General features: G+C 37.3%; 2 protein-coding genes and 1 long non-coding RNA gene across 3 annotated transcripts; all 3 read right to left on the bottom strand.

Moving 5' to 3' along the window:
• Positions 1-37,410: 37,410 nt before the first annotated feature.
• Positions 37,411-37,923, bottom strand: LOC139745522 (peptidyl-prolyl cis-trans isomerase B-like). The gene has a single exon (XM_071655912.1). The coding sequence runs from the start codon at positions 37,921-37,923 to the stop codon at positions 37,411-37,413; it is 513 nt and encodes a 170-aa protein (XP_071512013.1).
• A 2,756-nt stretch (positions 37,924-40,679) lies between these two features.
• LOC139745521 (peptidyl-prolyl cis-trans isomerase B-like) lies at positions 40,680-41,192 on the bottom strand. The gene has a single exon (XM_071655911.1). The coding sequence runs from the start codon at positions 41,190-41,192 to the stop codon at positions 40,680-40,682; it is 513 nt and encodes a 170-aa protein (XP_071512012.1).
• A 13,105-nt stretch (positions 41,193-54,297) lies between these two features.
• Positions 54,298-59,456, bottom strand: LOC139745537 (uncharacterized). The gene is made up of 3 exons (XR_011711898.1): positions 59,347-59,456; positions 55,352-55,511; positions 54,298-54,831 (listed from the first exon to the last, which is right to left on the bottom strand). It is a non-coding gene; the product is annotated as an uncharacterized lncRNA (long non-coding RNA).
• Positions 59,457-72,089: the final 12,633 nt, after the last annotated feature.

The raw sequence follows: 72,089 nt of genomic DNA, 5'->3' as shown, positions 1-72,089 counted from the left end.
CCAGGATTGCCTGTAAGGAAGCATACAACAACTACCTTACTGACATTGTAAGTCCAGAATCCAAAAGTAATCCAAAGCAATTCTGGAGCTTCATCAATAGCAAACGTTGCGAACGTACTGGGGTAGCTCCTTTAAAATCTCCTGAAGGGATAACATACACAGATGGACATACCAAAGCTGAGATCCTGAATGACCAGTTCATTTCAATGTTCAATAAGAATGAAAACCTACACAACATCAAGGACAAAGGCATCAGCCCTCATACTGCCATGGAAAATATCACTATCTCAGCAGCTGGTGTCCTTAAGCTCCTCTCTGGTCTACAGACTCACAAAGCCACAGGACCAGATGGACTACCAGCTAGACTGCTGAAAGAGCTTGCTTTGGAGCTGACTCCCATCTTCACAATCTTCTTCCAAGCATCACTGAACCAAGGTGAAATCCCAGAGGACTGGAGGAAAGCAAATGTAGCTCCTGTCTTTAAAAAAGGAGAAAGGAACAAGGCTGAGAACTATCGGCCGATCTCTCTGACCTCCATCTCATGCAAAGTGTTGGAACACATTGTCAGCAGTAGCATAATGAATCACCTTGAAGAGAAAAACATCTTATCAAACGCACAACATGGCTTCCGAAAAAAAACGCTCCTGTGAGTCACAACTCATCTTGGCTATTCAAGATCTTGCTAAAGGGATTGATGACAAACAGCAACATGATGTATTACTGCTGGATTTCTCCAAGGCGTTTGATGTGGTCCCACACTCAAGACTTCTGTACAAACTGCACTTCTATGGCATTCAGGATAAAACCCATGACTGGATCTCTGCCTTCCTCCGCAATCGCACCCAACAAGTCACCCTGGAAGGAGTTTCATCAACCACAGGCCATGTAACTTCAGGCGTTCCACAAGGTAGTGTCCTTGGTCCCTTGCTATTTCTTCTATATGTCAATGACCTACCAGAATGCATATCTCCAGATACCACTGTACGCTTATTTGCAGATGACTGCATGTTGTACCGTAACATCAAGTCTGAGGCAGACACAGTCAAGTTACAACAGGATCTTGACTCATTACAGCAATGGGAGGAAGACTGGCTCATGCAATTCAACCCCAAGAAATGCCAAACTCTTCATGTAACCAAAAAGAGACGTCCGATAATCAAGTCCTATAACATCCATGGTCAGATCCTCGATCAAGCTGATACTGCAAAGTATCTTGGTGTCCATCTCACTCATAACTTGAACTGGAACCATCACATCAATGTCATAACAAAGAAAGCAAACTCAACCAGCGCCTTCTTACAACGCAATATCAGGTCATGTCCAAGAAACACAAAGGAGTTGTGCTACAAAGCACTGGTACGCCCCATAATGGAATATGCATGCACCGTTTGGGACCCGTTCACTCAAGACAATATACACAAGCTCGAGATGGTGCAACGTCGCTATGCTCGCTTCATCTGCAATGACTACAGACGAACAAGCAGTGTTGCAGCCATGCTCCACCAGTTACATTGGCCTACACTTCAAGAGCGCAGGGCTCAATTCAAGGTAGTAATGCTGTACCGCATCAAGTACTCACTCATTGACATACCCCCAGATATCATACACCCTTCTTCATCAACTTCACTCCGCGGACACTCTCACAAGCTCTTTATTCCATATGCACGAACTGTTAGCTACCAAAGGACATTCTTCCCAGACACAACCAGACTATGGAATGCTCTGCCCCAGGATACCTTCAACTGCACCACTTTAGCTCAGTTTAAGCAAGTGGTGCAGGATATTCAACTCCGCTAGAAGGGAATGGGATGTTTTTAGCTGCACTCTAGAAAATGTAGTCATTTTAACCTGCACTGTACATAAACACCTCCACACCATGCCTGCCAACAGTACGACAATACACCAAAGGTGGACTGTACTGAACAGGAAGAAGAAGAAGAAGAATCCAGAGTCATGCCGTTCCCGACCTTGAACGAGTCCCGACTGCTCATCATCCGAAGATGCTTCAGATTCGCTAAGATGCAGGTGAAAACTACCGCTGTCGCTGGAAGTGTTGCTATCATGATGATATGTTGAACTACAGAGGAGAAGAATCTTTTTCGGGTATTTATTGAGCTTTAATACTTCTAAATAGAGGTTGTGAACTAATCTGCATGTTGCTGGAAATGCACCACGGAGCTGACCAATCACGCAGTGTTTCAGCCTCCGTTGCTATCACAACAAAGGTTTGTTTTGAGAAAGACAATGAGCAATGATCGATTCACGGTGCCCATCGCGGAAGTGTCCATCTTCTCCGGACATAACAATGGGATCGGAGATCTCACTATGGACGGGTCGGGGTGTTTGAAATCTATTGTACCTGTACCACCTATTTTGTATAATTATGCTGAATTCTATAGGCGTTTGGTTGGAATTACATTCTATACCCCATGGCGCTCTTCCCGTGGCCTTTTGGTGGGTTTGGCTGCGGCCTTTTCAGTCATAATCTCGCAGCCCTTTTGATCATTTTGCAGCAGCCCTTTCCACTCTTGGATCGAGCTTTCCCAATCGTTTGGCTCTAGCCTTCTCGATCACTATCTATTGGCTGCAGTCTCTGACTGCCCAAACTTCATACAGGACTTCAATGAAGACAGCTGCTACTATTCTTTCTTCCTGGATTTAAAGAAAACACTGATTGAAATCATTTCCACGACATTACACCTGTCGTTTGCAAACTTGGGAGTTTATCACATCGAAGCATGACGGGGAATAAAAAAGTTAGACTGTGGGAAAGATTTCGAGAGATACTAATTATAAAAAGTCATAGAGCGATCATGGAGGAGAAAATATAATCATGGAATCTTAGATCATACAAAACTATACACAGGGCTACAATATGCATACCTAATGAGAGACAAACCGCAAGTAAATACTTTTTTTTTTTCAACGATGTTTATTCTGTTCCATTCAAAGTAATAGAAAAAAAATAACAATTTTCATTTGCTACAATTGAAATGACGAAAATATACATTTGTGATCATAATAGCAAATTTCCTATTGCTGTACATAATGACATAACAAAAATTACATTTTCATGAACAATTATCAATTTACATACAGTCACTTCCCCTATGCTCTCAAAAAAATTGCTTAAATTTAACAGTGATAATTCAATTCTTCTAGCATTAATCTTAATAATCATCCAAATGAATTATGCAGCAAAATTATACAGTAATAAATAATGGAACCATATTATTTATCAACCAATACCCGCCCACCTACTAACTCATATCCCTTACTGAGTCCCTATGACCACCCCCACCAGTTCCCTCCCTTCCTGTTTCCTCCCCCACCCCTATCTGTACACATGCAACACACAAACACACACAAACACACCCATACACACACACATACACATGCACCTAATTTGGTTAACTGCTCTTGCCTACACATCACAATATAGTAAATATAGTTATATAATCAGCCCGCCAACAGGCTGACAGGAACGCACACACACACACACACACACACACACACACACACACATGGTACATATATATATATATATATATATATATATATATATATATTTAACAAAAACAGCTTGATCTCATTGAGATTGCAGTATGCATATCAATATCAATACATATGGACGTTCAACTTTACTTTTTAATAGTATAAATGACAAACAAGTCAGCTCTTACACAAACAAACACACACAAACACACACACGCAACATATCCACAGACCTGTCCCTCAAGAAGAAAGATGTTTTGGAAAGTTTGTATTCTATTCCCATCATTCTTTCCGCGACCATTTTGGTGTATGTGTTCTTCACATGCAATGCATGCGTGTTTGTTCTGTGTGTTTTTTGTTTTGTTTTGTTTTGTTTTTTACATTTTAATACATCAGCGACGTAATATTTTCCGGCCTTTCGCAGGCCTGTGATTATCAAATATACCTGCAACGAATTTGATCTTCGGGACTATCTAGAGTTTATACCTGTCATTCGTCATTCCGAGGAGAAGAAACTTTTTTCGGGTATTTATTGAGCTTACTTCTATAATAAATAGAGGTTGTGAACTAACATGCATGTTGCTGGAAATGCACCACGGAGCTGACCAATCACACAGTTTCAGCCTCCGTTGCTATCACAACAAAGGTTTGTTTTGGGAAAGACAATGGGTGATGATCGATTCACGGTGCCCATCGCGGAAGTGTCCATCTTCTCCTGACATAACAATGGGATCGGAGATCTCATTATGGACAGGTCGGGGTGTCTGAAATCCTCTATTCCCTGTACCACCAACTTTGTATATGCCGAATTCTATAAGCGTTTGGTTGGCATTACATTCTATTCCCCTTGGCGCTCTTCCCGCGGCCCTTTGGTGGGTTTGGCTGCGGCCTTTTCAGTCATAATCTCGCAGCCCTTTTGATCAATTTGCAGCAGCCCTTTCCACTCTTGGATCGAGCTTTCCCAATCGTTTGGCGGCAGACTTCTCTATCACTATCTTTTGGCTGTAGTCTCTGACTGCCCAAAATAATGTTCATATAGGACTTCGATGAAAACAGCTCCTAATATATTCTTTCTTCCTAGATAAACGTCTGAATGACTAACTAACTAAATGAATATATTAATGAATAATTTAATAAATAAATAGATAAATGAATGTATAAATGAATAAATATATAAGTACATTGAATAAGTGAACGAATAAATAAAGAGATTAATAAATTATTTAATACTTGACATGTCCAATTGAACAGTCTTTAATAGTCACACAATATACATCAGTTCGCTAGCTGACCGAAAGAGTCGGATTCAAATTTTAGGAGATACCATGCATGCAGCAGCAGCAAAAACAAACAAACAAACAAACAAAACAATATATGTATATATATATATATATATATATATATATATATATATATATACATATATATATACTATATACCGGTAGTATAACCTGGTTTCCATGTGTAAATGCTTACAAGGTGAAATTAGTGCCTTCATCCATCACGTACGTCCCATGCATGTATGTTGTTGTTGTTGTTCATTTTCTACACCAGTAGTATATCTTTATACTTTTGTAATGATTTCGTACATAATTTTACACAAAGTACAGCCGCTTTGCCATATAACAGTAAAAGAGCGATAAAAAGAAAACGACAGGTAACCGCCGTCTATGGTGTGTATCAATACATGCCGTGTTGGCCCGTGTTGATATTCAAGGTCGAATGATAGTTCGACAGCTGGTATGGACTTGAAATTGCTTTTTGACATTGGGTGTTTTAAAACGCGTAGGATTGACTTTGGTGTTGTTCAAAGGAAATACTGATTGAAATAATTTCAGCGTCATGATACTGTAGCTTGGAGTCTTGAGAATTATTGATGTAGAAGCATGACGGTGGGAAAAAATACGATGTGGATCAAGACGACATTTACTTCACTATTCATAGTCTACATAGATTCACTGCAAGGCTGCAGGAGAAGAGGAGAGATTTCTGTTTTTGGAATGACTCACCCCAATAATGTAAGAGAAAATGAGAGAAAAAGGCACACACACACAAAACACACACACAAAAAAAACTTCCAACTCCATAGATCAAGATGATGGGGAAGAATGTACAAACCTGTATATAACACAACACAGTGGCGTATCTAGGGGTGGGGGGGGGGGGCAAGGGGGGCACGTGCCCCGGGCGCCACTCCCCGGGGCGCCAAAAACGAAAAAAGGAAAAAAAAAAAAGAAGAAAGAAGAAGAAGAAGAAGACGAAGAAGAAGAAGAAGAAGAAGAAGAAGAAGAAGAAGAAGAAGAAGAAAACTTCGCCCCGCATGGGGGGGGGGGGGGAGGGATGACAATGTTTATTGTGTTTACACAAGAATTCCATGTTTTGTAAGCTGAAATACAAAAATTTTCGGCTCTCTCGCTGCGCTCGCTCGCCAAAATTTATATGAAAAAAAGAAGATCAGAGCAAAACGTGATGATGACACGGACAAAATGACAATGTCTATTGTTTTCACGCATGTCTGTTTATATTTAGCAGGTAAAATGTTAAAGTAATGGTACAGTATTGGTGGAGGTGAGAATTGGGCTTTTAACTTTTTGTGAGATACCAAGAAAACACTTATGAAATAGTACAGAGCGTACCATTTTAAGAGGAATTCAAAGTATATTTGATGAAAATCGGGTTTGGCATGACTGAAACATCCAAAAACAAAGAAAAACAAAGTGATCGTAAAAAAGTGTGGGTCCCACACTATCACTCTGTTTTGGGTAGGCCTATCTCAATTTTCATCAAACTTTGAATTCCTCATAGAATTACATACTCTTTCATATTTCGTAAGAGGTTTCTCATTATCTCATCAAAAAATGTTAGAAACCTGAAATTAGGTCTCAACCAAAACTATACGATCCCTTTAAACGGAGCAGCAACTGCAATTTCTTTCGTTCTGAAGCGGGGGGGGGGGGGGGGGGGGGGCACCAAAAAAAAACCAAATCAAACAAGATCAGAACAAAACGTAATGATGACGTGGAAATATATACAAATTTCGGCTCACTCGCTCGTTCTAATTTAGAGTATTTTTTGAAGTCCCCAGTTTGTTGATATAAATCGTTATCTATAAGGCCGTCACTATATCTTGATTTGAAGAAATGACAAGAATTTCATGTTTTGTAAGGGGAAATACAAAGTTTTTCGGCTCTCTGGCTGCGCTCGCTCGCCAAAATTTATCAAAAAAAAGTTAAGAACAAAACGTGATGATGACGCGGAAATATACAAATTTCGGCTCACTCGCGCGTACTAATTTAGAGTATTTTTTAAGGCCTCAGTTTGTTGGTATAAACCATTATCTTCTGTATAAGGCCAGCACTACTCATATCTTGACTAGAGTTGTAAGATTGAATAATCAAAAAATGACAAGAATTGCATATTTTGTAGGCTGAAATTCAAAAATTTTCGGCTCGCTCGCTGCGCTCGCTCGCCAAAATTTATGTAAAAGAAAAAGAAGATAAGAACAAAACGTGATGATGACGCAGACAAAATGACAATGTCTATTGTGTTCACACATTTCATTTTATATTTAGCAAAATGTTACAGAGCAGCGGCTGCAATTTCTTTCGTTCTGAAGCGATCGCCGAATGGATCAAAAGAGGACGCCAACGGTTTCGAACGTACGGGGGGGGGGGGTAAAAAAAAACCCAAATCAAACAAGATAAGAACAAAACGTAATGATGACGCAGAAATATACAAATTTCGGCTCACTTGCTCGTACTAATTAAGAGTATTTTTTCAAGTCCTCAGTTTGTTGGTATAAATCGTTATTTATAAGGCCGTCACTATATCTTGATTAGAATTGTAAGAGTTAATAACCAAAAAATGACAAGAATTCCATATTTTGTAAGTTGAAATACACAAATTTTCGGCTCGCTCGCTGCGCTCGCTCGCCAAAATTTATCAATTTTTTTTAAATTTAAATCACCCAAAAATACTTCTTTTAAATGCTTGAAAAAGCATATCATGTGGACCTTTTTTCAAAGACCATACCGGGATGGGGTTGGAGTTGAACACTTTTTCAGAAATTAAGGGCCCAATTGTCGCGCTTGCCCCGGGCGCCGTTTTCCCTAGATACGCCACTGACTGTCAGTAACTAAAAGTCACGAAAATGTTGGATAGAATGCGTATGTTTTGTGTATATTTTGCTTTTATAAAGTTGTTGAGTTTCCCGGTTGTCAGAGTGGACTGAAGTCGTAGAATAAGTGGACACCATGAGATTAAACAGGTTTTCTGTTCCGAGGTGTTATTCATATTCTAACGGAGAGGGCGCTATATTGCTAAAACGAAACGTACGCACTCTGACGCCCAGATTTTGTGAATGGTCGGCTCCTTGAAAAAAGCGCCGCACGGGCCAAATGCTAAAAGCGCCGCGCAGCGGGCTTTTGAATGGGAGGATTCAAAAGAACGCGGCGAAACAATAGAAGACCGCTGAGCGGGAGCGCCGCTGTTTTCCTGGAGCTTGTAATCTGCCAAGATTATTAGATTGAGAGTATGAAGAATAATCAAAATGACAATGTCAAGAGATTTAAACACAGGATAGATAGTAGGATAATGACATAAAACATCGCTGCTACCGTTGACCTTTTTTTTTTTGCACACTTTCTGCCTTATCAATAAATCAATATGAACAGAGTTTTTTACAAACACATTATCATCCTGCTATAAAGATCTAAATTGCAGAGACTTCCCTTTCTTCTCAAATGCGAATTCACAGAAATCAGCCTTATCAACCCAGTATGAACAAGGAAAAGTAGAAATTACGCGGTGCCTAATATATGTCCCCGCCGGAAGTAGCATTTTGTAACAAAATGTAGAATACAGGTCAAAAATCAATGTCAAAGGTCAAAGAAGTCAAAGGTCAAAATTTTGTGTAGAAGTTTTGAAGCCCTCACCTAGTGCCATCACATAAAGCAAACGGAATCGAAATCGGGTTAGAAATTGCGAAGGAGTAGCATTTTGTAGCAAAATGTAGAATACAGGTGAAAAATCAAGGTCAAAGGTCAAAGAAGTCAAAGGTCAAAATTCTGTGAAGAAGTTTTGAAGCCCTCACCTAGTGCCATCACATAAAGCAAACAGAATCGAAATCGGGTTAGAAATGGCGAAGGAGTAGCATTTTGTAGCAAAATGTATAATATAGGTCAAAGGTCAAGGTCAAAGGTCACAACTGAAATTCTGTGTAGAAGTTTCAAAGCTCCCATGTAGCGCTCTCATATAAAGCAAACAGAATCAAAATCGGCTCATAAATGACAGAGAAGTAGCAAATTGAATATTTTGATCACACACGGACGCACACACGGACACACGGACGGACACACGGACACACACACGTACGGAGCCCGTTTCATAGTCCCCTGCTCGAACTCGTTCGGCGGGAACAATAATTCTATAGGCATGGTAGAAAATCGGCCGGTGCGACTTTTCTTAAGGGATGCTCTATGAGGTCAAAATATTTGAAGAGTTTGTTCGCAAAAATTCATAAGTCCATATTTGCCAAATGGAGATATTTGCGATTAAAGGTCAAGAAAAATAAAGAGAGTATACGAATAGGAAAATTTTTGCTTCTTTTGACCATAACTTCAAAAATGTACCTTTATAAGAAGTGACCAATATATCATTTCAAAGGAATTATTTTGTACTTTATGACAAAGACCGTACTTCAAAGTCTTCAAAGACGGACTTCTCGGTTTTTGCGAACAAACTCTTCATTTGTAATACAGACTTGCCGTTTGTTATGTTCATCAATGCCCGGCAAGATGGGATGGAAGAGTTCCAGACAGGGAAATAGGTCGACCATCCGGGTTGACTTGAACACTGCAGCGTCGCGTCGCCGTCGATTACGAAACCTTCGCCACATGTGAGAGTTATTGTGGATCCGTAGCCCGTCATATTAGAGTCCCAGTAACCATTAGACACATTACTCGGATGATCACAAAACCCGGAGGGAACTACAGTGTATCCATAATAATAATAAAAAACAACAAATCAGAACTAAATGATTATTAAACAATGCTTGTTTTATTTTCGTCTTGCAAACCCCATATTATATGTATATAGCAAAAAGAAAAAAAAAAACCAATAAACGTTCGAGTCGTTTTTGACTTCCAATAGCTAAAGGGTAATTCCAGAAAATTCGTATAGTTTCACATAATATAAATCGATATAATAAAAGCGCATATGGCATATGTGGGTCTTGAATATTGTAATTATATTGTTCAATTTGTTCGTTTTATTATCTATCTGAGAAGATGACTGGATAGCCCATTTGTCGGAATGTTAACAATGCCGGGATTTCAAAGCTTGGGTATTTGTTTCAAGTTCATCGTGTCACTTCAGGCAACCAGGAACAGCCTGGTGGTAGTATCGCTGCCGGTCAAGCAGTAGATGAAAGCTTCGAGTCCCATGGTTACTTTTTTCCGACATATTTGTTAAATTAGTTACAGATCAGCAGTTGCTATCTTGCAAACTCCATTTTGTAGAGGGAAACAAATTGAAGGAAACTCACACCTGAACCAATTTTTGCTTGTTCAATAATACAAGTCTGAAATCATCCGGAAGTCTCATTTAATCTCACCTTCGCACTTCAGATTCACAGCTCTGTTTTTTGGACAATCTGTTCTCGTCGAGGAACACTCGGTTATACGTATATATCTATGACCTGTGCAATATTATCAAAAGAAAAATACAAACTCTGTAAAAGTTTGGTTTGTCACTCTGCATAGAAAATAATTATGACAAGCAATTAAATTCTTTTGATGAAGACTAGGAGAAAAGTCTCAAACGTACTGTTTTCTCGTTAAGCCAGGAGGTTGTTGAGAAAAGTACCCTACTAAAACGATGGTAATGGACCTCCTTTATGAACTTTCACACAAAATGTTCGATTTTGATTCCCTTTCAGGTGTATCCCAAAACATGAGATTAAGATCTATTAACATATATATCTTAAAGGCATCTTGGATTTGAAAGCTACTTTTCTTTGTAACGAAATAACTGCACACATACATCTTGGCAAAATCGTACTCAGTACTGCTGGAGTCACCTTCAGGACATGACAGCCGTTGAGTCCTGTCCCGTGCTGCTGTGCTGGGTAATGTCTGAGGCGAGTACCCCTCTGCTGCTGGGAAGCCGAGCTCTTCACAGACCACTTTAGCAGCGCTGATGTTAAATCCATCATAGCACACATATCTGTCTGGTTCCAGGAACACTAAGCCTTCATGGAGAGAGGGTCCCTCCACCAATTTGACAGATGGTGCTTTGTATAGATAGACAGATTCATATTTTTTCTTTTTTACTGGATCGTTTGATTTCGAAGATATAAGGAGCCACTGATCAACTGAGCCATATACTGAGCCAATGAATAGTGCAAAAATAGAAAATCCTCTTGTAATATATTTGCACCTCTTCTATAGAGACTGTCTATTATATGTAAACTCTTCATCGTACATGTCATAGGATGTGATTTGATTAAATTATCTGGGTTTTTAACATTAAGAATAGTAGAATTGACGTCTTGCATTAAATGGACTCATTCACTGCAGGTAGTGCCGATTCAGGTTGTTGTTGTTGTTGTTGTTGTTGTCGTCGTTGTTGTTGTTGTTGTGGATTAATATAAATGAATGATGACCAAGCTCGTTTTTTTTAATACCCCAATAAGCCATAACCATATTGAACAATTCTTCGGTTTATATAAAACTTCTTTCTTTTTAAAGTCTGTACTATTAAGAGATATATATAGGAAATATCGAATACATTTACAAGCAGGCCCATCATTCCATTTAATTTCCATTTAATTTCCCTTTCATTTAGTTTGCTCCCTTTGTTAATTCTATTTTCTATATACACCAAGGAATATAACTGTATTAAATTGTGACGTTGTTTTATTATTCTTGAGCTATGCAGTAACTTCGACAATTCACTGAAAATTTTAATGTCGTTTTAAAAACATACGCCTACTCACTAGGTCTGGTTTATCGCCATGGTCTTTTGTTTTGCCTGGTATATAAGTCAAGGAATGAAGAAAATGTTGTTTCCACTTCGTGTTTGCTCACTATGAATACAAACGTCAAAATAGTACTCACCATCGAAACACTTCACGTTCAGCACAAAGTAAATTGGGTAGATATATATGCGTTATCCTAAGCTTCATCCGATGGGTCAGTGATAAAAAGGGGAAAGACTGGTGGTGGTTCCGAATTAAAATCACAGACGTTTTGTTTGATATTTTGTCTTGAAAGGAAATTCCCATAAACTCATTGTTCCTAAAACCAATCTCACAAAGAATTCGTCGTCCACGAGGTGCCTGTATAATCCAGGTATAGTTGGCAACGCAGTTTTCGTCGCATAATATCGTGCGTTTCTGTGGTTTTCCCGAACAATCCAGTGTCAAGTCTGCGGGATATAAAATGCAGAAAAGAGGAGCTTATACAGCAATCTATCCATTAATTCATGAAATTGTATCGCTTGGAAGACTGGAATGATTTATTTCAGATCTCGTATATATTGAATAAAACATTGACGAGTTTATTAGCTCTACTCTCTTAAAAAAATCGAGTGAAAATATTCACTCTTAAAAGAGTGAATATAAAAAAGAGTGAATTTAGAGTGAAATTGGAGTGAATTTTGAGTGAAAACGTTAATTTTCACTCGTTTTAGAGTGACCTCAGGGATCACTCCAAAATCTTCGAGTGATCCCTGAGGTCACTCCAAACTGAGTGAAAATGAACATTATCACTCAAAATTCACTCCAATTCCACTCTAAATTCACTCTTTTTTGTATTCACTCTTTTAAGAGTGAATATTTTCACTCGATTGTTTTTAGAGAGTAAACGATTAATACCAAAAGTTCAGAGATATATGGGTCACAAGAAAAAAAAAATCTGTCGCAACTGATACTAGGAATGATGTTAAGTAGAATTTGATCAAAACAGCTAGGTATTAGGCCACCTAATGAAAGTTGGTTTAAATAATCTGTTTTAATGTTATGACAAGTACGTAAGTGTTATACAAGAAATATATGAGACAGTATTGAAAGAACGAAATATGAAAAGATACCTACACGGCGTGTCTGGTTCCTGAGCCCAGGAAGTCAGAATCGGATTAGAAAAGACAAGAACAACAAAACACCATGCCAGGTATGCCATTTTCCTCCGATCAAGAAAACTAATACCAGTAGTTACTCATAAGCCTTGGATATTCTTGTTCGATGAAAAATGTCACAGGCGGAGGAAAGACATAGATATAGGCCTACTTCAGTTTGCTTGCAGTATAGTCGTGCGCTATACTTGCCCAATGCGATTTTGTCATGAATGAAAGAAGCCCCGCACTGCGCTTGCTAGCACTGCGCAACTTCACAGCCACTCCCTACTCACATGCGCAAAAAAGTAAAAGAAAAAATGCGTAAGACAGAAAAAAAAGTCTACTGACCTATCAGTTTATTGCACTGCGATGTTTCAGAACTTGTGTAAGACTTTCAAGGAAGTGAAAAAAAAAGAAATATCATGTACATACACCACTTGATAATGTCAATCATTATTTTGCTCTTTTGGATTACTAACAATTATGGTGACGAACATCATTGTAAAGCAATGTCTCGCACTTATTTCCAGGCTTTTACGAAAACGATACAACACAATGTACGACTCCACTCAAGAGTGTCATTGATTGATCAGCAATTCAATTGCTGGATTTGTTTGAAAGAAGATAAAAGCCTATTCTGTTTGTCATAGTCCGATCTGTATACAAGTATGTTAAATTACTTTCTACAATATGTCATAATAGTTCCTGACATTTGCCTAACACTGGAAGACGAATATATTTCTGAATCTAATTTTTCAGGTAATTTCAAATTTTCTCCAAATCAATCTAACGTTTCGACCAGTCAATATCATCCGAAACGCGATTAAAAAAAATGCGTTCAGATTCGTCTTTGGCCGCTCATGCAAAACAAAAAACTCATCGTATTGCAACTTGCGCCAATCATTTATTTCATATTATTTCATATTATTTCATTTGGGACTAAAGTATACCATATGAAATTTGCATATAAACAAAGTAAATTATGATAATACTTTTGCATATCTAAATGAGAATCAAATGCACGTCATTTGTTTGCAATGAGACAAAACATACTTTTAGATACTTTTAGATTTGACACTTCCAATTATGAGGAACGGTATTCTTTAATAGTTATTCTAATATCTCCGTTCATTTGGTCATTCAACTCCTTAATAAGCATGCAAATTTTTAATAACTGCACTGAGCTGAAAATAAGAATATGAGGTTCGTGTCAGGTAGAAAGTCAAAATGAGGAGATGATTGGGGGACTCTTTAGTTCAGGTCAATACTTGGCCCTTGTGATTTTATGCTCATTATTTTAGCAAATATAATGAAACACACCCTCCTTCTTTTGCTGTTAATGTGGGAAAATATAGGAAATCTGAGCTGTGCTATGCAAGTGGTGTTTTGATTTCCTAAAGGGGTTTATGCCCCTGTTCACCTGTTATTTGCCATTAATTACATATTCTAATCATACCTCATAATATCGATACTTTTTTTAAGTGGTGAAGGCAAATGACCCTAATGTCACATGATGGTGGTAATGATTGTGCTGCATTATGTTTAGACCACTTCCACTTACAGGCATTATTACTGAAACATTCACAGTTTATAGAAGCCTATACAGAATTCATTCTTATAAAATATGAAATATTAAGAGACAAATGTATGTGTTTTTATGATAGTGATACTTTAGCTTTATTTCATGATTTATGATATATGTATATACATGTATACATTCTGAGAGAATTCATGTGATATATTCTTGTCTCAATAAAAGAAATACTGCAGTTAAGGAAACATGATTTTTGTCTTCTGTTCTTATCAAGATAACATTTAACCCCTGTCTGCCTGTTTTCTTGCTACTCTTTTTGCTGCTTCTTTGCAAAAATAGACAGCAATAGACATAAATTCTTCCAAAGGTGAAGTGAGATCAGTAAAGTGTTTTATAAATTGATGCAGCAAACTGAGTCATAATAAGATTTTTTTTCTATGTGTGTGTGTGTGTGTGTGTGTGTGTATGTGTGTGTGTGCTGCGTGCACATTGTGTGTTAAAAAAAAACAGTACATCTAAATTCATGTGCTTCATAGAGATGCAAGAACTGGCACAAAAGGCATCATTGCCAGGATAATAACAGAGAAAACAGGAAATTGATTGTCACAAGTGTGGGCTGGGGGAACGAACCAAGGCCTATTTACGGCCTATATCCCAAACATTTTTTTAAATGTTATTCTTAGTACAGGAAAGCAATTGAGGACCTACATATAAGAACGACCCAAGTCCAATTTTTGGCCAAATTTTGTTTGACATGGGAAATTGTAGCTTATGCATGGACTCATCTTGTGTATAAATGATAAATCCTAATTACCCCCGGAAGTGCCTGAAATAAATGAGTTAAATCTTATATGAATGTAAGAATGAAGGACTTGGGTCATTCTTACATTCATATTATAGCGCCCTCTCTCGTCCTTCTCTCATCTCTATAGCAGAGTATCATGTATATGAATCAAAGAATGACCCAAGTCCATCACACAAAATGGCCTCTCCACAATTAATGTAAATGTTAATTCTCATAATAATATATGTTCTAATTTGTATATACAATGTTGCCTTCCCATCACAGTTAAATAGAATATTATTGGACAAATAAAAAAGATATGAAGTTTTTTTAAGTTTACTCGAAATGGTCTTCCATGGACTTGGGTCGTTCTTATATTCATATACTCAATTGAAAGTTACAAGAAAGACAACACAAAGGTATGGATTTTGAGTAACCAAAGAGATTCTTTATGAGTATAACCCAAATGCGCCTGATGAGACTGCGCATACGTACATCCGCTAACTCGACCACTCCTTGAGTGAGCCTATACAATGTACGAGTGGAAACTAAAATGCTCCTACAAACATAATTGCTTTGTGACGCACGCTGAATTTCAGAGCATTTACAGAAAGTGATACCACAGGATTTTGAGCAACCATTTTAGAATGAATTACACAGGCAAGATGATAATGCATTGTCGACAGCTATTGGTAGATACATATTCTTCCCCCGGATTCTTCCCCGTTACTTTCACATCAATAAAAATGGTAAACGGGTTGATTGCAATTACAGTATAATTATGATTTATCTATGCTTTTATGTCCCTACCCTATTATGGCTGCTCTTCCTTAATAAACTGTCTTTCGGATTTTCGGTTTTGTTTCACTGATATAATCGAGTTCTCTTGTTCGTCTAAAAGACCTTGCAGAAGATATTACAACTTTTATTGTCCTGTGCAAAATACTTTCACTTTATCTGTTACTCTGATGATAGTTAATTCCTGTATTTTAGTTTGAAATACCGAGTATCGGATTCTTTTTTGTCATTCCTCGTACATACATCGTATCATTTAGTATGAAGTGTGTAGAGAAATCCACAAATGAAATTCTTCAGTACTTTTACTCCTCGAATGACTCTGTGATACATTTCTGTCTTTTCGCTGACTAGTGGACCCCTAGCCATGTCAACCTGCTGATAGGATCCTAGTTCAGTGTGAAGATGGATGGGAAGGTTGTGAAGGGTTGAATTTTACCCTCTATACTCCAATCAGAAAATGTTCGACATTTAATGGAGTTTGCAGTTTGTTTGTTTGTTGTTGTTTTTTACTCGACCCGAAATGTTTACTTTACGTGTTCATGTTATCAGCGCGCCGGAAGCAATTTTGGATGGGGGGGGGGGGGCAAATATTGGAGGGGGCTCACGATAGACCATACATATGTTACACAATATACACATACACACACATACACACACACACACACACACACACACACACACATATATATATATATATATATATATATATATATATATATGTACACAATGGCGTACCGTGGGTCGAGAATGGGGGGGGGGGGCACCTTGTGGAAAAGTAATTGTGAGGGTGTGTATGCTTGTACGTGTGTGCGTGCGCTGTCACTCTGCAAACTTAATGGGACTACAATATATAACGGAATGTAATATATTCCACAGCGCAGTCATTAAGCAACATTGCAAGTTTTCCTTACATGGATTATGGAATGACGGTGTGAAACGACAAGCACTGTCAGCAACATCAGGAGAATTGCATAACAATGAAATGCGAGCGAGCGGAGCGAGCGAGCTTGAAAATTTTGACATTTTTGTTTACAGTCCCCAAACTGCCGTTTGTAGCTATATCTTTCGCTTTGGAAATTAAGGGGGGCGCATCGGGCGCAACTGCTGGCAATTACTGGCAGCAACATTAGGAGAATGGCATAACGATTCAAAAAGCTTAAAAGCTTAAAAATTTTGACATTCTACAGTCCAAAAACTGTCGTTTGTAGCTATGTTTTTCGCTTTGGAAATTAAGGGGGAGGCGCACTTACTGGCAGCAACGTTAGGAGAATGGCATAACGTTTAAATGCGAGCGAGCAAAGCGAGCGAGCTTGAAAATTTTGACATTTTACAGTCCCCAAACTGCCGTTTGTAGCTATTTTTTTTCGCTTTGGAAATTAAGGGGGAGGGGCGGCCCAGGCGCAACTGCTGGCAAATACTGGCAGTAACATTCTCTTTTACAATGGCATAACGATTAAATGCGAGCGAGCTTGAAAATTTTGACATTTTACAGTATAAAAACTGCCGTTTGTAGCTATATTTTTTTTTCGCTTTGGAAATTAAGGGGGGAACGCAGCGGGCGCAACTGCTGGCAATTACTGGCAGCAACATCAGGAGAATGGCATAGCGATTGAATGCGAGCGAGCGGAGCGAGCGAGCTTGAAAATTTTGACATTTTACAGTCCAAAAACTGCCGTTTGTAGCTATATTTTTTCGCCTTGGAAATTAAGAAGGGGGGGGGGGGAGGCGGTGCGGGAGGGGGTTCAAACTATTTTCCGGGAGCGCTACCTACGTCAGGTGTCACCTTAGCAACAACTATACTATAGCGGTGGAAGAGGGACGTATGGAAGATTTTTTTTCTCTCAAAGGGGGGGGGGGGGGGGGGCACACGTACAAAAATTATATTACAAGTTGCTTCAAAAGGAGGGTTGGCATGGGCCAGTTGTGCCCGCCTCTAAATCCGCCAGTGCTTAACATTTTGATATTGACACGATTTTCCATAGCCAAAGGCCTCTAAAAACTGCAACGGTTACCGTTGAATGCGGTTGAGATAATCTGCTCACACGCAACGAAAAATGAATGTCTAAACATTATGAGAGTTAGAATTACTGGTCTTAGGTAATAAATTTCCCTATTTGTATTTTATTTATATATATATGTATATTTTTTTATTTCGTTTATATTCATTTATCTATTTATTTATTTTCTTTTCTTTTTTTTGTGGGGGGGGGGCTTTTTTGTGGGGGGGGGGGGGGGGGCAAAAATGCGTTTTGCACCCCCCCCCCCACTTCCGGCGCCTATGCATGTTATTATTGTAAACCACTGAAAACAGTCCAATACTCAATCAAAATATATTAAAGAAATTTTACTTGAAATCCACAATTATTCCAGACTTGCAAGAAAATGCATTCTCTATTAACATTCTTTTAACGTTATATAAATTGTTTTATATGTTTTTTGCATAGACCACACACACACACACACACGCACACACACATATATATACATATATGTGTATATATACAGTCTGTATATATATATTCTTATATATATACATATATATGTATATATACAGTCTGTATATATATATATATATATATATATATATATATATATACATATATATCCTATTAGCATTTCATAATTTAAAATTTGACGTTTTTATTTGTTGTTCTTATGCTGCACCTAATAGTGTGATTCGGGATGAATTGTGAAAAGTAGTAATATTCTGTAAGCTGGTGTCCGTCCTTCTTCACCCCTCCATCTTGAGGGTTACCATCTTGACACATCAATCAGACACTTGGAAATCTTCAAGCCATTAATCAGTATTCTACATAGTCGTTTACTAAACAACAGAGGACGATGGTTTACAACATTTATACATTTCATTCATTAGTCACTATGATGCAAGAGCACGTAATGATCAAGCAAGGTTTTAACAGCGCTGTTGAATGGATATATTTTGATGTATCTACAACACAAAATCATTTGCTTTCGTTGTCAATAAGTACTTATAGAAATTATCGATCTTACAAAGCTATTCTGTTTTCTCAAAGTAGCAACTCTTAAATGGAAAGTTACATTAGAATAATTATGTATAGCTACCGTCTTTACGTTTCCTTTCTGATTATCAAGTTAAGCGTGAAACTAAACTTAAAATCAACTGTCTTTACAAAGCGTAATTGCATAGGTTACATCACGGATAGTTGAATGGTTACACTAGGTAAAATATCACATACGGCTCATGGTTTTTTTTCTTTGCATGATAGGCAAACCAACTCACTAATATAGTTTCACTAATGTCTTCTCTTACTTTACTTTGGACCCAATGATAGATTATGACCTGCATAAATTGTGACATATTGACGCAATGAGGTATTGATATGACAGACAAAATCATTCTTTTAAAAGTCGTTTCTCTCTATGCCAAAATTTTCTAATATGTTTCATTTCATACTTAGTAATTGTGCAATCGTGCATACTGGAAATAGAATAGATTTCTGTTTCTGCATTTATTCAGTAATGCTTGATCAACAGTTTGTGTTCAGTAATCTGTTTTTCGCTTATATGTCAATGCTAACACGAAACATTACGTATTACTACGTACAATGACATTTAAATCGTGCAGTCATAACGGCATGTAATTTGATGCACTGAGCTGTCAAGTCGTCAAACAATAACTAATGAAAACTTACAAAGGAAGTAATTACGGGCCGACTCGAAGACCTTACAATGGTTTGATGCACGTCAGGTGCTTTTGCGTGAGATACATTTTGCCGTGTTGATAAAGTGAAAACGTGAAGTTATTTGGAGTAATGTAATGTATACACACACACCATTATATACAGTAAGTTAATACATGTAACTGTATATATATATATATATATATATATATATATATATATATCGTAATGTGTGTGTACGTGAGTGTGTATCACTTTTGTTTGCATGGTACCTAGCGGCATTTTGTACAGAAGGGTAAGATGGATAGCTCATGACTTAATGATAATAGGCTTGCAATACCATCATGTTTGACATTGCCGACATTTACCAAAAGAGGCGTTTCATCCGTAGTATAGTCAATTTGTAAATATTGCGATTTTCTCATCGGACTTTCTGATAAGATTCACTTATATCCTTTAATTCAATCCTTTGGGAGTACAGTATACAGTGTAACAGGCCTCTTGTATTATGCAAAAACTATTCTGTGCCAGGAACATTATATCATTCATCGCATTTTTTAAGTAGCCTATATACCCGCATGTGCATGTGGTAGATCGAAAGCATTCTTATTAAAATTTACTAGATTAGCTCCGCCGTTCATGTCTTTTACTTTTTCCTCCATTTTAGTTTACTTTTACTGTGGTAACATTGACATTGACATGAAAGCAAGAAAGGGGCTCCCATGTTTGTTGGTTTTATTGTTGTTCGAAGTTTACTTGTCTGTTGAGTTATTTCATTACTTAAAACAATAACAACCATGTAATGATTCATCTGATGTAAAAGGGGGAGAAAAACAGCATAAATGCTTGAAGGGATGGTGCAGTTTCGGTTGAGATGGAACTTCAGATTTCCAACTTCTTTTGATAATAACTTTTGATATAATGAGAACCTCTGGTGAAATATGAAAAATCATAATTCTAAGAGGAATTCAAAGGTGTTTTTTTTAAAGATCGTTTTGAAATGACTGAGAGGGCTGAGGGACGCGCATTTTATTAGGAACGCTTTTTCTTCTTTGTTTTTGGATATCTGAGCCATTTCATAACCGATTTTTATCACGTAAACTTTGAATTCCACTTGGAATTGTAAGGCTATCAACATTCCATAATATTATAGGGTGCTTTCTTTGTATCTTGCAAAGAATTAAAAGTTGAATCCTCACCTTAACTTGTGCAATACGATCCTTCTAAAGCTCAAACAGTACTTGTTGCTGCTGGTATGGTTGAATATCTATCATTGAACTTATTCACGAAGTATTAGAATGATAAATAAATATTTGAATCATAATTTTATGGGACTAGTTTTGGGGAAAACAGAAAATATACGCCTGATTCCGTCTGCAACATTACATGCTTCAGTACCGCCTACGCTTCGTCCTCTTTCATTGAGAATCTATTTTTTTGTAACATTAATGTATAGATCCTCACAGAGTTCTGGCTTTGGATCAGCACATGTTTTACATTCTTTGTCCACCTCTGCATACAACCCTTCACTCATTGCTGCTTTTGCCGACAAAAGTGCTCCAACTTCTTTGTTCATCCGTGCGTACAGTTCCTCACAAGTTTTGGGCTTTGAGGCGAAACCAACTAGTTTCATGGAATCTGTGGGCTTATTGAAGCTATCCGTATCTGTCACTTCTGGAGGAAGAATATCTTTAGAACATTTTTCTGGATTTAGCAGACTATATTCGTCGGAGTCAAAGGCACCATGGAAATGTGGTTCCTTTTGGGGATCAATTTCATTAATGTCGTCTGGATCCAATTGATAGTACACTACCTCGTCAGAAGGTGACGCTTGAACAGAACTTATATTGGAAGAGGGCATTGCATACTTTTTGTGCTGCAAATTCGGACTAGGAGGCAAAAATGCAGGGGTGTGATTTTGGGGTAGAGCCCTGTGGGAGGCATTATTGATGTGATCATAATCGTTGTCTTCACAAATGTTAATGGACATGGTAAGGTCGGGATATCTACATGACTGAGCATAATCCGCTACCAGTTCTATATTCTTATCAAAAGCTGTGACATTTCTGGATCGATTTGGGTATGTTTTGTTGCTAGTTTTATTCTGTTTACGAGTGCAAATGCTGTCGGACCTGACACCAAAGTTCAGCGAATTATAAAACTCGTCATCATACAAGCATGCTCCACCATGGGCTCCATAAACACCATTGGTCAGCCTGTCGTTTCTCTTAGGATCAAAATCTTGGTAGTTACAGTTCTCATAACAGCTCGCTGCTTCACCCAGTGAAGTTTCATAGGAGCTATTATTTTCTTGACAACACGGAATACTCGGTGAGGTCAGAAAGGTACTGACCGTGGTATTGACGTTGGTCTGTGTGAAATTTGTGCAAGGGAAGATTTGCTCCGTCCTTGACGGTCGGGAATCCTCCTTCTCTACCCCCTCAGTGTCCTGGTAGATGTGGTCGCCTGCTTCAGGGTCAGTACCGAATGAGTCAAGCGGAACATGTCTAGTCGTTCTCGGAGTAGAAGCAAAGGTGTCTACAGGATTCATCTGGATTTGATCATCTCGTGTGGGGTCATTTGACGTATTGGAAGCACCCGGAGGCCTACGTCTGTTGCTTTACAAATAAGAGAAAATAAAGACAAACTTACGCATAGTATACGCTGTGGCAAAAATACCTGTATATGGCATCTGAGTTCTAAGTTGGTTGATGCGTCATAACCGACATGTATGCTACAAGATACAATTCATACTGAAATAGCAATCAAATGCAATACTGTATACCACGTGCATATTTTGTACGGACAGATGCATCGAAATTACGTGTTTTGACAAAATGCATTTCATAGGGACCGGATCGCTCCAAGTGAACGAAGAAAAGAAGATCTTACCACATACTGTAGCATCCCGCTCCCCCCCCCCCCCCCCCACAAACACACAACACACACAAATGGAAAAGAAAAATAGAAACGACAAAAAGAAGCTCAACTATGGATCACTCACGTTTTATAAGAATGATGACACCAAGCCATGATGGAAATACCGACAAACAGTATGAGGATGATACACAGAAGGATTCCCAGGATGAATAATAAAAAAGTATCCTTTATCTGATGATCTCCAGGAACTGAGGGAAAAAAAAATCAACATAAATATCATTTGTAATCGAGAAAGAGAATGAAATGCGCTGAAACATGTGGCAAGACCTAGAACTATTGTTTTATTCTCTTCATGTCTTCACATGCAGGAGGTGGGGCTATTGAACGTTAAGGAAATTGTGCAGTGATACGCTTGGCTATATAGGCAAAGGTGCATTCGACCGCAAAGGTTTACCCCTCATTATGCATAGTCGATATTCAATTCGATATTCAAAACACCTTATGATTTTACATTACATGAAGCAGTGGGATTTATTGCCAAGACAGCAGGAAACCGTGGTAAAAAAAAAAAGAGAAGAAAGATGTCACCGTGAAAATCTGATGGTGTTGCAAACATTCTATGTGATTTGCATCACAAAAAAACAAATCAAGACGCCCTGCTTTCAAATAATGTTTGACGATGTTTGTCGCTTTATATCCAAATCCTTGGGAACAACAACAAACTTGGCCACCAAATAGACGCGATTTTGAGAAAGTAATTGGCCACAATAATGTGTAGTGATCTGATCGCTTGCCGAAAAAGAAGAGGAAGCAAAAAAAAAAGATAATTAAAGAAAAAATAAAGTCAAATTTGATTGTGCTAAATAAACTAAAATCTTTACACATTATAACCATCAGCGAACTTTGCTTTCAATACATGCAATACATGAGCATTGACGGCACGCAGATATATAAAAAAAGACAAAAAGGAGAAGACAAAAAGTTCAGACACAAATGTCACCTGAAAAAGATGTGTGGCTAGCCTGTAGCAATGTAGTGAATTTGTTAGTGGGCTCAACGTCACCTATATAAACAGACAGAAGACAGCGGACAAATTGTAAGTGAATACTTTCTCCATGTATTTCCCTGTTCGACTGCCTTAACCTGATCGGCCCCGCGATATTTCATTTCCTTTATTGAGTTTCCAAATAAATTACGTTTCTAACAAACATCCAAAGACCAATAAATAGAAACAAATATTTGTTTTTTTTTTAACAAATGGATCTAGATAAGTATTAGAATAGAGTACGTTACTTTGATATTGGATAATTAAAATTATGTGCGAGGAGCCTAGCTATGGAAAAGAACATGCTTGTGGGGGTAGATCTTGAAAAAAATAAAACACAATCACTTACACACACATACATACACTGCATGCAAGCGAGTGCACCTGGACAAGCGTGTGCATACACACACACACACACACACACACACATACATACATACATACATACACAGACACAACAAACAACAAAGAGAAATGAAGAAAACACCAACAAAACTGTCCTAGGCATACCTAGGGACAGCATTTTGAAGAAAATAACGTGGGTGCCTGGCAGCTGCCAGAGAAAAGAAAATATGAAAAAAAAAGTTGGAAATCAGAAGATATGAACCTGTTCAACAACCATGCCGAAGAGTTTTGATGTCAATCTTATTCATTTCAAATTATCTTCTGATTCGTGCTGTCATCAGAACACTTCAAAAAAATAAACAAATAAATATAAGGGAAAAAATAAGCTTACGTTTGAATGTATAACATGTGAGTGTTCGTCGCAGCTTAATATTTAGATACTTCCAAAGTTTCCGCGCGTTATAGATAAAAGTATAATTTTGCAATAATCATTCGTAATCTTGTTTTTGGTATATGGTACATACCACTCTGTCTTGTTGAAGATTTATGTATTTCTTTATTTTCTTAAATAAAGATTCCAGCAAATTCACAATAATTCAATAGATGCATCTGAACTTCTTCATTCATTAATAAAAACCATCTACGAATATTACTTTTTAGACAAAAGCAGATCACTATGCGCACATGAATTACTGCCATGTGTCATGGTATGACATGATTTGTATTTATCACATTATTAATTTGTCCCATTTTGTAAATGTTCATCATGTAAGAAATTGATGTTGCTTCAATACTATTGTTAAACAAGCAGTGGGATTTTAAAGACATGAGTTTAACCAAAAGGTTATTTTGTGATGCACAATAAAAGGAAAAGACAGTGGGTTGGAATTGAATGTTTCCAGAATGAGTAGATCCTATGTGACGTCAAAATACGAGGAAAAGGTATCCCTGATGGTATACTTCATGCTGTCTGAAATGTGGACGTCATTAAGGACGTCACAACACAAGTTTACAATTTTGTCAAGTAAGGGCCATTCCAGAGAATTCCTGGTTTCCATGGACAGGAAGTCATGACATCAAGCGGCGGCTTAACCAGTGCAAAACAAAACGGTTAAGAAAGTTTTGACAGGCAGAAAACACCAGCGGATAAGAAAGTGGGGCTAGGACTTCTGAAAAAAAAAGCTTTCCAAGAAGTCCCCTCATCTTAGTTATTTTACATGGAGGCCTATGGTCTTGTAAGTGTGGAAACATGAGGTGTTTAGGCGTACAATTCAGACGCCGCGTGATATTGCTGAACACTCAGGATCAGGCTACGTCACTCCAAATCGAGTGTTGGAATCACTGTGATTAGGGAACTGGTGCATTTCGACTCGGACAGCTTGGTTGTACAGAACAGAATCACTCACTAAGAGGATTCGAGTTTGAACACCAACAACTGTGCCTTTTTTTTCATGCGGTTTTGTTTGGATTGATTTTATTTTGTTTGTTTATTATATTTTGTGGGGGGGGGGGGGTAACGTGCAGCAGACAGTGCATTAATTTTCTTTCCTGATTGCAGATGTTGAATAAAAAAAAAAACGATAAACAGGGAAAAGGGAATGACATAGAATTGTCCTTCCCCCAGGGGAAAAATCACGAGCAACTTAGAAATAACTCACTTGCATTAGTTTCTCTGCTTTTTGCAGTCGTTGTGCTTACATCTTTCCGCTGTTTATCTGCCATTAAAAAGTAGGAATGAATATTGGTAGGAATGAATATTTATGAATATAATGAAAGTAGGAATGAATATTTAAGGAAAATAATGTCACAGAATAGCTCTGCAAGTTCTCATGCAAGTTTCAGAACATAAAAACGGTTGTTCCCCACATTGTAAATCTTGTTTGAAGAATGAATATTGGTAAATAGTTCATTTTAGTTAACTTCTGCATTCCGTTTTCAATATTACATGTAATAAAATTTGACAATATGCCATAGATTATATGAATTGTTCCAATGCATTAATAGCCTAAACATTGTGTAGTGTACGTATCATGTGGAGTCGTATAAAGAAAGCGTGAGAAAAATGTAGAAACAATGTCAATTTCAAAGTACCTATACACTGTACAGTAAGGAACACTTCAAATTGGGTTCAAGAATGTATAATATAAATACTGTTTAAATATATATTGTATATACGAATGTATAATGAAATTGGAAATGCAGTCAACCATCTTTATGAGCAGAGCTTTACTAGCAAGATGGTCCAAGACAAACTTACGATAAAAAAAAAAAGATTGTGTCGCCATTCACTATAAGTGATTAGCACTTCAGATGGCGTACAGTCACGACAGTGTTGTGAGGTGTGCGTTGTGTTGTCATTATGTTGATCTGTAAAGTGTATGATAGCCAATATTCATACTCTGTGTGAAACATATGATATCATCATCTTTAATCCTTTATTTAAAAAAACACAAACAAAAACTTATAACAAAGATTAATCATCGTAAGAATATTGAGATATATGATAAAGGATATCTTTTATCTTTTAATTATCTTTTAAAGATATTCAATGATTAACACTATTTTAGAAAGAATTTCGGACATCATCCCAAAATGTTCAAATAACTCTTTTTGAAGGGATTATAAAATTAGAGTCATTATAGGTTAGTCATTGTGATGGAATAAAACATCACCGCTGTACAGCTGATTTGTCCTTCACTATAGCATGCTTTTTGCACACTTTAATCTGCCTTATCGGTAAATACAGAGTAAACGAGCCTCAGGAGTAACACATAAGTTTACAAACACGTTCATTCTATTCTTATTCTACTCCTTATCAAGACAGTAGAAGCTTCATGTTCTTGAAAAGACTCGAGAGCACAGAAATCAGCCATACCAACAGAATAAGCGCATTTCTATGCTTTGTAGAAAATCGACCGATGGGATTTCTTAAGGAATTTCCCTGATAGATTACCGTCATAGTGTTTGTAGGACAGACTAACCGTTTGTATTCTTCAATGCCCGACAAGATGGGACGGAAGAGTTCCAGGTCGGGTAAAACGTTGACCATCCTTGTTGACTCGTACACTGCAGTGTCGCAGTACCCTCTATTACGAAGCCTTCGCCACAGGTGAGAGTTATTATGGACCCAAGGCCTCTCATATCAGAGTTCCAGTAACCATTAGACACATGGCCGGGATGATCACAAAACCCGGACGAAACTATCAATGATGATGATTAAACGACATAGAACTGAATAGTCATTTCATATAAAATAAAGACATTAAAGCATTTTCTCAACTTTTGTTCATTGGGCTGTCATGAAAGCTACAGGTTAAATATTTGGATGATTAAGTACCACCAGATTTATTAGAACTACAATATTACACATACACAAGCACACATGTACACATAATATAATGTGCAACGTCGACGTAGGCCTGTACATGTCTTTTCATGAAATATGAAAAACAGCACTTATCACCGGCATGGGCGATAAAAACTAACAGTTCCTGTATAGGATCATGATTCCTACATGATGTTAAACATTTCGAATACTTTTTTTTTAAAAGAATAATGAGTTCATTACGTAAATAAACATTAGAACGATAGAAGTAGAGCAGACTCTGAAAACAAATGTGACTAGTATGTTATTCTGGAAGTAAATTTCACTCTGGTGACTTGTCTTTCTGTTTCTGATTTGCATGCAATAGCAGCTCTCTGAAAAAAAAAATGCTGAAAGGCACACGACGCGAAAGAAAATAGAAAAAAAGAATGACACTGTAAACGCATTTTCAAATTAAAAAAAAAAAGATTAAGAGTCATGGAACGAATTTTGTGAATTTCCTAAAAGCAAGATCACATGAATAGGAATAGTTAATGTTTGATAATTTACTTACAGCTGTAAATCCTAAAATATCACAAAATTTCACGATAAAATTTGTTTTAACTAGATCAAAACTGTGAATAGGGCATGTGAACATTAACGGTCAAATCTCATTTTTACGGACTTCGTGAAAACTGCAAAATCTATAATCCACGTTTTTTTTATGTCAGTGAAATGAGGCTGTACTATAGACATAAAACCATCGATTGTTTAATCATGGAGCTACTAACAGAGACGCTCTGTTAGTAGCTCCATGGTTTAATCAAAGATCTGGGTTTTATTATAGTCATTAACATTATTTGCTGTCATACAAATTTTGAAGCGGTTTAGTTCTGGTTTTGTCATTCTTGTCATATGATTTCTTAATGTATAGCAATGTCAAGGCATAATGGCATAGTGCACTGTGCACAATCATATGAATTATTATACATACATGCATACAAACATACACAAACATATGACGTACATATTCCAGATGTTTTTCGATTTTCCATATCTATTCTCACCTCTGCATTTCAGCCTGACAGCCCTGTTTTCGGGACAACCTGTTCTGTTCTTTAAACACTCCGTTATGCGTCGATATGAATCACCTGTCAAATATTGTGAAAACCCATTACGAACTCTGTAGATGTGTTATCATTTCACTCTTTAAGAATATCATTTAAGAATGGCAGTTATCTTCTTTTTATGAAGAGGAGGAAGAAAGTCTCAAGTGTACTGAGTTTTTTCTTCATCACAGGAATCCGGAGTTTGTAGAGAAAAGGAATATATTCAAAGACAATAGTGTACAGCCTACTTTATGAATTTTCACTCACACATTTCGGCTTTGCTTCTCGTGGAGATGAATTCCGGAAAAACGGTTTCTCAAACACAACATTTTCTCAACTTTTTTGAAATGACAGTACAAACATACATTTTGTTGAAATCTTTTTATTCAGTTCGGGGGTCACCTTTAGGACACTGCAGCCGTTGAGTCTTGTTCCGTGCTGCTGTAGTGGGCAAAGTCTGAGGCGTGTACTCCTCTGCTGTTGGGAAGCCAAGTTCTTCACAGACCACTTTTGCAGCTTTGTCGTTAAATCCATCATAGCAAACATATCTGTCTGGATTCAGGACCACTAAGCTTTCATTCGGGTAGGGTCCCTCTACCAGTTTGACGGATGGCGCTTTTTGAAAGTAAATGGACAGATTGATATTTACGGGACTGTTTGACTCAAGATAAAGACTGCATTCATTAAACTGAGCCAGGGATTCTTTAATAGACACTACCTCATAGAGCTATGTTATAGAATAGAAGATCCTCTGGACATGTTTGCATATTGTTGCGTTTCAAACAAGAGTCAATGAATCGATCACACCAACATAAATCATTGCATTTCCAGAGAGAACATTTATTGGCGTCTTCACTTCAGGAGGACCAAATTCAGACTGACTCCCAAACAGGAGTTTTAGCTTGGCATCATTCCCAGCCAAGTATACAAACAATTAACCAGTTGGCTACTTCCATAGTCATAGAAGAGATTAAATAAGAAACTAATACAGGTACAATCGGGCAATAGGGTGGTAATTGGAGGGAGGCATGGCTACAACAATAGGACAAAGAGACATAAAGTTGAGACTATTACAAAGGGGTGACATCAAACGTCTAGCTACTAGGGAAGGACAAAGGATAGGTTCTTGCATGGTCAGTATAGTAGATGAGAAAAGGGCTACAATTACTGCTTTATTCTAGGCACCAACACTGAGCTTTTACGTGTGTGTCTTGGTTCAATTAATACATAGGGGCTAACTAAGCCCTCCACTTTATGACTTTAGGACAAAGGATATTCAATCTGTACAAGATATATGTGTGGGAGAATACTGATAAGAATTAGGACATTGACCCTGACTATGAAGTGTAACCAGTATACAGGACAAGTTACTGACCTTAACACTATACTCCCCCCTTTGAAAAGAGGTATTGTCCTCAATACACAACCTACCACAGGGTGAATTTAGCAGTACGGATACATGACATGGAAAGACAGAGAGAGAGAAGACACTTGACAGAAAGAGAAGAGAGAAACAGAATCAGGAGGTGTAACAGAATGATAGTGAAGATTTCGTACAAGGTGTTAGAGAGGTTGTCACATTTATCCAAACTATAATTAATAAATAGTCCAAATATTTTATAGCTCTCAAATAGTGAACCCATCACAAAACAACTCAAAAATATATTACAACTGACAGCGATGTATAATCATGTACATGGACAAAAAGTAATGACACGAACAGACAACATGTAACAGAAACAACAACCCAAATTTACAGTGTTTACATTTTCACTCTACCTCCATCTATCAACAAATAACGCTTACCTTTAATCTTACATTATACAGTTACACTATAACATGCACATTGAAAATCAGAACAAAGACATTGGTTATTGAAGCTTCGAAAATCTAAGTTTCGTAGAAAGAATGAAACATTACAGAAGAAAAGATAACGAAGAAGTAAGACAATTGTAAGAGAAGAAAGAGAAGAACAGACAGTATATCCTCATTCGAGGTAAACTATTAAACGGAAGAGATGCTACTTTGTAAACACATCGAGATCATGAGTAAAACGACATGTACAGTGTACATACAATGTGGTCGCCATTGACAAGAAAATTAAAGGTTAACCACGAACAGGAGTTAAGAACAGATCAGTACTGTAGGATATTAATTCATTTTAGAAACTTTTGCAACATACACACAGAGAAATTAGGGTTCTTTTAGGGTTCTTATTTTCACCCTACGAGCAAATCTAACTACGTGGCACCTTATAGGGTTCGGGATGGATGTAGGGGTGCAAATCCGAACCCTAAAGGGAGCCAAGTCTTAAGGGTTCGAATTTGGAACCATTCCATAGTCTTTCCCGAAAGCTGACATGTGGGTGTTGAATGGTGTTTGCTTAAAATGCCACACTATTTTTGGATATTATCGTATATTTTTATTTGAAAATATAACTACACGTTGTTAAAGAGTAACAGTGTCATCAGTAATACTGTACTCAAAAAAATTACTACTTGAATTAAACATTTGTTTTTTCTTCTCGCACCGGGATCAAGAATATCATTTCAATGACGTTATCATAGAGAGAAAGCAAACGAGTACAAGTACACGTATTATGCGTGCACGCGTGGACCGTTGAGCACTTGGTCAATGGCAAAGCTAAAATTGCATGCGCACGCCACGCCGTAGGTCGCGCGGTATACGAACGTGCATACTACTGAAGTTCCTCGTTTGGAATGGACAGACGACCGTGAGGTTGGGGTGATGAATTAATCTTTTTGATGAGCCAAACGTTGTGAGTAGATAATTGTACTGTAATTCCGTTGAAAATATTTCACAGTAATCGATGATGATATGTCTGAATTATGCTCATAGAATGCTGAGTGGTGAAAACTGATGCGAAAGAGTTGTATCGAGGTACATGTGTACTAACATGTCAGAAGTGCGATCATACCTACAGTAAAGCATAGCGAATAAGTCAATGAAAGTGCACGGTAATACGGAAAGCCTCAACCAAGGTACTAACTACGACCAACAGCCCCATACGCATAGCGTAATTACGCTATGCGTATGGGGCTGCTGGACGCAGTTACCAAGGTATGTACGTAAATAGGTGACCGGATATAGTCGCATCATTTTCGTTAATGGGAATTATTACGTTTGAGCCGAGTTGAGGCTCAGTTGGATATTGGTTTCTGTGAAGTTGACAGAAAGAACGATGTATGCATGTATGATGTGCCTAATGAAGAAAAATAGTGTTCCTGGTTCATTTAGGAGAATTTAAGACATGTATGAAGATTGAAGTCAGAAAATTTAGGTTGGCCTTAACTCCTTGTTGTCTATCAATGAAACTAGAATGTGTGTTATAAATTAGCAATACCATAGTCACAGAGCATAAGCAATGATACACGATATGTGAATTTAGATAATATCCACTGGAGAAGTTGCATGTGCTAGACATGACATAAAATAAGTCACACAAACAAGGTATGTAATGTAAACGGTAGATCACTTCAGAAGTACAACCACTTGATCCCATACTTTAGCAGGTAGATACATGTAGGCCTATTCCAATATTGATTGTATGTTGAACTTTGTTTTATTCAATTACAGGTTGAACCTTGCTGATCCATGCTGATGCATGGTGTTAGCTTGGTCTCATACTGGGCCAAAGGAACCTGTGTTTGATTGATTATTTATCATCGAGTTCGCTATGCATCAAGTTCAATAATGGTCTTCAGGATGAGTGATGCAGGTCAACCTCGAGAGACTGGTGAGCCATATAGGATGCCAGAGCTGGAGATGGAAGATGTTCAGGATGTCAATCCTGGTTCCTCGTTGAGTCAGTGTGGAAGCCATGCCAGTTCTTCTGAGAGTGATGGCCTGAAGGGCATACTATTTGGCAGCTGAAGCAGCTGCTATAGAAACGCATCAAAAACTAGAGCTCGAGGAGTTTCGACTTATGCAGCGTAAGATGAGATTAGCTATGAGACCAAGCTGCAGGTTGCTGAAGCAGAGGAGCAGATATACCTTGACTACGAGAACAAGAAGTTGGGAGTCGGCTTTCCTGTGAAAGCAGAGGATGAAACCTTGCTGTACCCAACTGAATGCGCCAACCAACCAGTACACACGAGTACACCGATTTCCCTGACTAGAGAAGTAGCAAAAAAGTTATTTTCAAATTTTCTTTGACTTTTAGCAGATATAGTCCAAAAGCCAATAAGATCATCAGCATCATGTAGTATCCCTGAACCAGGTTTGATGAAAGCCCATCAATTTTTCCGTAGATACATCCGTACAGACCGGGAGACAGACAGGCAACCTGAAAACATATGCCTCCGGCACCATTCAGGGCGGAGGCATAATAATGAGACTCCTATAATATGTCATGTATGTTTAAACCATATAAAATTTGAGACGGGTCACATTGAATCTCCCCCCTCCCCCCCCCCCCCCCCCCCCATTAGAATTGCTAAACACCACGGCTCTAGAAACATCTTTCCATTTTAATCCAGAAAGTAATCAACTCCCTGTTTTTAGCCGAGGGTGAGCATGAAGCCACTCCATGAAATGAAGATTAGCATTTTTTCTTTTGCAAAATATATGTGAAAATGTTTAATTTCATAGATAATGATAACTATTTATTCTGTCTTTTAAACTGTTGTCAGGTTATTCCCTTTCTAAGAATGCACTGGCCTTGAATATTTACAAGAATACTCTAAAGAAATATATAATAGAAAAATACAAGAGAACGAACTTAAGAGAACTTGACTTCTATTCACTTTTATCTTCTTCTTTTTTAGGGGGGGAGGGTGGATTATGGATGAAAATATGAATCTGCTAATGGATATAAAATACTCAAAGTATGCTTTCCATTATATTTCATACTACATAGGGTTAGTTTGTATTGTTCATATTTTAGATATTTCTTCACCATCGATAGCCTCAGTGCTTCAACAACACTTGCACACTTTGAATTGATTGTTTAAGTAGAGAACAAAAAAAAAAAATAAGTCGCCTGATGTTTTTTGTAGTAGACAGCCACACAATGTATGTCAATTTTGGACAATCTCTGGCAATGCAATGTCATAAGTGGAGTAGCTTTGTGACACTTGACAAAAGCATGATTTTCTCACAAACCCTTTATGTATGATATAAGGATTGAAAAATAGAGTTTGTTCCAAAACCTGAGAAAACTCAACATATCATATCTACTTTTTTGCATATAAAAGAACACTGGACTTCACTATTTAAGAAGGCAGAAACTATTATCATTGCCCTTACGTCAGTGACTTGTCGAGGAAATGTGCATTTTTTTCCTAAGAGAAAAGAAATGTGAAATTCTCTTTAGGTTTTCCTTGAATTGTTCTACGCATGCGACTGCACAAAGGATTTAAAGATTATTAACTTTTGAATTGAATGTCCGCTTTTCAATTTTTTTTACTGATGTGTTCTAATCGTATAAGCCAGTTCGGGGTACCAGTTTGAGCATGTGCGAAAAAAAGGTTATTTGTACCGAGAGACAGGTTGTTTTTTTAATTTCACTGAGATAAGCATCTGTAATGCTAGGATTATTCATGGAATCCTTATAAATGGTGCCTGCCAGTACATCCACTTGACAGCAAGCCTGGTATTTGGCAATGTTAACACACAAAAAAAGTTTGTTAACATATTCAAAACAGCACTTGATAAAATAGATGATTCCCTAAGTGTTGATTGACGAACCACACTGGTCACTTCATCTACACTGGTTAGGTTCATTCTTTCTTTGAATATGAGTTCCATAAATGGCTATGGTGGGCAAGCTGCTGCATTATGTCACTTTGAGTTGAGTGAAGTGCCTAACCAACTGAGAAAAATGAAAGGTAATTTGTACCTTTGTGCACATGAGCTATCTCCGGACTGGCTTATTGCAGCGCATTCACTCAATCCACATGTAGGTCTATATGAAGGTGGACTTGCCCTCTAACTCTGATTATAATTTTAAGCTTTCTTTAAGTAGGTTGTATAAAGTGCTGATATATTTGTGTAAGGTTTGGTGAAAATTAAGTGTTAAAATGATTGGAAGAGTTGTGAGACTGTATACATCAACACTTGAGGTATTTCTCATGCATGATCATAAATCTGTAAAATATTAATGGTAATAGTAATAATGATAATAATGATGATAATAATAATAATAGTAATAAAAATATATTTTGCTCCTGATCATTATGCTTGTGATGGTGCCAATACCAATACCTGCTTTATGAATGTGAAAAATCGACTGCTCTTTACAATATTTTGAATGTTGGGTCTAAACTGCATACATTGTGTAATTATATTTATGGTCTACTGAGTACAATGTGCTTCTTGTTTCCATCGCTTGAAAAAAAACCCACAATGTATCAAAAAATTTGTTTTTAAACTTGTCTTACAAGACATATTCCTTCCTCTTTATGTCCAGTTTGTAATACCACTGATTGGTTAACCTTATTTTCCCTTTCTGAGTTAACATTTTCTGTGGAATTGTTAATGTTAATTTGATGCAATGAAAAGTGTTTTCAGATGTGCTATTCTGCCCAAGATTTATAACTGGGACATATCTTTAGCTGTGTGCATAAAAAAGTAACCAAATTTAGATGTGCATTCTTCATTTTTTAATTCTTTTTTTCACCTTTCTTATCATTGGTGTAATCATATATGAAAAACAAAATGTGAAGTATACTAATTGTATAATGGGGCACATTTGCAAGCTCTCAAGCTTGGAATTGGATGGAATATGTCAGTACAAGTAGTGAGTTTCAAATATATATGACAGAACTTTGCCATACCCTTCATTGTTTTGGCAATAACTTGTGTACCAGAAATCAGAGTTGACATATCGCTGTTAATGTCTAAGAGCGTCATAAAGGTGCTTTTGATTACCGTAAGATGTACCGGTAAATTCAAGGTGCATATCTATGATCCATTCTAGAAGTAGAAGGACAATGTGAAAGACATTTGTCACATAGTTTACTATTACTCTGCGCAAGCTTCAGGGATTTTTTGAGTAAAAAGAATTAGTGCTTTTTGTCAATGTGGTAACTTCCTTTAAAAGAAGAAAAGGTAATCATGTGATGGAAAGAACGAATATTATTTTTCTTATTCAATGCACTGACCAAATTTCATACATTTTTGATTTACATTGCCCTTTTTATGACAAAATATGCATCTCGTATTAGAATTTGTAGAAATACAATGTATATTTCATGTTCACTTTAAAGTAAACCATGAAAAAGAAAATCGCTGTTAACTTGTCCCTCTTCCATGAGACATATATTAAAATGTTAATGATCTATATGTAAGTATGCACTGTATTCATCATGTTTATGTTCTATTTGTTGTTGAATTGAAGTCTCTGACTTCAGTTTTCGAAAGATTGTGGATTTAATTGACTGAGAAACTGTGTGTAAATCTACTGTATGCATGTTATTTTGCTTCATGTCTGGAGTGTTACCTTAGTTAATTGTGAAGTCAGTGAAGGCATCCAGTAGACCTTAGGTAATTGTTTGTGAAGTTAGTGAAGGCATCCAGTATATAATTATTTTGGTTTTAACAAAAAGGTTATGATTTTCACCATATGGGGTGCAGAAAGGTAACCCTATATAGAGACGTGTGCAAATTGTATTGCATCCTATATTGCGGTGACTTTATCACCCCATAGGGTGCAAAATTACAACAATAACAATATGAACCATAATGGGTGCAGGTATGAGGTGCAGAAGAGGAACCCTGCATAGCGGTCTATATTTGCACCTTTTTGGGTGTTGAATATAGGGTGCTAAATAAGAACCCCCAAAAATAGAACCCTAAATGGAGCCGCTGGTGTTACAACGATATGAACCAGAAAGGGTGCAAATTTGCACCTGAATTTTTGTTCACCCTATGGGGTGCAGAAAGGGAACCCAATGGAGGGGTGCAAATACGCACCCCCAAAAATAGAACCCTAAATGGAGCCGCTGGTGTTACAACGATATGAACCCTATTGGGTGCAGAAAGGGAACCCAATGGAGGGGTGCAAGTATGCACCATATATGGTGTTAAATATAGGGTGCTAAATAAGCACCCCCAAAAATAGAACCCTAAATGGAGCCGCTGGTGTTACAACGATATGCACCCTCTAGGGTGCAAATTAGAACCGTAATTTCTCTGTGTGTAAGAGCATGGGTAGTACACCAATTCCTGTTCATAATGCATAGGTGTAAACATTCTGGTCTCTCAGTGTAATGAAATCAGATAGAAAACTAGAGTGAGGGATGGAATAAACAGAGACAACAAACCCTAATGTGAAACTTGGATCCTATGCAAATTAAATACCAGCATCAACTGAACAATTAATCACAGTGTAAAACCTAAATTGGGTGACAAGTGGTGACGCAAATCTTGATACCCTTAAGTCTACTTCAACATTCTATGAAACAACTACATGCAAAACTCTACAGGAATTTCTCTGCGGCCCGGATATATCCGGCTAAGGCATCTTTGTATAGATGCAGGGCATATTGTTCCTTAGCCTCAACACAAGCTTGTACACTCTACAAACCTTGGAGCTTAACCTCTACAACACTGGCATGTATCATTTGTACACAACTAGTCAACTCAACTAAAGGGGTACTATAATTGCATTCACTTGACATATCCAACTAAATTCTATCACATGTATAAAAGTTCACCTACACTGGTATGCCAAGCCAGGAAAGATGCAGATGCTGTCATAATTTTCCATACGGTTTATTGGTACAACTGTATCTATAAATATTTTTAACTACCAGCGACACTTCGGAGAAATCCTCTTGTTATGTTTTCGATAAACTGTAGCTTTATTCACATACGTGTGCTATTACAAGTTGGATCATTGCTGCCTGAAATTTCAGCTAAGGCAACTTTGTATAGTTGCAGGGCAATTCACCAGTAAAAACACCCATATACGAACAACAATGCACATTACTGAATTATCTCTATAATTCTTTAAATCTAGGCACCTTTACTCATTATCTATTTGACAACCCCCATCAGGGTTTCAATTTCATCTGTCGTCTTCATTTTCGTGCCAATGATAAAATTTCATCACACATTTCTCATTGTGTGTGCATTCTCTATAGAATATCGAAACAAAACACATTACTTGCAAGATTTAGTTGTGGAACTAACTGAATTTCACGAATGTCTTCTAACAATGAAATTTATTACAAATTAAAAAACCAAAGACCATGTGTAGTTATGAAAAACGTACCGGGAAGAAGGAGAAACACTAATTTGTCGATCACTGCACTCATGTTGTGGTGTGGTCAAAGTCTCTTCGTTGTCACGGTGATATTGTATGTGCCGGGTTTATCTACCTAACGATGTGCTTCCCGTCCAGCCAAGACGTCTCAACGGTCGTGCTCTTACTCATGGAGAACAGCAATCCGCTCACGTTCCTGCCAGCGTTTGTCATGCTCATCCAGCCAGGTCCATGGTAGTTTGGCTTTAAAGTTGTCATCATCAGTCCTGTCGTCCTCCGTGTCATCTTGCCTCCAGTGTCATCTCCACGAGGAAAGTCCCCGCCCTGGATCATGACGAGATGGAACTTGCTACCTTGGTATCCGCATACTTTCAAATGAATTGCAAGTGCAGCAAAGTTCTTTGTTGGCTTTGGCATCGATTTCAGAAGCAAATCAGAAACATTTCTCCTCACTTCCTTGTCGCTGGTCACGGGGTAAAAGAAACCATTTTCAGTGATCACTGTGTCTACCGATGATTCGATCCCCCTTTTGACATCTGATGATGTAACAAAGTAGACCAGAGCTACTGATGCCAACAACAGAAGAGTAAGGACCTTCATTGTCCTTGTGGTGACGGTTGTCATGCAGACTTTACAGCACACAGAAGTCGCCAGCCCTTGCCTTGTGGTCCATCTTGTTTGCAGGTTGTTGGCAGTGCATATCCAACGTCTTTAATTTTGTGGCATTTCAACGATGAAAGTGTTAGCATTTCGATGGCATGTATAAGTCTAAATCCCACCGCTGCCACCAGTGTTGCGTTTCAAACAAGAGTCAATGAATCGATCACACCAACATAAATCATTGCATTTCCAGAGAGAACATTTATTGGCGTCTTCACTTCAGGAGGACCAAATTCAGACTGACTCCCAAACAGGAGTTTTAGCTTGGCATCATTCCCAGCCAAGTATACAAACAATTAACCAGTTGGCTACTTCCATAGTCATAGAAGAGATTAAATAAGAAACTAATACAGGTACAATCGGGCAATAGGGTGGTAATTGGAGGGAGGCATGGCTACAACAATAGGACAAAGAGACATAAAGTTGAGACTATTACAAAGGGGTGACATCAAACGTCTAGCTACTAGGGAAGGACAAAGGATAGGTTCTTGCATGGTCAGTATAGTAGATGAGAAAAGGGCTACAATTACTGCTTTATTCTAGGCACCAACACTGAGCTTTTACGTGTGTGTCTTGGTTCAATTAATACATAGGGGCTAACTAAGCCCTCCACTTTATGACTTTAGGACAAAGGATATTCAATCTGTACAAGATATATGTGTGGGAGAATACTGATAAGAATTAGGACATTGACCCTGACTATGAAGTGTAACCAGTATACAGGACAAGTTACTGACCTTAACACTATACTCCCCCCTTTGAAAAGAGGTATTGTCCTCAATACACAACCTACCACAGGGTGAATTTAGCAGTACGGATACATGACATGGAAAGACAGAGAGAGAGAAGACACTTGACAGAAAGAGAAGAGAGAAACAGAATCAGGAGGTGTAACAGAATGATAGTGAAGATTTCGTACAAGGTGTTAGAGAGGTTGTCACATTTATCCAAACTATAATTAATAAATAGTCCAAATATTTTATAGCTCTCAAATAGTGAACCCATCACAAAACAACTCAAAAATATATTACAACTGACAGCGATGTATAATCATGTACATGGACAAAAAGTAATGACACGAACAGACAACATGTAACAGAAACAACAACCCAAATTTACAGTGTTTACATTTTCACTCTACCTCCATCTATCAACAAATAACGCTTACCTTTAATCTTACATTATACAGTTACACTATAACATGCACATTGAAAATCAGAACAAAGACATTGGTTATTGAAGCTTCGAAAATCTAAGTTTCGTAGAAAGAATGAAACATTACAGAAGAAAAGATAACGAAGAAGTAAGACAATTGTAAGAGAAGAAAGAGAAGAACAGACAGTATATCCTCATTCGAGGTAAACTATTAAACGGAAGAGATGCTACTTTGTAAACACATCGAGATCATGAGTAAAACGACATGTACAGTGTACATACAATGTGGTCGCCATTGACAAGAAAATTAAAGGTTAACCACGAACAGGAGTTAAGAACAGATCAGTACTGTAGGATATTAATTCATTTTAGAAACTTTTGCAACATAAGAGCATGGGTAGTACACCAATTCCTGTTCATAATGCATAGGTGTAAACATTCTGGTCTCTCAGTGTAATGAAATCAGATAGAAAACTAGAGTGAGGGATGGAATAAACAGAGACAACAAACCCTAATGTGAAACTTGGATCCTATGCAAATTAAATACCAGCATCAACTGAACAATTAATCACAGTGTAAAACCTAAATTGGGTGACAAGTGGTGACGCAAATCTTGATACCCTTAAGTCTACTTCAACATTCTATGAAACAACTACATGCAAAACTCTACAGGAATTTCTCTGCGGCCCGGATATATCCGGCTAAGGCATCTTTGTATAGATGCAGGGCATATTGTTCCTTAGCCTCAACACAAGCTTGTACACTCTACAAACCTTGGAGCTTAACCTCTACAACACTGGCATGTATCATTTGTACACAACTAGTCAACTCAACTAAAGGGGTACTATAATTGCATTCACTTGACATATCCAACTAAATTCTATCACATGTATAAAAGTTCACCTACACTGGTATGCCAAGCCAGGAAAGATGCAGATGCTGTCATAATTTTCCATACGGTTTATTGGTACAACTGTATCTATAAATATTTTTAACTACCAGCGACACTTCGGAGAAATCCTCTTGTTATGTTTTCGATAAACTGTAGCTTTATTCACATACGTGTGCTATTACAAGTTGGATCATTGCTGCCTGAAATTTCAGCTAAGGCAACTTTGTATAGTTGCAGGGCAATTCACCAGTAAAAACACCCATATACGAACAACAATGCACATTACTGAATTATCTCTATAATTCTTTAAATCTAGGCACCTTTACTCATTATCTATTTGACAACCCCCATCAGGGTTTCAATTTCATCTGTCGTCTTCATTTTCGTGCCAATGATAAAATTTCATCACACATTTCTCATTGTGTGTGCATTCTCTATAGAATATCGAAACAAAACACATTACTTGCAAGATTTAGTTGTGGAACTAACTGAATTTCACGAATGTCTTCTAACAATGAAATTTATTACAAATTAAAAAACCAAAGACCATGTGTAGTTATGAAAAACGTACCGGGAAGAAGGAGAAACACTAATTTGTCGATCACTGCACTCATGTTGTGGTGTGGTCAAAGTCTCTTCGTTGTCACGGTGATATTGTATGTGCCGGGTTTATCTACCTAACGATGTGCTTCCCGTCCAGCCAAGACGTCTCAACGGTCGTGCTCTTACTCATGGAGAACAGCAATCCGCTCACGTTCCTGCCAGCGTTTGTCATGCTCATCCAGCCAGGTCCATGGTAGTTTGGCTTTAAAGTTGTCATCATCAGTCCTGTCGTCCTCCGTGTCATCTTGCCTCCAGTGTCATCTCCACGAGGAAAGTCCCCGCCCTGGATCATGACGAGATGGAACTTGCTACCTTGGTATCCGCATACTTTCAAATGAATTGCAAGTGCAGCAAAGTTCTTTGTTGGCTTTGGCATCGATTTCAGAAGCAAATCAGAAACATTTCTCCTCACTTCCTTGTCGCTGGTCACGGGGTAAAAGAAACCATTTTCAGTGATCACTGTGTCTACCGATGATTCGATCCCCCTTTTGACATCTGATGATGTAACAAAGTAGACCAGAGCTACTGATGCCAACAACAGAAGAGTAAGGACCTTCATTGTCCTTGTGGTGACGGTTGTCATGCAGACTTTACAGCACACAGAAGTCGCCAGCCCTTGCCTTGTGGTCCATCTTGTTTGCAGGTTGTTGGCAGTGCATATCCAACGTCTTTAATTTTGTGGCATTTCAACGATGAAAGTGTTAGCATTTCGATGGCATGTATAAGTCTAAATCCCACCGCTGCCACCAGTGTTGCGTTTCAAACAAGAGTCAATGAATCGATCACACCAACATAAATCATTGCATTTCCAGAGAGAACATTTATTGGCGTCTTCACTTCAGGAGGACCAAATTCAGACTGACTCCCAAACAGGAGTTTTAGCTTGGCATCATTCCCAGCCAAGTATACAAACAATTAACCAGTTGGCTACTTCCATAGTCATAGAAGAGATTAAATAAGAAACTAATACAGGTACAATCGGGCAATAGGGTGGTAATTGGAGGGAGGCATGGCTACAACAATAGGACAAAGAGACATAAAGTTGAGACTATTACAAAGGGGTGACATCAAACGTCTAGCTACTAGGGAAGGACAAAGGATAGGTTCTTGCATGGTCAGTATAGTAGATGAGAAAAGGGCTACAATTACTGCTTTATTCTAGGCACCAACACTGAGCTTTTACGTGTGTGTCTTGGTTCAATTAATACATAGGGGCTAACTAAGCCCTCCACTTTATGACTTTAGGACAAAGGATATTCAATCTGTACAAGATATATGTGTGGGAGAATACTGATAAGAATTAGGACATTGACCCTGACTATGAAGTGTAACCAGTATACAGGACAAGTTACTGACCTTAACAATATCTTTAAGACTTGCTAATGTAACATTTCCACACTGTCAGGCGAAAATTATTCGACTACAATATGATTTGGTTTTGTTCTTACGATAAATGAAGTGGAAATTACGTCTTGTTAGACACGTTAAATGGACTAACTCATGCACGGCATGTAGTCCCGATTCAATTTTTGGTTGTTGTAGTTGTAGAATTGTTCTGGACTAATATACATATAACAACACAAATAAAACAACATAAATAGGCCAATTACTTGGCTCCTGAAGTATATCTTTGCTTCTTTGTCTTTATTTGTTAAATGTTGATACTAAATAAAAGGTGGCAAACGTCAGACCAACAAAAAAACAACAATGGCATACACACTCATGCTACATGCTTTGTTGCCCATATTAACGAAACGAAATAACAAAATTTAAAATCATGTTCTACAGTTTGTAGATAATCTGTGCCTCAGTCTGCACTGAGAGGCACAGTAACTGGACTATCTCTTTCGTAGTCGAATAGATTAACGAGTCCTAAAAAAAGTGAATTCCATTTCTCATTCATTTCATATTGTTTATTGCTCCATCAGTAAATAATATACTTTCTGAATACCAACAATGTCTTTACATTGATTGATATTGGTATTTTGTAATTCTTCGTTTTAATAGCGTTATATGCCCTACACTAGTGTTTTAAATCCGTATTTGTTCAATGAAACATACAGACTTAACTAGTACTTACCATCGAAGCATCTGACGGTCATCGTAAAGTTCACTGGGAAGTTATATATAATTAATCCAAAGCTTCATTCGATGGGCCAGTGATAAAAATTGGGAAGGCTGATCGTGATTCTCAAACAAAATCAGAGACGTTCTGTTCGCTTTTTGGTCTTGAATGTAAACTCCAATTAACTCGTTGTTCGTAAAATCAAGTTCACAGAGAATTCGTCGTCCATGAGGTGCCTGTATAACCCAGGTATCGTTGGCGACGCAATTTCTATCACATGATATCTCGCGTTCCAGTGGTTTTCCCGAACAATTCAGTGTCAAGTCTGCTGGATTTAAAATGCAGAAAAGATGTCCATAGAAATCCGCTGGAATACTTAAAATTTTCACGACAGGAAGACAAAAGAATATATTTTCAAACATCGAATGAAATTATGTTCGAAGGGTGATGTTTATTAGAGTATCGTCTCTAAGTAGCTTTTGAGATTTTCAGTGTGTAAAATCTGTCTTTTCTTATTGCTGGTAAGAATAATATTTGGTATCAATTCATTAATACAGTTAAATATCAGTCGAAATAATGCAGTACATATTGTTGTAGAAATCATAATTACAGTTTCAGTAGGCCAACTCATGTATATGAATATTAAACATGTTAAATAGTAATGGCAGGAATATATGAAAAGAATTGATACCTACATGGGATGATAGGTTCCAAAGTTGAGGAAGTCAGAATCGGATTAGAAAAGATGAAAACAGCAAACGATAATGCCAGGTATGCCATTTTACCCTGATCGGTCATACAAATACTAATAATTTTGTCATATAATCCGTGAAAATTGTTGACAGATTTCTGGCTGAGAAAAGACATATAGCCACTAAACCTTGCCTTCAGTAAAGTCACGCAATGTGGCGAAACGATTTTGGAATGAGGAAGAGGAGACCTGCATGCGCGTAGTGGTACTGCGCAACTTACATAGCCACTCCCCACGTGCACAAACGTGTAGAAAACTGAAAATTGAGGCTGCTGATTTTATTGCACTGCGATGTCTCTCAAATATCTATAAGATCTTCGAGGAAGTGAAAATGACAACGTATACACATACCACTCCACAGTGCCAATCATTTGCTCCTTTTACATATCAAACAGAGGAATTCATTGCCATTACAATGGCTGACATTAAAAATTTCCCAGGCTTTTAGACATACGAAAGCGATACAGTGCGATGAACAACACCACTCAAGAGTGCCATTGATCAGCCTATTCATTTGCTGCATTTGTGGAAAGAAAATGCAAATGGCATTCTGTTTGTCATAGTTTTGGTTCTTGCACTCACCATTGAATTAACACTGGTAGAAGAATAAACTCCAGTATCTGTTATGGCGAGATGAACCATGGTCAATTGCTGATAATTGCCATGGGTTTTATGAAGCCATATATATTGTAGAGGATGTCTAAGAAGGGATTAAACTCCAACATAATTTTGAAGTGTAATTTCATGACGATGAATTAACCATTTATTGCACAAGAATTATTTCCCGTACATTACATTAGTCGTAATTGAGGACTACATGTGAAACGCCTAAGGACTAGTATTTCGCTGCGTCATACTAGATTCTTTAGTATTGATGGAAGTATTAATACTTAGATGTTCAAGGATGTGTGGTTTGGAATATATATGGCATATGCGTGTGAGGGCATACGGTCCTGACATTATCTACTGGACAAACGTAAAGAATGTGACGTAGACTAGGATCTTTGCTGAAATTGATGGCAAACATTCGTGGTGCAGTGTAATAATGGTTTATCTTTATGTAAAAAAAAAAACGTTAACCAGGGTACTATACAGAAAATGCGTAATTTTGCACTACATGTATTACGATGTGATTGGTTTGTCGTATGTTGAAGTGCAACAGATCAGAGAGAGATACAACAATTTAGTATTACAAATGCCCACTTTCGTGTATAATACATTATACCATAAGATCATGGGGTACTTTCAGCATACAAAATGTAACACTCTGATTGATCTTCCCTATGACGATCGTCTAAAATTTCAATTTACAAGCAGCATTTCAAAAATTATATGCAAACCTCATCTTAACGACTTCACCAATATAGTGCATACTTACCGCTTACCTAGAGTAAACCAATTTGTCTATAACAGTGGTAATCCTACCGATTACTCAGCGTTTTTATTACTGTGGTATTATGATAACATGATTAAAGCTACGAAATCCTGATCTCCGGATAGGCGTCATATCCACTAGACCACCGAGCTTTCGCCCGACAGCAATTCGAATAATTACGCAGTACCCGCTGCATGCTATATAAAGGATTAGATCCAACACCTGCTGTCGGGCGAAAGCTCGGTGGTCTAGTGGAGATGACGCCTGTCCGGAGATCAGGAGGTCGTAGGTTCGAACCTGCTCGAGTACGCACGCCAATGATTTTTTTTTTTATCATGGCTACTACTAAAACACTGATCAATTCAGTGCTTATTTACGTCGATTCTCGACGGAAGAATTTCATGAATTTGAATGATTGAAGCTATTAGTATACAGAAATTAAGCAAACTTTATAGATTGAGATCTCATGAACCCAAAGTTACCTGACTCGAATTTATACTCCAGATATTGCTCTACATTTTAATATTACAAGAAATACGGATTCAAATTTGAACCCCAAAATTGTCTCTATACAACCACCCTATAGGGTGCAACTTTGCAGCCCAATAATAGGCTAAATTTTGAACCTAAGGGGAGGGCGTCCAGGTGGTCATGCTGTGTTGAAGTCACTGTAGTAAGCTTCACGTGGTAGGCCATGCTCTGACATGAATGACGTGCCCAAACCATTTCATTCTGCGTGAGAAAGAACAATTGGCAGAACAAGAGCACCGCCATCAACCATAACACAAATCATTAATTACACACAGTTCCAATTATAGTTCACTAAAATCAAAACCTAGCGGTCTAGTGATAACTATGACGCCTGTCTAGCAATCACGATGTTCCAGATATTTGTCCATACCCGCATTATCATCCATTGAACGTTCAAATGTACAATATTTAAGATAAGAACAATAATTTCTGTATGAAATGACATCATTTTCATAGGCCTTCCAGTAGGCTGGGACGCCGTCCTAGTTTCGAACCCTTAGCTGTAATGTGCCTCCATGACGGTTGAAATAAATGTGCATCTTCCTTGATGGAATGATCTTTCACTCAAAAGGCCATTTTCAAAGGTAACGAGCATGACGAATATCAACCTTAGAATCAAACTTTGTCAATTATGATAATTATGGACAGATACAATAGTTAGCGTGCTATATACCCCTTTGAAAAGAATGCTGCAACGCCCCTAGTTAAGATCACGTTTCTTCCCATGCCTCCTCTCCCTTCCACTGCCAGTTCATCCTGGCTCTGCCGCAAGTCGATTCATTATGGGATTAATGATCATGAAATGCTGATACCGGTAACGACACTTGTAACTATGAATCTTGCAATAATTACAGTTGCTAGGCGTTATCATCATTGCTACCATTGATAATTATTGCCATTACTACCATCAATGCTACTTTTAGTCTTGTTCAAATTTATTATTATTTTCTGTATTAGTCGTATTGTCGTTACTGTTATTATCATTGAATCATTTTCTGTATTAGTCGTATTTTCGTTACTGTTATTATCATTAAAGATGTGAGGGAGGCTGAAGGTAGGCTGTAAAAAGATCGCACTGTCCTCTACGCTCTAAATCCAATCGCTCAGGTTATGTTCAGATTGAATTAAAATCAAGACGCTTGATCTACGCCACTTTTTCAAGCACCACGACGTGCTTTACCTAAAAATATTCACGTGTATCGTCCTCCCCAGAGACAATATCGATTTTCCACTGCCTGTATAATATCCTAGCACTTTTTTATTTAAGACAACGTATTTTGTCATTATAATGAGTTTTTTTTTTTCATTTTCGGACCAACGAACCTTATTTCATTTTCAGATTAACGATCCTTAGGAATAACGAGCTTTCGGAATAACGGATCCTATTTCATTTTCGGATCAACGAACCTACGGAATAACGAACCATATTTCATTTTTGGATTAGTTTACCTTCGGAATAGCGTACCCTATTTCACTTTCGGATTAAAGAAGCTTCGAAATAACGAACCTCCGGAATAACTCCACAATTAATGATCGGATTAAAAGTGGGACACCATCTTGCTTTGATGGCGAAGGTGCATTTTGCCTTTGGCTCTCTAGCCGAAGAGCTGCATGTCATTTTTGGAGCGGACTGAGGTTCGTCCTCAGTTTTTGGACCATGCAATTCACCGAAAACCAAACAAATAATTAATATTTTCTCTGAAAATTCACCTCCTGATCCCCCTCTGAGCAATACATATATTGTAAGGATGTCAATTTTTTTATAATTTGCATTGACAATACCTTTTCAAATTTTTTAAAGAGTTAGGAAGGCTAGGTACTCTCTGCCGATTAGTTATCCGTCCTGGAACATGACCCTATAGTAGAACGAACGTCCGTGACAATTCCAGCGAACGTCCGTGACGTATGCAATCCCTCCGATAGGGATAACTTGTCCCGAAAGTGTCCTGTATTCTTTAAAACTTTTGGCTCCAATAGCGACAAATACACTTTTACAAGATAAACAATGAGTTTAGAGCAGTAGTTTCAGAATTTTTAAGGCGTTATGTGATCATGATGAACAAACAGTTGAAAATTTACTCACAATTTTACGCTTGTTTTCCCTCTAATTATACAAAAACAGCTAAACACTGAAAACAAAGTTATAGGAAAATGGAATTTTGCGTAATCTGTAATTTCTGTGAATTTAAATTTCTTTCTAATGAGGTTCTGGAGACAATTTGTACTGTTACAGGTTCTGAAAGTTTCACTCACGGACGTTCTGTCCAAGAAAGGAAATTTCTGATAATTACAAATATATCACTGCACATAAAGTTAATGTTAGTTGAAAATATTACCAAATCACCGAGCCGTTCATACCCGAAAGTGAATAACGTTCATCACTCAATTTACCTGTAATAACAAACGGAAACCGTTTTGGTCACGGATGTTCGTTGGTAGAATAAGCCAATGGATTATATAGTAGGAGAAAGAGGATCAGTGCCACTTTTTAGTGACAGGTGCTCCAAGTGTTTATCTTTTGAGTATGGTAGCTGCCGTCTCAAACAGAACACATCCAGTTTTGGTCTCCATAACGGACGTTCGCTGTAATTGTCATGATATTGAATGCCTTAATCCATTCTTATTTTTCTCTTCATGACGATTTTTCTATCATTCCCGCAATAGCCTGAACATGCTGCGACCAAACAGAAAACAAAAACAAAACAAAACAAAACAAATCCGAAAAGTGCTACGCAATCACATTCAGAATAATGACGGAAGAAGTCTGTAATGGGCATGTGTTCAATAAGAAACGGAAAAGTTTCAAAAGGACGTGGAAGCAGTTGAATGAAAATGACTGAGAAACAGAGAAGGGATCGTGCTCCAACACACAGAGAAAAGAATTGCCAGTGCACTCCCGTTATACCAAATTCCTCTGGAGAAGTTTTTGTTTGTTTGTTTATGTTTTTTATTCATCGAAATGCCGTCACAAGCGAACAAAAATACTGCAGTATACCATTATTGTCTGATGAAAACACACAAATAGCTCCGGTTATCATCACATGGTGTTGTTTGATACTGATCACTGAAAAGCAATGTTCATTTGTAATTCCTTCCAAGATTTTTTTTTTCATTTTACATTTAAGAGACAGAGAGATCGTCAATTTGTTTGTGCTTTTGTGCTTACTTTGAAAACACATGTTAAAAAAGTAATGAATAAGAATAGGTTTAAGGTTGCACTTTGATATGTTCGCTCTTCCAAAGATTCGTTACTCCAATGTCCAAAAGTTTGTTATTCCGAAAATGAAAAAAAAAAAAATGTTTGTAGTTAATTCAGGAGGTTTGTTATTGAAATTGTTCTTATTCCGAAAGTTTGTTAGTCTGAAAAATAGATATCAAGGATCATTATTTTTATGTCCGTTCTTCTAAAAGTGGAATGGGCCTGATATTCATTTAGGTGAAAACGGTTATTATTTGAGGTTTTGACATTTGGAGGATTTTAGTTGTTGATTAGTTTCTCCACATTTGGATAAGCGAAAATGATTTTTCATGCTCCAATTAATAAACATTTCGATTAACCTTCGGAGATTCCTATCATTTACCGAATAAAAAAGCTTCTACGAACTCTATCAATTTTCGTATTGTCAAACTGTATGAATAACGAGCCTCCGAAATGACGCGCTACAAAATGTTTGTTATAACAAACCATATTGTATAATATCGAAGTCACAAACATCCATCCAAGTTATATGGACTTATTGTGTCTTGTTATGACGAAACTTCGCAGTATGGAACCTATTATCATTTCTGAGTAATATAATAACACAAATTCTCCTCGGTAACAGTGTGTAACACAAGGAGCAAACACAGAGGGATTTCTTCCTAACGTATTCGTTTGCCCTCCCCAGCTAAACTTCGTATTTCTATAACGGAGCACATTTCTGTTGTTTTTCTATGTTAATTCTTGTCATGATTTTAGCTGTGACCATGTTCGTTATAAGCACATTTTGCATTGTAGACTTTATATAACAAGTTTAGGACCTGAATCTTTACTTCATGATAACGAAATTTCCATAAATACATTCGTTCTCAAGGATGGACTACGTAACTGAGATTACACGTACGTTTGTATACGTTCATTTAGGAGAGATGGAAAAATTGTTTTCTTTGATTCCTCAGTATGAGAAGATAAACAAGCTTATATTATAATTGAGAATTGGTAATATCTATTCAGGATTTTGCAGAGGAGTTTGTTCTCGACATGAAATTGCTGTTTGTTGTGAGTAGAATGCGTTTCCAACTCAAGAGAGCTGCATTGTTCAATATCTTGTTTGTTCCGAACGTCCGTGAGCTACATGCGAACCTCCGTGATGAAAACTATGTTATGTTTGTTGGGTTATAGAGACTGCCTAGATCAGATACATCTTAAAAAGGTATGTTATTATTTGGGAGTGAGGATTAAAGTATGGGATAGTGAAATAAGAGGTCAAAAATATTGAGTTTCTGTAAAATGCGCGTAAAGTGGAGAAAGTGTTTAGCGGAAGAGCAATATTTCAACAAAAATGACGAATTTAGTTAAATCATCAGTTGTCTACCATTACGTAGAGGTTAGGAGTACAAGCTTGATATTCTACAAGCCCGTACACATGTCCCTTAAAATATTTCGTTAGGATTTTGAACTGAATCAGATCTTTGCAAGTTATGTTAAATGGTATTCAAATGTATGTGCAGTACTATTCCTCACGGACGTTCGCTGCTCTGGACATGGTAAACTTCAGCGGTGAATAAAAACTTGTTCCTCTGGGGAAATCCTTGTATAATTGGGTTCATATTAAAGCTTGAGTTATACTCTTTCAGGTAAGATGAATGATTTGGAGAATTTCCTACTTTTTAAATTTTGCCTTGCTTTGGCTCAATTGTACATCGTTCAAAATTCTGACCCATATGTATATATATATATATATATGTATACATATATACATATATGATATATATGTGTTATATTGCATTATATAACCGTGCAACCAACAAAAAAATCGCCAATCTTCATTTTTTTTTCTTTTGGTTGGGACTCAAAAAAGATGAAACGGGTCAACCTATAGCCAATCTTTAGTTTTGATATTATCTGAAAGAGCAATTCTTATATAGGATTTAAAACAACACCTAAATTTGTGTTTACAGCTGTTTTTCAAGACCACCATTTTGTAGAATAGTATAATTAGGTGTGTCTTCTAGTCCCTTTATGTCTTTTTATGTCTTGAAACCCTTTACACACTCTTCACTGTCAACTTGAATAACTCTTTCAAAGATAATCCTACTGCTTTGAAAGTCCACATTAGTCATTGGTATAGAATATGTTAATAACGGATGATGAATTTAGCTTAATTCGACAATTCCTTCATTGTTGTTTCTATGGAGTTTTACATCCTGCTTTTTGCCCCGTGCATTGCACTGAGATTGGCTTGGCATGATTAAACGCTTGAATATACCATTTTAACTCCTCTTTTCTCATTAAACACTTTTCAGACTGCGTACCTTCTTTCCATTATTTTGGTTAAGAATTTTTTTTTAGCAATACATCATTTTAAAGCTTAAGGATTTTCTCTTTCAGAATATGCTTGTCTGGCGACTTTTTGTTGGTTTTGTATTGCATCTCTACTGTCTCCACTAGTGTAACTTCAACTTCTAGCCCATTACTGTCCCCCACTCTTCACTTTTTGCCCTCCTCACAACCCCCTTATGTCGCTTCTCTCTTCATTTCTCCTCTTTCTAGGCTCTTCTACCAAACAACGATCCGGTTAAGGACTACATACATATGGTGTCACCGCAAATCTTTCTCCCTCATTTACTTCACCTTGCAAACCTTCAAACAACACATAATTATGCATATATGTGTATATATATATATTATATATATATATATATATGTATGTGTGTGTATGTGTGTGTGTGTGCGTGTGAGTGTGTGTGTGCGACCATTCATCACATAACCATACATATATAATATGATTATGTTACTTTTCATATATCAAAGATCGACTTCACTTTTACAAGACAGAAATGTGATCATGTATGATATCATATATATAATACATATAAAGTATATCATACGAACATATTTCTGCCTTGTAAAAGTGAAGTTGGTCTTTGATATATGAAAACTAAGATGATCATGTTTCGGAGATTGAATGTATGTGTATTGAGTAAAGATATACATGAATTGTTTTGTCTTTCTAGCAGCTTGTGAAATATTAAACACAGTTTATGTATGTAGAATGTGTACACACATACAAACACACACTCACTCACACACACCCACACATACACACACACTTTTCTTGTACCTTAAGAGAAGAAAAAGACTTTCTCTTTACAGCCTCATAGGTCTAATGCAACTTCCAAAACGGTTATTATGATAATGATCATTACTAAGTATATTGAAAGACAGTAAGTTATTCACGAGCAATGCATTAATATCATTTAACAGCATAGTGCGCTTTTAGGCTGTTAATACTCTTTTTTTATTCGAAATTCAAAATGTATCTACTGCTGCTGTTTACTAATCACAACATCAGCATACGAAATTGATTTGGAGATGTTATTGTTATGCAATCATACAACTATTTGCTTTGACACCAGTAGCCGGTGCAAAGCAGTTGAAAGGGTTTGAAAAATGTTGAAAAACAAATTGCAATCCGTTAGCTTTAGCTGAAGGACCCAAGACATGCAATATATTCAGTCTATACCAATCTAATTTCATACCACAATATACATATCTGACTTTTAAAAACACCCAAATTCAAAAAAGCTCTCCAGGGTTATGTAGGATCACTGATATGCGATATTTCATGGTTTGGACAATTATAAGCATTTCAAGAAGAAGTTCGGATTTTAGGTTACTAACCAAAATGCATCATAATCATTATGTTCACGATCAATTTGGTTGTTCAGTTATGAGGTTTGAACATTTTCACCTTATCTAATTTAAAACTCGATTTGTTTTCATCTCTTCTATGTGAAAATACAGTGAATATCCTTTGTCTTTCTTGTAAAGCTTTCAGCCTTAGTCTGCTCGTCACGACAATAACATTTTGATATAAAATCAAGTATATCGATCTGTCATTTTGAGACAAAATCCCCATTAAAATATCTTCTCTGCAATCAAAGTATTGTCAGGTTTTGCATAATTACATCTGCTAATAGCCTGGTAAATCCCTTCTCCAAGAAAGGTATCAATCAGTTGTATTGCGACGAATTTTCTGGGTGCGTTCGTGATGAGAGTTGTGGATGAATGTCATGGATGGCGAGAGTTCAAATTGTGATTTCACGCACACGCATATCCCATACGATTTGTCGTAGAGGGAGAAAATTAATAACAAGAGAAGTATCGAGTTCACTTTATTCGTATTTTATTAAAAGAAGACATCACGTACTGATAAGACGAGCGTCAATACAACATCACACATAATAGCGAGACATTCAAAGGCTAACACATCATGCGGTCTCGAACTACTCGCTCCTAGACCAGTTTTGTAAAAACAGAGCGTAAAGGGAAAATTTCTCGTAATTGCCAAAACAGACGTTTATATACGATCTATACCTGGGATGTCGCGTGCCGTAAAGCTGGGCGATCCAGTTACCATGCAGAACATCCCAGGGAGGCACCTCCCTGGTCAGTTTCCCAAAGAAGGCAGAGGCGCATGGATGTATAACTGGGTCATGACCTGATAACTTTCTGAGATCAAGTCGGCCTGGTCTATATTCAAGCTTGGTCGAGAAAGGGCAATTTTAGAATCAAGGCGGACCGATCTAGTGAGTATGCAACTGGATCAGCTATTTGATATCGGGCCGAACTAGTTCTATGGATGGAGAATCAGATCAGGGATGCATCATTAGATGAAACTGTAACAGTTCGAAACATGATGGTGTCAGCATTTAACAATCACAACGAAGAAGTCGAACAGGGTTCGTAAATATACATGACGAAATATTCTAGGTGAATAGTGGTACAAAAAATAATCGTATGCAGCATTTTTCTTCTTTCAAAAACCGTCACAGTATAATTTAATTTTTCGTTGGCCGCTGTGTTGTAATTTTATTTTGGGGTTATTTTTCTTTTTCATATCTGTATGTTTTACAAGATTTCACTCACTTCTTCTAGTGCAGTGCTTTCAGTGCAGTAGTTGTACAACAAATCGAAGGAAAATCAAAGTTGTGAAGAAATAACTGTTATTACTTGAAGAGATATGCGCTGTATATACTTATAAGCCACCATCTATACACTTCTACGTCAGATTCCTTCAAAAGTTACACCTGTTATTTCTTGGTGGTGGTCTTTCAGGTAGCTGCTTCCAATAAATCTTTTTCGCGGCACTCCACAATTATTCTTTGTATTCACCAAAGCTTATGATGAGTAAGAATAAGAATCTAACATTTCCAACGCGTTAGTGTCTTTTAAATTTGGTTTGTTTGAAAAACACGCCAATTATGGGACAGAAGTGTTTTTGCACCGATTCCCTTCCGATGAATGTTAAAGGACTATGATTACAGACTTGAAAAATTGCATGGACAACATTGATATAAGATACAGCAACAATATGCAACACTGCAGAACATACTTTTTCTCGAAGATATGAGTACATCTACAGTAAACAGTAAAGAACTTTCCGGTGTTTTCTATACATAGTCACGTCGTATTCCAGACTAAATCTTGAAAAGTTATTACAGGCTCTCTAGAGATTTAGGTTATCGGGAATGCTCTCGTAGAATACCGATTTGATTTTACCATGGGAGATTTGTGTTCTACGAAGTTCTATTTCAGAAGACGTCTTACCTTTGTACAAAAAATCTCTGGGAGATCTTTTGTCCTTGTCAACGCTTTCACCAGCATACGTTTCAAGAATGAGGTACCCATTTTCATCTACCTCGTGTTCTTCTCTTCCCTTGCTTAAGTAAATTGAAGTAGAGTAAGAAGGATCGTTCAGGTTTAAAGGAGGAGGGACATGATCATAATTTCTACCGATAGTCGGGTACTCAGGGTCATGTTGCTGTTCTCTGATGGCTACGGATTGGTCGAAAGTTGAAGGGATATCTTCATAAACGGGTGACTGGAAGTTCCCGGATCTCGTAGAGTCGTCTACAGGCCTGTAAGGAAGGGATAGTGCTCCGCAAGGTGAAGGTTCAATGGATAAAGCATCGTCCAGGACAAATGTCCCTGTTGAATCACAACGAGCTTGAGGTTTGATTGTAAGTACTCTGCTTGGACTTACACTGGCTATGAGGTACCCGTTTTCATCAGTATCTTTTTCATATGATGCGAAAGTATCCGTACGTAATGGAATATCTTTTTTAATGGTCTTCATGACAGTTCCTGACATGTCCATGTATTGCTCTGTCCTTGCATTACCTCTAACGTTTTGATACTGGGCAAGGTATTCACCGTCTTGGTCTATGACGTCATGGAAATGCCGGGAATTCGTGCCCGATGAATCTTCGATCATTTCCGCTTCAAAATTGGGATCCTGTCAAGCAATGTCGAGAGTTTAAAAATACATACATGTGTATTTTTTTTTGGAGGGGGGGGGGTGTTTTGTTTTATGCTGATTAGATATGATACAATTTGACTTTATTAAATCTTTATGACTCTGTAATGGATGGCTTTCAAGAAAAGATCATGAGACTTCCTTAATCTGTATCTGACTAACGAAGGCCTTCATTATTTCAATACCCGAAAAAATATAGAAAAAATATTTGAAACTTTAACCATTTTAACCATTCAAAAGTCCCCTACAGTCCGCGATATGAAAGAATAGACAAACATATTTCAGAACTTACAAACTGAAAGCAGCAACCACCAATCTGGGCACCGTGAACGTTGTCAACCTTGACAAAATGTCAGTCTCTGATAATTTCAGTAAAATCCTTTGGTTTTGATTGGCTGAGAAGCTCTGGTCACTGACTGTTACTATGCTGATTTTTAGAGACTGACAACTTTCATAAAACGGTGCCCTGGAAGATAGTTATAAGTTATAGTTGACTCACCTCCGAAGAATTCTGGTAGATGTGATACACTCGCTTCTGACGAGAGGAGGCATCCCCATTTCTGTTGCCCGGATGTTCTGTTGAAGAATGATGCACTGTACATGAGTCGGGAGTGACGTTGGGATTCGAGCTATTCGGATCTGCTGGGCGCCTACGTTTGCTTTTGACGTGGCAATGGAAAAAAATACATGAAATTAAATGATTTACTCAGTTTTCGATCAAACACTTGTAATAAAAACAAATCCTGACATATATGAGAGCAGTTATACAGATTTATGACTAATCAATTCGTTTTGATAACATACTTGCATGTAAATGTAAATACTCTGTGTACGATTTACTTCACACAAAAAAAATCTAAATATCATTGGCCATTGTGTGTGTGTGCGTGCGTGTGTGTGTGTGTGTGTGTGTGAGGGGGCATCTAACCGTTAGATATAATATTTGTGCGTTCGTGTGTATTATTATTTGGTCAAAATTGTCATCAACCTCTATTGATGTAAACTTTATATCTCTATTAAAACAAAGAATGCATTAAAAACCAAGTTTCTTCATTGCATTTCATTTTCATTTCACACATGCATGTTCACATGCATGTTTTTTTTATTTTCATTTCCAATCAAACACAGGTAATACACTTTGACATGATTACATATATTGGAACATAATAATACATATTGGTTCTTAAAAGAACTTCATGGAAATGGAAATTGAGGGGCTGCTAAAAAGCGAACTTGTAGATTGCAGTCCCCTCACTTACGTTACATTACTACAATACATTAATTATATATGACTTTATAACACAATACAACGATACATGTACCGTACAAGCTAATCATTGAAAGTATACAGTTTTCATTCAATCAAATCGGATGGTTACATGAAGTACAGTGTATACGCTTTCACATGTATACACATACACATAGACATACACATAGACATAGACATACACATACACATACACACACACACACACATACACATACACATACACATACACATACACATACACATACACATACACACAAGCGCACACACGCAAGCACACACACGCACCCACACACACATACGCACACACACGCACGTACACACACATGTATGCATCCACATACATTGTGCACACACAGAAGAGAGTAGGGAAAGAGAGGGCGGGAGGGGGAGAGGGGGAGTAGAGAGAGCGAAGGGCAGGTCAACATTCTCGATACAGGGTGAAGAAAAAAGAACAACAATTCCAAACAGTCAAACTAATCATGGGGTACATATGAGCTAATCAAATATTTCTTTAAATTATTAGAAAATGATTTCAAACTAATGGAATCTTTTATATTTTTCTCAAGGGAATTCCAAAATTTTGGGCCACTGTAGATAAACGTGGATTTTGTAAATAGAGTTCGAGTAAGGGGCAAATGATATTCATCTGTTTGACGAGTGGGGTATTTATGAATATTTTTATTCTTATTAAACGTATTTTCAAAGACTGAAGGAAGCATTAAAACTAAATGTTTCTTCGTGCAATGTCCCTCTTGTCCATGTTGTCCGCGCATACAAATTCAAATAAAGACACGTAGGAGAATGAAATATGCTAGTAAACTTTTTCTGTGATGGTTGTAACAAACCATGTATCGAATGAAGACCAGCATTATATATATATATATATATATATATATATATATATATATAGAGAGAGAGAGAGAGAGAGAGATATATATATATATATATATGTATATATATATACATATATATATATAGAGAGAGAGAGAGAGAGACATATAGATACATATATATTATATCTGAAACTGTTATAATAGATATCAAAGATAAACTTTTAAACTGATATGTGGTGAAAAATATACCTAGATATTTGAGTTCTTAGTTTGTCAATGTGTCATCCGGCAGGGGTTTAATTGGGGGGGGGGGGGGTGGGGGGATTCCCCACTTGTGGAGGAAGGGGGTGGTCTGTACAAACATCCCCCTGAAATATTAAAAAAAATGAAAAATGAAAAATGTGATTGTATTGATTTCGGTATGATGCATGACGTTCGCACGCCCGCCTAGTGAAAGCTAAACAGAGTTTAACAGATCTTTTTAGGATTTTTTATCCATAATTTTCTCAAGCAGTCGCTCATTTCTCTCGCTCAAAATAGTCATATTGGGTGCTTCTCGTTATTCCGGAGGTTCGTTATCCCGAAGCTTCGTTAATCCGAAACACAGAAATTCCCTATACCTGGATAAAAATGGAAAATGGTTCGTTACTCCGATCATTAATTGTGGAATTTTTCCGGAGGTTCGTTATTTCGAAGCTTCTTAATAATCCGAAAGTGAAATAGGGTACGCTATTCCGAAGGTAAACTAATCCAGAAATGAAATAAGGTTCATTATTCCGAAGTTTCGTTGATCCGAAAATGAAATAGGATCCGTTATTCCGAAAGTTCGTTATTCCGAAGGTTCGTTAATCTGAAAATGAAATAAGGTTCGTTGGTCCGAAAATGAAAGAAACTCACTGTAATGACAAAATACGTTGTCTTAAATTAAAAAAAAAAAACTGCTAGGATATCATATAGGCAATGGAAAATCGATATTGTCTCTGGGGAGGACGATACACGTGAATATTTTCGGGTAAAGCACGTCGTGGTGCTCGAAAAAGTGGCGTAGATCAAGCGTCTTGATTTTAATTCAATCTGAACCTAACCTGAGCGATTGGATTTAGAGCGTTTCGAGGACTGTGTGATCTTTTTACTGCCTACCTTCAGCCTCCCTCACATCTTTAATGATAATAACAATAACGACAATAAGACTAATACAGAAAATAATAATAAGTATGAACAAGACTAAAAAGTAGCATTGATGGCAGTAATGGCAATAATTATCAATGGTAGCAATGATGATAACGCACAGCAACTGTAAGTATTGCAAGATTCATAGTTACAAGTGTCGTTACCGGTATCAGCATTTCATGATCATTAATCCCATAATGAATCGACTCGCGGCAGAGCCAGGATTAACTGGTAGTGTAAGGGAGATGAGGCATGGGAAGAAACGTGATCTTAACTAGGGGCGGTGCAGCATTCTTTTCAAAGGGGTGTATAGCACGCTAACCATTGTATCTGTCCATAATTATCATAATTGACAAAGTTTGAATCTCAGGTTGATGTTCGTCATGTTCGTTATCTTTGAAAATGGCCTTTTGAGTGAAATACCATTCCATCAAGGAAGATGCACATTTATTTTAACCGTCATGCAAGCACATTACAGCTAAGGGTTCGAAACTAGGACGGCGTCCCAGCCTACTGGAAGGCCTATGAAAATGATGTCATTTCATACAGAAATTATTGTTCTTATCTTAAATATTGTACATTTGAACGTTCAATGGATGATAATGCGGGTATGGACAAATATCTGGAACTTCGTAACAGTTATCACTAGACCACTAGGTTTTGATTTTAGTGAACTACATGATTAGAAATTTGTGTAGTTAATGATTTGTTTTATGGTTGATGGCAGTGTTCTTGTTCTTCCAATTGTTCTCTCTCACGCAGAATGAAATGGTTTGGGCAAGTCATTCATGCCAGAGCATCGCCTACCACTTGAAGCTTACTACAGTGACTTCAACACAGCACGGCCACCTGGACGCCCTCCCCTCCGGTGGAAGGACGCAGGGATACAGGATCATCCCTGCCGACCCTTGAAAACCAGGCGAGGAACGTAAAGGGACACACCGTCCTACGCCTAAGTCAAGTAAGTAGGTACTTACTATGTACGAAAACATGTAATAGACTAGTGTTAATACAGATCATTTTACCGAGAACAGATCTCTCATATAAAACAAGAAATAATTCAGAAAAGAATTCAAGATCTAGATGCCGAACCATCCCGCCCCCGCCCCCCCCCCCCACACACACACACACGAGCACACACGAGCACATGCGCGCAAACCACACACATCTATGGAAAGAGAAACAGAAGTTAGAGAAAGAAATTACTGTACAATCACTCACTTTTTAAAAGAATGTTTACAACAAGCCATCATGGAAATACCGACACACAGTACGAGGATGATACACAGAAGGATTGTCAGGATGAATATTAAAAGAGTAACCTTTATCTGATGAACTCCAGGAACTGAAAAAAAACCATAAAACTAGCCTTCGTTATTTAATCGTGGAAAATGATACAATGTGTTTGAATGTGGAATATCCTAAAAGCACAATGTACTTTTAAGATTTTACGTAATGTCTCTAAAATTATGATTATGTCTTCACATATCGAAAATTAAAGAAATTGTGAAGTGACTCACCATAAATCACTAAACATAAATTATGGCGTTAAGTTTATTTCTCATAATTGTCATTCAATTCGATAATAATATCGCATGTTATTATTTAAAATTACATAAATCAGTTAGTATTATAATACTATGACATCAGAAAACCATGGGAAAAAAATAAAGAAAAATCATCGCGAATGCTCGATCGAGTCTCTAACAATCTGTGTTATTTGTATCAAACAAATTTAATGACAAACTGCTTTCAATGTTTGGCGGGAGCTGTTCGTTATTCCGAAGGTTCGTTAATCCGAAACACACAAATTCCCTATAAATAGTTAATCCGAAAATGAAAAAGGGTTCGTTAATCCTAACATGTGTGGCGTTATTCGGAAGGTTCGTTAATCCGAAAATAAAACAGAATTCGCTAATTCCGAAGGCTGGTTTATCCAAAAATGAAATAGGGTTCATTATTCCGAAGGTTTGTTAATCCGAAAATGAAATAGGGTTCGTTATCCCGAAGGTTCGTTAATCCGAAAATGAAATAGGGTCCATAACGAACCTTCTTAATAACGAGCTTGTTTCATTTTCGGATTAACGAACCTTCGGAATAACAAACCTTATTACATTTTCGGATTTACGAACCTTCGGAATAACGAATCTTCGGAATAACGAACCTTCGGACTAAAGAACCTTCGGAATAACGAACTGTAACAAATATACATATTTTTTCATGAAAACACCAATCCAATTAGAATGTAATAAATAAACTGAAATCTATGTATTCAAACCATCACGAAGTTATGCTTTGAACTACATTTGAACGTCATACCGAGAAATAGACGAGACAAAATAAGGAACTTAAACTGCTAATCTAATTCGGACACGAATCTCACCTGAAGAAGATGTGCCGATTGTCTGCTGCAATGTCGTCAATTCCTGAGTAGCCTGAATGTCACCTATGGACAGGAAGACTACAGTAGGTGAATTGTAAGTGAACACTTTCCCTAGTATTCCCTTGTTCCAAGACCTTTTCCTGTCTGCTTAACCCTACGCCATGATACCTCTAACTAAAATAATTACAATGAGTACAACTGTGTTGTCATGTTCATCTCTTGGTAGCTGTCCAGCTGATCGAAAGGACTTAGGGGGTTTCGATGTGTTTGTTTGTTGGTTGGTTGGTTGGTTGGTTGGTTGGTTGGTTTAAGGTTTAAGGTTTATGACGAGTGGCAGAAAACACATTTCTTTCTTAAGTCCTTACGTTCAATATTTATTATAAATGTGATAAACACGGGCAAATTGAATGGCACGATATTGCAAAAATAAAATGCCAAAAAAACCAAAAAAAACACGTACACAATTACGACCAACTTAAGAATTACTCAATTGAAGTACATTTCCTGCTTTCTGCAGTCATGTTTATATTTACATCTTGCCATTGTTTATCTGCAATGAAAAGTAGAAAAGTGTACATCAAGAAAACCAATGTCACAGAATAGAACTGCAAGTTCCCTAGCAAGATTAAAAAGATTTAAATGCAACCGTTCCCCGCCTATATGGTGTTTGTTTGACCCTGCACTGTGGAAATTAAACTCCCGTAGTAATTGTTACGAGTAGATTATTGGATTATGAGTATGAAGAATAATCAAGATTGTTGGGTCAAGGTAATAGTCAAATTCAAGATAACTATCAATGAAGTAAAACATCACTGACACTTTTCCATTCCGTTTCTGCTTGTTTTGTCACACTTTCTGCCTTATCTATACAAACGTGCCTCAAATTTATACATTTTTTAAAACACATTTTATATCCTGCTATCAAGATCAAAATAACTTCTTTTTTTTTTGAAAACACGAATGCACAGAATCAGCCTTATCGACCAAATAGGCGTATTTCTAGGCATGGTAGAAAATCTACTGATGCGATTTCTTCAGGATATTTGCTAGATATATCCAGGGAGGTGAGAGTGTTTGTAGGACAAACTAACCGTTTGTTGTATTCTTTATAGCCCGGCAAGATGGGATGGAAGAGTTCAAGGTCGGGTACAAATACGTTGACCAACCGGGTTGACTTGTACACTGCAGCGTCGCGTTTCCTTCGATTGCGAAACCTTCGCCACAGGTGAGAGTTATTGTGGATCCATAGCCCGTTTTATTAGAGTTCCAGTAACCATTAGACACATGACCGGGATGGTGACAAGACCCGGCTGAAACTACCAATGATGATTATAAAAAGGCACATAACTAAATGATTATAACACATAAAATCAAAGTCATTGAAGCATTTTCTCCACCTTTGTTCATGGAGCTGTCATGAAAGCTACAGGTTTAATATTCGGGCGACTAACTGCCACCAGATTTATCAGAACTACACACACATACACACGCACACATGTACTCTCAATTTAATGTGCAACATCGAAGTAGACCTACATGTCTTTTCATGAAATATGAATAACATCATTTATCAACGGCACGAGCGATAAAAGCAGACAGTTTCTATAGGCCTGTATGTTCACGATTCTTACATGATCATCCCGGAAGTAAATTTCACTCTGGTTAATTTGTGTTCATTTTCTGAGTTATACAAGCACACGACACGACTTCAACGACATACTTTTTCTGTTTGTCTATACATATTGTTCTGTGTAATCATGCATATGCATTGATTCTGTTTTTTCCTCACACTAGCCTTCCACCAATACATGTCCATATGTATATATGTAAGCATGTATGACCGTTTAGAAAATTTCTTCCAGGGCTATCACAAAATGTTTGAAAGGACGGAAGAAAAACAGAAAAGTCAGACGGAGCAAAAATGTTTTAATGAAATTTAGAAAAACGCGCTAATTTCATTTTCTGCTTCCAAAACAGATATTTTATGGCAAACACGAACGAAAATAGAAAAGAAAATGACACTGTAAAACGCATTTTCAAGTCCATAAAGACGAAGAGTCATGGAACTAATTTTGTGAATGTCCTAAAAGCAAGATCACATGAAAAAGAATCTTTATGTTTTATCAATTTGCTTACAACCGTATATCCTCAAATATATCATAAGATTTCACGACAAAATTGGCTTTAACTGCATCGAAACTGTAAATAACATAGGGCATTTAAGCAACAGTCAATGTCTACGATTGTTTTTACGGACGTCGTGAAAACTGCAAAATCTAAAATCCACGTTCTTTAAATGCCGTTGAAATGTAGCTATACTAGACATAAAACTTTCAATTTGATAAAAGATCTGGATGTATTGTAATCATTATCATTATTTGCAGTTATATCCAATTTTGAAGCTGTTTGGTTCTGGTTTTGTCTTTACTGTTTACGATTTCCTAAGGTAACGTTATGGCAAGGCATAATGACATAACCTACCATATATAGATTATTGGTTACAGCTCGTTATTCCGAAGGTTCGTTATTCCGAAGGTTCTTTATTCCTAAGATTCGTTATTCCGAAGGTTCATTGTTCCGAATTTCATTGTCGGATTAACCAATCTTTGGAATAACGAACCTTAGGAATAACGCCACAAATTTTCGAACTAAACACCCTTCGAAATGACGAATCTTCGGAACAGCGAACCTTCGGAATAACGAACAGCACCAGAATTATTATACATACATGCGTACAAACATACACAAACTTATAAAGACTTACATATTCCAGATGTTGTTCGACATTCAATATCTATTCTCACCTCGGCATTTCAGCTTGACTGCCCCGTTTTCGGGACAATCGATTCTCGTCGTGGAACATTCCGTTATACGTATGTATGAAGCATCTGTTAAACATTGTGAAAATGAGTTACGAACTCTGTAGATGTCTTATTATTTCACTCTTTAAGAATAACACTTATGAAAGTCATCTTCTTTTTATTCATTAAGTCTTTATTAATTCATTAAGTCTTGTGTAAAAGCAGGGTAGTCCCATTCAGTGCCATAAAAGACCTGCTTTTAATACAAGGGAGCCCTAGGTTGATATACATTAAATGACATGTGCACACAACAAAAAACTATAATAAAACGAACATAAATATGGTACAGCTAAAGAATAATCGGTTCGTTAGAGCATATATAAAACACATAAAGTTGATAAAGAGGAGGAGGAAAGCCTCAAACGTACTGATTTGTTTGGGGGTTTTTTATCACTGGAATCCGGAGTTTGTAGAGAAAAGGAATATATTAAAAGTATAGTGTACAACGAACTTCACAAATTGTCACACATTTCGGCTTTGCTTCTCGTGGAGATGTATTCCCCAAAACACGGTTTCCCATATACTAAATTTTCTCAGCTTCTTGAAATGACAGTACAAGCGTATGTGACCATGCATCACAAAACAAACAAAAAGTTGCACCCCTTGATTTTACGTGAGGACTCGAGAAAGGGGAAATGGGTGAACCGAGTCAATTATCGGTTTTCAATATTTTCTGAAAGAGCTATTCTTCTTCTACATTTTTCTTGAGTTTGGGATCATAAATTGAATGGGAAAGTGGAAATTCAACAGTTTTTCTACAACCTTTTTTTTTTGGGGGGGTAGAGTATTGTGATCAGGTTTTTCTTAGAGGCCCCTTTCTTTCTTGAAAATCCTTTGCACCCTCTTCACTTTCAAATCTAATAACTTTTGAAAGGATGATGCTATTGCTTTGAAAGTTGACATTTATCATGAGTGAACCGAGTCAATTTTCAGTTTTCAATATTTTCTGAAGAGCTATTCTTCTTCTTCATTTTTCTTGAGTTTGGGATCATAGATTGAAAGGGAAAGTGGATTTTCAACAGTTTTTCTGCAATCTTTTTTTTTTGGGGGGGGGTAGAGTATTGTGATCAGGTTTTTCTTTTTAGAGGCCCCTTTCTTTCTTGAAAATCCTTTGCACCCTCTTCACTTTCAACTCTAATAACTTTTAAAAGGATGATGCTACTGCTTTGAAAGTTGAAATTTATCATGGGTGAACCGAGTCAATTTTCCGTTTTCAATATTTTCTGAAAGAGCTATTCTTCTTCTTCATTTTTCTTGAGTTTGGGATCATAAATTGAATGGGAAAGTGGAAATTCAACAGTTTTTCTACAACCTTTTTTTTTTGGGGGGGGTAGAGTATTGTGATCAGGTTTTTCTTAGAGGCCCCTTTCTTTCTTGAAAATCCTTTGCACCCTCTTCACTTTCAACTCTAATAACTTTTGAAAGGATGATGCTACTGCTTTGAAAGTTGACATTTATCATGAGTGAACCGAGTCAATTTTCAGTTTTTAATTATTTCTGAAAGAGCTATTCTTCTTCTTTATTTTTCTTGAGTTTGGGATCATATATTGAAAGGGAAAGTGGATTTTCAACAGTTTTTCTACAATCTTTTTTTTGGGGGGGGGGGGTAGAGTATTGTGATCAGGTTTTTCTTTTTAGAGGCCCCTTTCTTTCTTGAAAATCCTTTGCACCCTCTTCACTTTCAACTCGAATAACTTTTAAAAGGATGATGCTACTGCTTTGAAAGTTGACATTTATCATGGGTGAACCGAGTCAATTTTCCATTTTCAATATTTTCTGAAAGAGCTATTCTTCTTCTTCATTGTTCTTGAGTTTGTGATCATAAATTGAATGGCAAAGTGGAAATTCAACAGTTTTTCTACAACATTTTTTTTGGGGGTAGAGTATTGTGATCAGGTTTTTCTTAGAGGCCTCTTTCTTTCTTGAAAATCATTTGCACCCTCTTCACTTTCAACTCTAATAACTTTTGAAAGGATGATGCCACTGCTTTGAAAGTTGAAATTTATCATGGTTGAACAGAGTCAATTTTCAGTTTTCAATTTTTTCTGAAAGAGCTATTCTTCTTCTTCATTTTTCTTGAGTTTGGGATCATAAATTAAATGGGAGAGTGGAATTTCAACAGTTTTTACGCAACCTTTTTTTTTTGGGTAGAGTATTGTGATCAGGTTTTTCTTAGAGGCCCCTTTCTTTCTTGAAAATCCTTTGCACCCTCTTCACTTTCAACTCGAATAACTTTTGAAAGGATGATGCTACTGCTTTGAAAGTTGAAATTTATCATGGGTGAACCGAGTCAATTTTCAGTTTTCAATATTTTATGAAAGAGCTATTCTTCTTCTTCATTGTTCTGGAGTTTGGGATCATAAATTGAATGGGAGAGTGGAATTTCAACAGTTTTTACACAACCTTTTTTTTGGGTAGAGTATTGTGATCAGGTTTTTCTTAGAGGCCCCTTTATTTCTTGAAAATCCTTTGCACCCTCTTCACTTTCAACTCTAATAACTTTTGAAAGGATGATGCTACTGCTTTGAAAGTTGACATTTACCATGGTCAGAATAAGGTAATAGACCATGCTCAATTTCATCTTAATCTGATAATCCTGATAATTGTTGCTACTACAGTGGTTAAAATCATGTCTTGTCCCATTCATGGCACAGATAGCACGGTTTAGTAAAGATTAAGCACTTGAAAAGACCCTTTACTTCAGAGCCTCTTTTCTCAGTTCACACTTTCCAGAGTGTGCGCTTTCTCTCCAATATTCATAGTGGTTAGGAGAATCCATTTGAATTGAGTTATACATCATTTTAAAGTCTGCTCTTTCAGAATCTGCCTTTAACTAAAATCCCATGTCTGGCGACTCTTTGTTTGTTTTGTGGTGCAGGGTCACATATACTTTGTTGAAATCGTTACGCTCAATTTGGGAGTCACCTTTAGGACACTGCAGCCGTTGAGTCCTGTTTCGTGCTGCTGTAGTGGGTAGGGTCTGAGGCGAGTAGCCCTCTGCTGACGGGAAGCCGAGCTCTTTACAGACCACTTGAGCAGCTGCGACGTGAAATCCATCATAGCACACATAACTGTCTGGTTCCAGGACCACAAAACCCTCATTGGGAGAGGGTCCCTCAACCAGTGTGACGGATGGTGCTTCTTGAAAATAAATGGACAGATTTTGTTTCTCTTTATTGGACTGTTTGATTCAAGATTAAGAATACATTCATTACACTGAACTAGTCCGAGCCTAACATCATAGAGCGATGATATAGTAAAAGAAGGTTCCCTGGAAATATGTCTGCATATACCTTTAAGAGTGGCTTATATAACACATCCAAACAGGTGAAGATGATTTGTCAAAATATGTTTTGCTCTTTTCTTTTACAATAAAGTAGTAGAAATGACGTCATGCTAGACACCTAATTGACTAACTCATTCACGGCAGGTAGTACCGATTTAATTTTTGGTTGTTGTAGTTGTAAAATTGTTCTGGACTAATATAGATATATATAACAACGTGAAATAAAACAATATAAAAAGACAAATTTGGCCCCTAAAAATCTTTGCTTCTTTGTCTTCACTTCTATGGTTTTGCTCATGTCTCTCTAGTCGTTTTAGACATGAGTATACTTCATGCTTATTAATCAAATAGATAACGCAATGAAAGCATACAATGTATATCTAAGTGTATACCTACATTCGATCAAATGTAAGAAGAAAATGATTTTTTAAATACTCTGGTAATTTATAGGAAAGCGCTAATGTAAAGACTTAGAATGTAAAAAACAAAGAAGAAAAGGCAAATTTTATAACATTAATCATTGTTGGAATACTTGACCACTCAAAATGTTGATACTATAAATAAAATGCGACAAACGTCAGACAAAAAGAGATGATGCATATTACTGAACCCGTATGATTTACACATTTAATCTATGCTATGTTGCCGAGACTAACGCAACGATGTATCAAAATTGAACATCAGTTTTTCAGTTTGTAGATGATCTGTTTCCAAGTCTGTACTGAGGATCACAGTAAGTGGACTATATCTCCCATGTTGTTGAATAAATTTACCGCAAGTCCGCAAAAAGGAAGGGAATTCTATTTTTCATTCATCTTGCTTCATTTATGACATTTTATTCATTTGTCCCTCAATAATTTATGATATACTTTCTCAATACCAACAATATCTTTACATTTATTGATATTGGTACTTTGTAATTCGTTGTTAGCGTTATATGCCCTACACTACAGGAAAAAAAAAGGTTCGTTGGAGAACCAATAAATGGTTCTGAACACTGTCACAAGAACGACTCCTTTCTTGGGAGCTCGTGAGAATACGAGCAATATTTTATCATTTATTGATACTGGTATTTTGCTCTTTTTTTTTTACCGCTAAGCCCTATACCTTCAACTATTTTCACTGAAACCATTACTAATATTTGCCCCCATTACGGAAAAAAAACCACACGTTTACTCATCTCTATTCAGTGGCTCATATTCATCGCCATCGTCCTTTACTGTCAATTATAATCACGAAGGTATTGTTTTAAATCCACATTTGCTCAACGAGACATACAGACGTCACTTGTACTTACCATCAAAACACCTCGCGGCCATCGTAAAGTTCACTGGGAAGTTATATATGATTGATCGATAGCTTCGCTCGATGGGTCAGTGATAAAAATTTGGAAGTCTGATCGTGATTCTGAATCAGCATTAGAGATGTTTCATTGGCTTTTTCGTCTTGAATGTAAACTACCATTAACTCGTTGTTCACAGACTCAATTTCACACAAAATTCGTCGTCCACGAGGTGCCTGTATAATCCAGGTATCGTTGGCGACACACTTTTCATCACATGATATCTCGCGCTCCAGTGGTTCTCCCGAACAATTCAGTGTCATATCTGCAGGATATAAAATGCAGAAAAGAGGTCCATAGAAATCCGACGGAATACTTAAAATTTCCATGACAGGAAGACGATTTTCAGACATCGAATGAAATAATGTTTGAAGGGTAATATTGATAAGAGTATCGTCTCTAAGTTGTAATTAAGATTTTCAATGTGTAAAATCTGTCTTTTCTCACTGTAAGGAAGAATAATATTTGGTATCATTTCATTAACACAGCTAAATATCAGTCGAAATAATGGCAGTACATATTGCTGTAGAAATCATAATTACAGTTTCATTAGGCAAACTCATGTACATGAAATCAGTGGCGTAACTACAGGGGGGGGGGGCATGGGGGGCATGGGGTGGCACCCATCCGCTGGTTAAAAAACAAAACAAAATGGTAATTCAAGGGTTAGTAAACTACTTTTTAAATAGACAAGAAAGGATGATCAAGAAATAGAATATTTTTTCTAAGATTTCTTTTAACCATAATTAAAGAGGTACATAGTGTGAAGCATTGTTCTAAAAGTACGGAGCTGAAAAAAGATTGTGATTCAGCGTGATTCCTGGTTGGCATTCTAAATATCAGCAGGATATGCGCAGTGTACTCAGAACATCCGAAAAGCAAAAAGATTCGCTGCAATGTTGCGCAATGTGATGTAGACTGTACACCTTTGTACCTTACGCTTCGTTATATCTAAGCTAGATAATTGATTTTGCAGTGTTGCTTTACATACTAGTCTATATCAAAATGCCTTCCATTGCCAATAATAAGACTTGACTATTTCCTAATTTTTCAATAATTATAAAAAACACAAACATAAACACAATTGATTAGGGGATGCTCTAAAGTGCAGATTTCGGACATCCTTCCCCTGCTTGGTCACTTCGACGCCCCCTCGCTGGTCATACCTCCCCCAATCATGAACATAAACTGACACCCTTGACTACTATTGGCGGATGGGGGAGCCGCATCGGGCGCCCCCCCCCCCCCCTCTTAATCTCCAAAGCAAAAAATTAAGCTACGAACGGCAGTTTGGGGACTGTAAAATGTCAAAATTTTCAAGCTCGCTCGCTTCGCTCGCTCGCATTTAATAGTTATGCCACTCTTCTGATGTTGCTGCCAGTAATTGCCACCATCTGCGCCCGGTGAACCCCCCCCCCCCCATAATATCTAAAGCGAAAATATATATAGCTCAAACGGCAGTTCTTGGACTGTAAAATGTCACAATTTTTAAGCTCTCTTGCTCCGCTCGCTCGCATTTAATCGTTATGCCATTCTCCTAATGTTGCTGCCAGTAATTGCCACCAGCCCCCCACCCTTAATTTCCAAAGCGGAAAACTATAGCTACAAACGGCAGTTTTGGGACTGTAAAATGTTACAATTTTCAAGCTCGCTCGCTCCGCTCGCTCTCATTTAATCATAATCCCATTCTCCTAATGTTACTGTCAGTAATTGCAAGCAGTTGCGCCAGGTAGGACCTAGGCCTCCCCCTTAATTTCTAAAGCGAAAAAATACCTAGAAATCGCTATTTTTTGGACTGTAAAATGTCACAATTTTCAAGCTCACTTCGCTCGCTCGCATTTTCCACGAGGTGCCCCACCCCATATCTTGACCAACGGTACGCCACTGCATGAAATACATTAAACATGTTAGATAGTAATGGTAGGAATATATGAAAAGAATTGATACCTACATGGGATGATAGGTTCCAACGTTGAGGATGTCAGAATCGGATTAGAAAAGATTAAAACAGCAAACGATAATGCCAGGTATGCCATTTTACCCTTATCAGTCATACAAATACCAATAACTTTCTCATAACATAAGCAGTGAAAATTGTCGACAGATTCCTGGCTGACAAAAGACATATAGCCAGTAAAGTCATACGCAATGTGGCTAAACGATTTGGGCATGAGGAAGAGGAGACCTGCATGCGCGTGGTGACACTGCGCAACTTATACAGCCACTCCCCACGTGCATAAACGTAAAGAAAAGTGAAAATTGAGGCTGCTGATTTTATTGCACTGCGATGTCTCTCAAATATCTATAGGAATCTTCGAGGAAGTAAAAATGGCAGCGTATACACATACCACTCCACAGTGCCAATCATTTGCTCCTTTTACATATCAAACAGAGGAATTCATCGCCATTATAATGACTGGCATTAAAATTTCTCAGGCTTTTAGACATTCGAAAGCGATACAGCGCGATGTACAACACCACTCAAGAGTGTCATTGATCAGCCTATTCATTTGCTGCATTTATGGGAAGAAAATACAAATAGGCCTACTATTCTGCTTGTCATAGTTTTGGTTCTTACAATCACCAGTGGCAGAAAAATAAACTACAGTATCTGTTATGGCGATAATTTGGCGGGTAAACCATGATCAACTGCTGATAATTGCCATGAGTATTATGAAGCCATATAATTATCTTTTAGAGGATGTCTAAGAAGGGATTAATTCCAGCATTAATTTTGAAGTGTAATTTCATGACGATGAATTAATCATTACACAATAATTATTTCCCGTACATTACATTAGTCGTAAAGGACTACATGTGAAACACATAAGGACTAGTAGTTCACTGCGTCATGTTTTATTTCCATAGATTCAGTTTTTAACAGTATTGATGACAATATTAATACTTAGCTGTCCAAACATGTGTGGTTTGGAATATATGGGTGTGAGGGCATACGGTCCTAACGTTATCTACTGGACCAATGTAAAGAGTTTTACGTATATGGATCTTTGTTGAAATCGATGGCAAACATTCAACGATGGTGCATTGTCCTAATGGCTTACCTTTATGTATTTAAAAAAGTTAACCAGGTTACTTACAGAAAATGGGTAAATTTGGATTACATGCATTATGATGTGATTGGTTTTCCATTATGTTGTGGTGCAACACATCAGAGATAGATACATCGATTGAGTATTACAAATGCCCACTTTCGTGTACATATACCATATATCATCTATTTGGGGGTACTTTGAGCATAACACTCTTATTGGTATTGCTTTTGATGTTCGTCTAAAATTTCAATTTACACAATTATGTGCAAACCTCATCTTAACGACTTCACCAATATACTGCATACTTACAACTTACCTACAGCAAACCAAGTTGTCTATAGGAGGGGTCATCCTACCGATTACACTAGTTGTTGTTTTTTTATTGCTGTGGTATTATGATAACATGATTGAATCTATCAGTAAACGAAAAATAAGCAAACTCTTTATGAAATGAGGTCCCATGAGCCCCAAGTTACCTGACTCGAAGGAGCGCAAAGATTACAATATTGTGTACCAAATAAAATCCTCGGAATCGAATTTGCAGAGCTGAACATATGATGAGGGTTCTTGTAAATCCCATAACCCAAACATTACTAGTTTACACTCGTCAAAGGTATATGCAACTCCGATGCCTTCTCCTCGTTCTTTCATTTCTTTGGTGGTTTTTTTTTCGTTTGTTTGGTTTGTTATTTTAGTTTTAGTATATTAGGCGTCTTGAGACCACTAATTGTGACCACTTAGAGTCTATATTGGAAGCCAAAGAAGACTTCTTTGAGTGAAGTATTTCTTCATGAATAAAGCGGTGGCGAAAAAAAAGCCACAAAGAAAGAAGAAAGAAAGTGAACGGGGTATCTTTCTCTTGTACCTCCATGTGTGATTTTGAAACGAAGTTCAAGTGGCTGTGGTGATCGCTAATGGTACTATGACTGGCTAGTCGTGAATAGCCATAACTATCCGAACTGAACTTTGGCTACCCAAACGGCAATGGTACACACGTGCACAGCACAGATAAACCTATACATTGTTATTCTATTTGTGT

Source organism: Diadema antillarum, unplaced genomic scaffold (assembly GCF_040938485.1).
Source record: "Diadema antillarum isolate AM-2024a unplaced genomic scaffold, OU_Dant_1.0 seq00001274_RagTag, whole genome shotgun sequence".
NCBI classification, from domain to species: domain Eukaryota; kingdom Metazoa; phylum Echinodermata; class Echinoidea; order Diadematoida; family Diadematidae; genus Diadema; species Diadema antillarum.
This window is presented reverse-complemented; position numbering and strand designations above follow the sequence as displayed.

What these genes read in the sequence shown, in the direction of transcription:
- LOC139745522 (XM_071655912.1), bottom strand. Translation starts at nt 37,923, where the DNA reads ATGACAACCGTCACCACAAGGACAATGAAGGTCCTTACTCTTCTGTTG.
- LOC139745521 (XM_071655911.1), bottom strand. Translation starts at nt 41,192, where the DNA reads ATGACAACCGTCACCACAAGGACAATGAAGGTCCTTACTCTTCTGTTG.